Consider the following 72089-nt stretch of genomic DNA (forward strand, 5'->3'; position numbering starts at 1 on the left):
GACGTGCGCAATGTGAGTGTCCAGTCGGAATTGGTTCACATCACATGGTTTTCCAAAATCCAATCGTAGGGCAGATTTACCTCACGTAATAAACAAAGATCATTTTTAGGACTGATGTGTTACTAGTTGGCCCGTTTGAATAGCCATCTGGATGCTGGCTCCAATGCGCCCTGCGCCATTACACACAGTGATCAGTGAAAGTGAACTGACGGAGAGCCTCTGATGACAATCCCACATGCTCAAACACAGAGTGTGTAAGTTTTAGAGGTGCTCCACTCCTCATTACCTGTGAATGTTATTGAATAAGCCTCTGGATAGCTCTCTTATTCCAACGTAAAGCACTGTACACCATATCAATGGAGCGAGGGGGAGGGTCTGTTCCTCAGAGTGTAAATGGGCAAAGTGTCAAAGCTGCTTTCAGAGCAGGACAGAACACTCCAAAACACAGTAGAAGTAGAAGTTTGTGATGTGACCTTTGTGTAATAGCAGACAGAAATTGCTTTGAGATGAAGACAACAAAACGCATAGACCATTTTGTATATATTGTTCAAAATATGCATTTGTGTTTATTGTTTTAACCTTTTTGTTGTACAGTCTTTCACACAAGAGTCCAAATTACCTTTATAAAGTGTCAAAATAGTTGTTTATTATAGTTTGCTGTGTGTTTTGAATAAATGTGTGTGGAAAATTATTTTCCACTTTACTTTTTCCTTTCTTATTTCTGATTGCAAACCTTTATTACACTTATAACACACAACTATAGCATATATATTTTGAAAGTACAGGTTGTCCTGAAAAAAAGAGACATAAAACTTGATTGTGGGATGGAGGGAGAGCTGTTAACAGCAATAATAAAACATTTATGCCAGGCGAGTAAACTGTCCAAAAAATGCCCTCGGACCCCAGAGGGTTAAAAGCCAAGTCTATCCCAAAAGGGTTTCCTATGTATTGCTGCAGGCAGTCAAGAAGCCTCAGAAAAGTGGAAATAAATGCTGATGACTGAAATGTGGTTTAATTCCACTTATGCTGTTACTTCATAGACAAATGTTCTAGTTATTCAGGTCAGGTCAAGTCAGGTCTGAGAGCATGCACTGGTGTTGCATGGAACTGTGTTAGGTGCTGGATGGATGGCAACCACTCCAAAGTAACCATCTATCTGCTGCAAATCAAGTGAAATGGTTGTGTCCTCTTGGCCTTCTCCACTTGTTGCGGTCCACAGCACTGAGGCACCTGTGTGCTGGATCCTGCCCAAAGAAACATTCCAGCTAGCACGAAAAATAACTACAACATAGCTAGGAGGTTGCATTCTGGTTGCTCCAGAGGTAAGGTTGTGGCCACGTGGTGGCAACATGGACACAATGTTACTTCTGGAGCAACCAGAATGCAACCTCCCAGCTATGTTGTAGTTATGTGCTAGTTGAGATACCACATCCCAAAATGTTGTACCCGATGTTCCCTCACAATGCAAATGATACATTTAATCTCAGTCTACTTAAGTCACTCTTCGTTTGACATCATTTCATCATTTCAGCAGTACCTATGGATCCTCCAAATATGTATCATAGTAGATGACCTGTTGTACTTCACGCAACCATTGACTGGTTTGGTTGGTGTAGATGAAAAGATTTCTTGAATGAAAGATTGATTTCTTTGATTAAATATTGATTTATTTCATTTGATGTCACACTTCCTTCACTGCAAAATCCACAGGTTATCCCTTCCTGGTGGGGGTGGGCAGGGAGCAAGCCCTATTCCAGCATATCCAACCCAGCTGGTATCACTAATTTCAATTCAATTTCAATTTATTTTCATTTATATAGCGCCAAATCACAACAGAGTTGCCTCAAAGCGCTTCACACAAGTAAGGTCTAACCTTACCAACCCCCAGAGAAACAGTGGTAAGGAAAAACTCCCTCTGAGGAAGAAACCTCAAGCAGACCAGACTCAAAGGGGTGATCACTACCACTCCTTCCACTCTTCTACACACTGCACTTTCTTCTTCACCTTTCAACTGCATGGTGTTTTATATCATTTGAGATGTAAATATCTCAGTAACTACATAGTCGAGGGAAATGAAAATAAACAGGCTTAATGTTTAGCAAAATAAGGGTTATTCATCAAAGTTTGTATGAGAAAATTGAAGGTATGTGGATTTCAGGAACAATTTCACAAATTTTCAACACGACACACATCAAGTCGGCCATTCAGCTCTTTGCCAAACACACTACAGCATGTCTTGGGTAACAGTCTCCAGTTCAGCAGCGATTCTCTACTTGAGTTCCTCTAAGCTTGTAGGAAGAGGAGAGGGCCATAGACCAGGGCCTTCATATAGGTCAGGACAAAAGTAAAAAGTTAAAAATTGCAAGGTGTCAGGTCTGAAAAGATAACGTGTGCTGTTAATATTTGCGATAATTTGAATGAAGGGGGTTTCCCTGATTTTCCCAGTAGTTTAATGTGGGGAGTGAACTCAGAAGACTGACAGGAAACGGACTTCAGTTTTACATGTTGTATTGAAAGGTGCCTTCACTAAACAGAGAGTTGCTACAACAGCTTGCAAGCTGATCTCACACACACACACACACACACACGCACGCACGCACGCACGCACGCACGCACGCACACACACACACACACACACACACACACACACACACACACACACACACACACACACACACACACACACACACACACACACACACACACAGCACTCTGCCTGCCTCTTCCGCCTGCACTCAGCTCCGCACCCACATGGGCGGGCCTCAGTGTGGATCAGTAAAGTTATGTGATTGATTGAAAAATATTGCATTTGATATTTATAGGCGGTGACTGCTGGCGTTGTATTATCTATGTGTAAAAGTAAAACTGTGTTTTGTCTGTGTAATGTGATAAACAAAGGACAGGATAAACAAAGGACAGGATGCAATTCCCCTCTGGTATTTGTTGAGCAAGGCTTCAACACAATGTGGTCTTTATTCATTAATATATATATATATATATATATATAAATTGCTACTTTTGTCTTTCTCTCTGTTCGGAATAGCTCTAAAACTATAAAAGGTGAACTCCCCAAAGTTACATATTCTGAACCACCATGACATGGGCTACAACCTGGTACTATTTTCAAACAAAAAAAAAAATAATATTAAGACAACAATATTAACAATAATCTGATACATACAGTTGAACCATATGTACCTCAGTGGCAGTTGTACTCCAGCACAAATCTCTCAGCTTTAATAGCTGGCCGCTGGCCCTATGCATATATGCAGGAGCTCAGTAGCCTGCCTACTGCTATAAACAGAGCCCAGACTCCTGGGCTATCTGCTGCTGGCTGCTGGTTAGCACACATAGCGTGGGTGTGCATGCCAGCTTGGTTGTATAACGAAGCAGATTCAAATATCCCCCTTGATATGAATGCATCCTTTCTCTGCACATGCTGCACGTGGGTGCTACAAACCTGTTTGACTCTCCTTGAAAAGATTTGAACAACTCTACAAACTTTAGTGTTTTCAGACCTGTTTATAGCAAAAACAAATGTGAGTATTCTGTCATTTACTGACTAATCATATACTGAACATTTTGATTGTAAGAATATAAATACACAATTCAATACAAAGTAACTTTCTTCCATGTGCTTTGTTATCCCCATACTCCCCTCTACCAATATTACACCCATGATATTTGACACCATGTGTGAATGAGTAGATATGCCATCCTACTTAAAAATAGTCCTTAAATCTGGTTTAATCATTATGGCAATATGCACCCTCAAATTTAGATTTTTCTGTACCTAATGGCCAATACTGCGTTATGTTTATCAACTTCAAAATAAATACAGGGTAAACTCTTCATAATGCTGTCCCCAGGAACAAGGATTTAGACCTGCAGATAAGGTGCCAGCTCAGAGATGTAGATGGGTTCTCCCCATGCCAGGCATTGGTGGCTGAGGGGGGGTGGGGGTGGTTGGGGGGGGGGGTCAATCCACATGAATTTTGATATTTCTCCCCATGCCAGGCATTGGTGGCTGAGAAGGGGTGGGGGTGGCTGGGGGGGGTCAATCCACATGAATTTTGATAAAACTTATACACAATCACTATGATAGAATACAGCCTATTCCTTCTTGGAATGAAAGTTTTCACTTTTACCAGAGAGCTTTCAACCACTGGCTGTAAATTATACTTTAAAAGTTTACTGGATAAAATATCAAGCTTTGTCTTTTCTTGCAATTTGTACATGTATTTCTAAACATTTGCACATATTCTAAAAATAAAGGTGTCAAGTGTACATGATGTGTATCACTTGCCTAGCGTTGATCATAATGTATCAGGCAAACGCATGTTTTCTGTATCACAATGGCACTCTGCAGATCATTTGAAAAAGTGATGTAGTTCTAACTGCTGATGGGGCAGTACCCTTTCAATCAGCCAGTAAGCGGGCATAGAACCTGTGTTCTCCAATGGCGCGTTGTATATAGGCTGCTCATTATGATGTAAATATCATAAATTAAATTTTGTTATTTATCAACTCTTCACAACCTGCTGTCCTATTATAATAGTGCACTAGCTTTGGGGTTGATCTAATAGTTTTGGTATGTTGATGTTTCATGGCTCAAACTGTTTTTAGTGGTCAAACCTCTTTTTTTTACAATTGAAAAGATTGTTTGTTCTCTAAATATACCAATGAATGCATAACTTTAAGAAATATGCAAGGCAACATTTACACCATTTAAAGATGGAATGCCTTAAAGTGTGCAAAAAGAAACCACTACTTTTGCTGATAATGTGGCTGGCCTGAATATGGCAGAACCTGCGATCAACCACAGTTAGTTAGTCAGATGCACCAGAGTTGGTAACCCCAATCAGCTGTATATCCACTTTCCTGACAGAAGGACAAGGAACATTGTCTATCAGCTACTATAAAAAAAATATATATATATATATATATATATATATATATATATATATATATATATATATCACCCCCTGGGGAGGATGGTATGCATGTTCCTCAAGCTTGGGTCCTCTACCAGAGGCCTGGGAGTTTGAGGGTTCAACGCAGGATCTTAGCTGGTTCCCAGGACTGCACTCTTCTGGACAGAGACCTCTGATTTGTGCCTGTAATCTACAGGTGCCACTCTTCTAGTTTGGAGCTTACACCTCCTAGTGCTCCTATCACCACTGGGGCCACTTTGGACTTTACCTTCCACATCTGTTCCAGTTGCACCTTCAGTTTTTGGTACTTTTCCATTTTCTCATACTCCTTCTTTCTGATGTTGCTGTCAGCTGAGATTGCCACATCGATCACAACTGCGGCCTTCTTTTCCTTGTCAACCACCACTGGGTGATTCTTAGACTACGGGCACTTATTATGTCCTTTGATCATATTGTATGAAAAACAGAAAAAAGGGGAAATTTCACACTTTTATAGTTATCTTTACAATGAAAGTGTGTTAAGAAATTTGTTCTAGTAGTCTATGATGACTTTTTCACCTTTTTTCAGCATCATTATATGCAAATATTGCCGTTTTGTGCTTGTCCCACACCCAGACTTTTGATCTTCAATGATAAAAATGAATGGTAAAGAAACGTTTTTTGTAATGTTTTAAAATATCTCTGAATAAAATATCAGTAAAATAATCAAAACATAATTGGGGTATTCAATGTCATACAACTGTTGTGATTTGTTTTTAAACAAAATGTAGTTGTCCCACACTATTGCCGTAATTTCCACCACAACACTGTAATGTCCCTAAACAGTTTGTATGAAAGATTGTTTGGGTAGTTTCTATGGAGATAAACAGTGACATCAGAGCACATGTATATAGCACCAAATCACAACAAACAGTTGCCCCAAGGCGCTTTACAGTGTAAGGCAATGGTGTGGTGGAAATTACATTTACAAGGCCAATAGTGCCCGTAGTTAAAGAATCACCCCACCATGTCTGGTTGGTTGGCCAGCAGCTGCTTGTCTGTCTGGAATTTGAAGTCCCACAGGACCTTAGCTCACCCATGGTGGAGTCTCCCATCAGGACTTGGGGACTTCTAATCCGTATGCTGCACAGATGTTCCTGTACACAATTCCTGACACTTTGTTGTGGCTGTCAGTGTACGCTGTCCCAGCTTGCATCCTGCTACTATGTGCTGGACTGTCTCTGGCCAACATTTGCACAGCCTCCAACTTGGGTCCTGTTGGCTGTGGTAGACTCCTGCCTCTATGGATCTGGTACTTAGGGCTTGTTCTTGTGTTGCCATGATCTGAGCCTCTGTGCTGTCCTTTAGGCAAGCCTTTTCTAGCCACTGGTAGGACTTCTTGTGATGTCAGCCACTTCCTCTATCTTTCGATGGTACATCCTATGGAGGGGCGTGGTCTCTGGGTGTGGACTGGGTCAAAGATTAAGTTTTGACCCAGTCATTAAATGAGGCAGGTCTTGATTCAAGGTCAGGCTTTTAATCAAGGAAATACGTAAGCCTAATTGGTGCTGGACATTCCCCGTATATCATTTGGCGCCTCCTGACTGTAAATAATGTGTTACATACATATAATGTATTTTGCCTGTTTTATACATGTAATGGATTTCGATTAAAACGGTGCACCTGAATCCATTATATGTATATATCCATTATATATATATATATATATATATATATATGAATAAAGACCACATTGCATTGAAGCCTTGATCAACAGATACATTATAACAATGATTTCCTCTTGGTTATTATTTGCAAAAGCTTCAGAATGCAAATTCATTACTGCTCTTATTACGAAACATGTACTACTCGTATGACTTATTATACTTACATGTGTGCATGTAAATATAGTGCCTTGACTTTGTTATACACATTGTGTACAGGCAGGTTTGTTTGCCTGTATGTGTGCTGTAGATGTCGGTGCCATGTGTGAGAATATATGTGTGTGTATGTGTCTGTGTGCTCCAAGTATGTAGGTCACCAATATATTCTTGATGAGGTCTAGTTCTCTGGAGAACTGTGCAGATATGAGGGCCTAAAGTAGATACTATTATATGTGTGTGAGAGGGAACTAGCTATCATTATCAGAGTGGAGCCTGTGAGGTATGTGTGTTCAATTTACACACAAGCACGCTTTTACATGTTAAGAGTAGTATCATGTATGTGCTTTCCTGTGTTTCAGTGGCGCCTGTTGTTTCCAGCAAAGTGTATTTGTATGCACATTTGTGCTGTGAGTCTGTGCCGTGTGCAAATGGGAAAGCAGTGGTATCTGACAGGCTAACTGGCTGTTACCACTGACCTGCGGACTGCAAACCTCAACCCTCAATTTTAACGACTGTTGGGATGCATCTCTGAAAACCTGTCCATGTGATGCGTTCACTGCATCTGTGCCAAACTGTTAACAAGCCCAAAGCACCACTCCAAGAAAACAATCCAGCTCTTAGTGCAGCAATGGCCAATGTTTCAGCGTGTGCGCGAAGGGTGAAAAATCTGAGCTCCATAAAAATGCATGAAAATTTTACGTTTTCCTGCATATCCTCCAATTAACTTGGTGTATGAGACACGCTGCTGTGTGCCAGTCTCAAAAAACAGCTTTCCAAAAAAAAAAAAAGTCCAGTCATTTGTCACGCAGGCATAAATGAACCACCAGCCGAGAGGTAAGAAGCCTGCAGATGCATTCGGACTCATTTTCAATTCATTTTCATCCATTTTTTTTCCAATCAGTGGGACAGATGGTGGCACGTTTGTATTAATTTAGTTCATGAATGAGCCGTGGCACAGTCACACCTTTACATATGTGTCTTATTTGGCTGGATTAACAAATTTAAATGCCTCACTGCCCACTTTCATAAAGCAAGAGGTGTTTTGGGAATCCTTCATGCAACATGGTTGGTGGAGAGGGTTGTTGTCTTATTACACAAATTCTTCCATTGTGAGAGGACTGGAGGTCACAGATCTGTAACAGTCAGCAGTGGTGTACATAGCCCAGTGTAACGCCCACATACCTAAGGTCATTGGTATTACTGTGATGTCCACTGCTGTCTAGGCTAGTACTGGGCATTGTGACCTACATATTTAACTAATCAGAACCTTCATTCGAATTTAGAAAAGGCATTTTTTTTTTGTAATTATTGGATTTCTGACTTTGGAGCATCCTTTCATGGGAGACAATGTCATTCTGACGGGTGTATTTGATTATTGGCAATCCATCTTAAATAATCACTACACCTTGTTGACACCATCACATGAAAATTCAGTAAGGTATATCTTCTATTATGCATACCAATTCTAAGGTAGAACACTACTAGTATATACTAAAGTATATCTAAATATCTAAAAAAAAGAAGAGTAGAGCCACTTAGGTGCCTGGTCTTAAAAGCTTTTTTATCCCATGGGAACATACATATAAGAGTGGACTAAAAGCAAAAATCCTGCAGGAGTATTTACAATGACTTGTTATAATCTGGATAAAATGGTGTAATTCTGTTGTATTCTGTTGTTATGTTTGTTTTGTTTGGGAGTGAATTCTCTATAAGCGTTTTTGGCTTCCACCACTCTTTTGCACATTACTTATATTGTATTTTCTTTTTCTCTCTCTCTCTTTTATTGTTTTATGTATATACATTATTTTTGTCTGAGGTTTATTTTGTGCTAAATTAACAAATCAAATCAACTCTCCCTACCCACCTAAGCGGCTCAAGAATATGGACAGGATGTACTGTATATAAGTGATATTTCCACAATCAGGGTAGTAAACAACATATACTATATTATAGGAGTAAGCTACTAAAACCTAAATATTCATACAGAAGATTGTAGTATACCACTACCTAGTCTGTAGACCTGTAGTAAAACAAAATTATAGCTAACAGGCTAAGCTGTAAATATGGTTATGTTATTGTAGAAACAGAAGCTATGATGTAATATGTTTTAGGTATCTATCTAGAGTTGACCCTGCTAGTTTACTATGGGAAGACAAAATCCATACTCTACATGCTTTCTAATGGAAACCCCAAATTTAGATACTATCTGTTGATATCTATTAATGATGATGTAACTATTTATATCTGCAACAATTAGCATTACCAGATGTAATCATAGTTACTGCAGTTCGCATTTTCTTTAAGATATCCCATTTTTAGCCAAGGTTGCCTTATTGATGGTCCAATAACATGCAAAATTTGCCATACAAGCAAAACCTGATAATCCTTTCCACACCACTGACCAATAATTTTCTGTTTTTGCTGTTTGTTTGGGACTGCTACATCTAAAGCAAATTCTCACTAACTTTTGGGTAATAAGTGCCCCCCCCGAAAAATGAAAATAGAAGTAACATTATTTGGGATTTTCTATGTAAAAATAAAAAAATGTGCTCTGCAGTAGACGTATTTAGTATTTTTCCAGTAGTGCAGGTAGCTCAAGGAGCTGGGCTACCAATATGTTGACCTGGGTTTGATTCCTGGCAACACTACCTGTCTTTGCGCTTAAACAAGACATTTACTCTGCATTGTCCCAATCTGTCTAGCTGTAAGTCAGTATTGGCCATTGCTGGGATGGTAACCTGTGTTGGACTGGTGTCCCCTCAATATCAGCATGGGCATCAATGGGCTTTGGGGCCAATATAAGACTTGCTGCCTCAGGACCCCACTAAGTTGAAAGGTTTAAAACACAAATTAAAAAAAAGAGTTACTTTGTAAGAGCCAGTCAGTAACAGGTTTTGTTTTGTAGTAGTAACACATTTTCAACCTGTGGAGTGTTTATCTCAATTGGGCCTGAACAATCCTCAAATTTACATTGGGACTGACAACATTACTGTGTGTTTGCAGCACTATTTGTTAAAAAAAAAAAAAAAAAACAACAACAATAGGAAATGCATACACATTTCTAGTGTTGAAAATTGTATTTCAGTGTATCAGATCCATATTCTCATCCAGGTGTTTCACTTTTTTTTTTTTTTTTTTTGCTGTCACATACTTATTACACTGTGTGATTTTTTGAGAAATGCTTTCATGCATTCTAATAGAGATGGCATTGCATTCAGAACAGTGCTTTCAGCAGAGTGGATAAGCATGAAAATGTGCTGCACAAAGGATGCTGACATGTCATGATGAGGGGAGGCGTCACAAGAGAGACAATTTCAAAGTCAGTGCAGATCTTGACTGGTCAGTTTTCCATGAGATGTGAATGACATTCTGAATGTAAAATGAATAAGCAGACATCTCCTACATCAGTTTTGTACTGTATAGGATAAAAATACATCAACATTTTTCTTTTCCTTCCTTAGGTGGATGGTTTCAGTACAAAGCATTAACTTCTACTTAACTCAGAAAAAAATAATTATATAAATCTATATGGATTAAACAACAAAACAAAACAACAACAAACAAAAAACAATCTTATCAAAGTATGAGAATTTTTCTCTGGGCCAGAATAATGCTAAGACCAATGGCAGATAGGGATTGAAAGTATATCCTCAATGATGATGGGGTCATCTTGTTTAATATGGAATTTCCTGGTAAACAACACAATTTATTGCCTGGTAGAATTCTGACTTTTGACTCTAATTACCTTGATCTCAATCCAAATGATCAAGGTCCATATACATATTTGTGCCAAGTTTGCACCAAACTGGGTTAAAAATCCTTGACCATTGCCAAAATTAACACAAAATTTTAGGGTCAGCCTTCAGCCACACAGAGGTTTTGTGAGAGGAATACACTGCCAAACAAACAAACATGACCTGGAGCCCAATAACTGACATTTCACAAATTTGTCCTGGGCTGGGCAATTCTGGAAGCCACCTACATTTCAGTCTGGACCAGTCTGAGAGGTGATGGTCTAGTGGTTAATGCCTTGGGCTTGAGACCAGAGGATCCTTGGTTCAAATACCAGCCTGACTGGAAAATCACTAAGGGCCCTTGGGCAAGGTCCTTAATCCCCTAGTTGCACCCGGTGTGTAGTGAGCACCTTGAATGGTAGCATCCTGACATCGGGGTGAATGTGAGGCATTATTGTAAAGCGCTTTGAGAATCTGATACAGATGGAAAAGCGCTATGTATAAATGCAGTCCATTTACTTTAGTCAAAAGGAAGGCTTTATATCATTGTAACAAGTTATACGTGGTGGTTTGGCTCCATTCAGGAACCTCCCTACTCTTTCTTGTGCTTACATGGAAAAGCCCTGCCTAAATGTGACGGCTATAGCAGGGACGACAGCAGCAAAGACCCCAGACAAGGGGAAAAGAACAACAGGCAGTAGTGACATTGAAATAACAGTGATTAAGACGGACAACAAGCAGGATAAACAGAAGGAGGTGGAGTAGGGGTGGGGTGTAAGGAAGCAGCTATGCCAGCTGTGGCATTAAATAGGGCACTCTTTGAGGGATGTGCCAACTGAAAATGTATGAGGGAGTCGGCTGATGTTTTGCTGAGCTCAACTTCATGGCCTACCCAAAATAAAGCTGTGCTCAATATATGTGCCAAGGTTGATCCAAAGTGGGGTGAAATTCAAAATATTGAGTTTTGTCTCCACTGAGCATGACATCTGTCAAAACAGGGCTTTGTTCAGGGTCAAGCTTCATGTGCAAGTTTGGTGGAAATTAGCCAAAGCCCTTCAGGGGAGTAGGGGAACAATCAAACAGGCAAACACTGCTCAAAATATAGTCTGATCCAAGCCTTCCTCACTACAGACCAGCTCCCATAAACTGTAATTGAAATCCACCCTTAATTTTTATGCTCACTAACCAAGATGCATCAGTTGGAATATCTGCATTTGCCTTTGTTCTTTATCAAGGCCAAGATCCAGGATTTCAACTAATGAACTGGACAAAAGTGTTGAACTTGCAGAGACATTCACTTTTCTCAGCAGTGACTTTCGTATCTCTTGGTCTTCAACCTTTGAGATAGGCAGACACCTTGGAAGCACTTAAGGAGTCATGAAATCACTGGGCAGCAGTGTTTGATGATGAAAATATCTCTGAAGGAGAATGGAGGTCCAATCCTTGGGGTCCTGATCCAGACAATAACCAGTGACCTAAGGTGAAGACTGGATGTCTTTGGTACCAGGTCTTTTCAAAGGATCTTTGGATACCACGATAATGAATTTGTGTCAGATGGTGGTTAGGTAGACTAAGATGAGGAGTATGACTTGCATTGTGAGGTAACTTCAGCTATGACATTTTGGCCATGTGGCCAAATGATCCAGCATGCAGGTGCATCAGTGTTGAGGACCCCAGCAGCTGAAGAAGGCAAAGTGGAAGCCCACGCTTCATCTGGTTGTGACAGGTTGGTAGTTCCATTTGATAGGTGGGGTGTCGGAGTGTGTTGCCATCCAGGACCCGGTTGTCTCCTTAGTGGGTTGGATGCAGTACATTCTTCCAGACTTGATTTGACTTTTTAAACGATTTTGTAAAATAATCACAATGACCTCCTTCCTTGGGTGTTAGATGTAAAATTTGAATATGCATAGCTTTAACTATTTTTTTTTCATGCAGTTATGGTAATAAACCAAGGTCATAGAAATAAATATATACATGCTGCCTATATGATATGCTTAGACTTTTGTGGCTGCGGCTCCAGGATTCATTCCGTGTCATCTCTGCTTATTTCACCATGTCTACATTTTCAGGCATCCAACTGTCTGTAAGTAACAGGGACAATACCACATGTAGTCAATCTGTCAAACCAATTCAGAATTCTTCCACAGCTCAGCCCAAAAGTTAGATTCATCCTGAGAGAGATGAACAGGAGCGAGAACGTCTGCCTTTGAAAAGCTTCATGCTTTGACCAAATCATATGCTGTCACTGGTAAGCTTTAGAAGGCCTGCACTTTTTGTCAAAGCCCTTGATGGCTACCTTTCACCGCGCTGTCGAAATACACCCTCAAAAGCTTCCCTCCCTCCTTTTTTCCCTTCCCCTCCCAAAATCTTTCTCTCCCCCCTCCAATTTTGACTAAATCTCCTCCCTGCCTTCCCCCGCCCCCACCTCAAACCTTCCATACCCCTTGTCCTTAATCCATCCATCCATCCCGCTCCTCCTCAATCAAACCCTCAAATCCCTCCAGGTTTTTTTTTTTTTTCTGTGTATGCATGACTTCAGCACTGTCAAGGTAGATGAAACAAGAGGAATTCAGATTCATCACAGTCATAACCTGCCATCATAATATTCTGTTGTTATTCTTCCCATGTGGATGCATGCTAGTGTTTCCAGCCTTTTTGGGGATTTATTTGCATATTTGTTTCTTTTGATGAATTATTTAGTGTGGAGTGAAATGACAGCAGAGATCACTGATGATTGTTGTAGTGCATGGATGGGTGCCTTTCTCCTCTTTGTAATTATTCCGTTTTTTTTTTTTTTGATTTTCAATCACGCTTTTCAGTCATACTCCCCAAAGGCAACATGTGCACAAACAAGAAACACAAAACATACATTTCAGCACTACTAGTGTTGCCTATCCACCATCTAGCAGAACATTGTTGCCTTTGTTGGGATGATTGCGGTATTGTATCACTTCCTGTTCCAGAGCACAGCGGTGTTTTTCTGTATCTGTTAGTTGTTTAATCTGCACAGTTAGATTGATCTAGTTACCTAGATAACGATTTGTTTCACAGTGTAATCTTCACGTGCCTTAACTAAAGCACTCCCTCTGCTGAATCACCTCTAAATTATTTACACATTATTCACTTTGTGTGTTTTTAGGAATCCGCTAGCTTAGCACAGCTACTAGCTCTTAGCCAGTTTAGCATGGCGGCTTCTCCTGTCTCTCCTGCACTTTTCTGCTCTGGGTGTGAAATGTTTAGTTATTCCTCGGCCTCCTTTAGCAGTAATGGTACTTGTAATAAGTGTAGCTTATTCGTAGCTTTGGAGGCCAGGTTGGGCGAATTGGAGACTCGGCTCCGCACCGTGGAAAATTCTAGAGCTAGCCAGGCCCCTGTAGTCGGTGCGGACCAAGGTAGCTTAGCCGCCGTTAGTTTCCCTCTGGCAGATCCCGAGCAGCCGGGAAAGCAGGCTGACTGGGTGACTGTGAGGAGGAAGCGTAGTTCTAAACAGAAGCCCCGTGTACACCGCCAACCCGTTCACATTTCTAACCGTTTTCCCCACTCGACGACACACCTGCCGAGGATCAAACTCTGGTTATTGGCGACTCTGTTTTGAGAAATGTGAAGTTAGCGACACCAGCAACCATACTCAATTGTCTTCCGGGGGCGAGAGCAGGTGACATTGAAGGAAATTTGAAACTGCTGGCTACGGCTAAGCGTAAATTTGGTAAGATTGTAATTCACGTTGGCAGTAATGACAGCCGGTTACGCCAATCGGAGGTCACTAAAATTAACATTGAATCGGTGTGTAACTTTGCAAAAGCAATGTCGGACTCTGTAGTTTTCTCTGGGCCCCTCCCCAATCGGACCGGGAGTGACATGTTTAGCCGCATGTTCTCCTTGAATTGCTGGCTGTCTGAGTGGTGTCCAAAAAATGAGGTGGGCTTCATAGATAATTGGCAAAGCTTCTGGAGAACACCTGGTCTTGTTAGGAGAGACGGCATCCATCCCACTTTGGATGGAGCAGCTCTCATTTCTAGAAATCTGGCCAATTTTCTTAAATCCTCCAAACTGTGACTATCCAGGGTTGGGACCAGGAAGCAGACTTGTAGTCTTACACACCTCTCTGCAGCTTCTCTCCCCCTGCCATCCCCTCATTACCCCATCCCCGTAGAGACGGTGCCTGCTCCCAGACCACCAATAACCAGCAAAAATCTATTTAAGCATAAAAATTCAAAAAGAAAAAATAATATAGCACCTTCAACTGCACCACAGACTAAAACAGTTAAATGTGTTGGGGAAGTGTCGTGACACGGACCCACAACAGGGGGCGTTAATGAAGGGACAATGGAATAGCCAAAAAGTAACAATTTAATGTTGTGAAGGTGCACAACGTAGTACATACAAATACAAATATGCAGTATATCAATCTGACACAAGGTGACGTGTGGCAGGCTCGAAGATAGGAGACGTCCGGTGCGAGAAGAGCCGGATCCCACACAGCTTCCACCACCAACGGATCTGAAGAACACTGGAGCCGCCAAGCCCTGCGCCCCAGGTGGCCACCATCTTCAGCAGTCAGACCCGGAACTGCTGGCAGAAAACAGAAACAGTTCTGGATGACTGTGAGTTCGCACACTCAGTAATCCCACAGTCTGTATACAGTTAGGAGAGAGAGCCTCCACCTCCGAATCACACACTCGTGCAGCTCCTGAGATAACCACTTATCTGGGTGGGGTGGGAGGCGAAGCCGTCGCAGTCCACACCAAACGCCAACTCAGCAGACAGGGTATCCGTCCCAGGAAAATGGCTGCAAAGAGATCAGACTAATACTCGGATTAAGGTTCAGCAGAGAATTAATTACCTGTATGGTAGAAGATTTCTCGGCGAGGAGGTGGAGTTGCAGTCCGGCCTTTGTAGTGGTGGTGATGGGTGACAGCTGGTGTTGATAGGTGACAGCTGTCACCTCCCGCGGCTCCGACACCCTCTCGGGCTTGGAGCCTGCACTCCAAGCAGGGCGTCATCTGGTGGTGGTGGGCCAGCAGTACCTCCTCTTCAGCGGCCCACACAACAAAATGTGGTCTAACATTAGGTCTCTCTCTTCTAAGTCCCTGTTAGTAAATGATATAATAATTGATCAATATATTGATTTATTCTGCCTTACAGAAACCTGGTTACAGCAGGATGAATATGTTAGTTTAAATGAGTCAACACCCCCGAGTCACACTAACTGTCAGAATGCTCGTAGCACGGGCCGAGGCGGAGGATTAGCAGCAATCTTCCATTCCAGCTTATTAATTAATCAAAAACCCAGACAGAGCTTTAATTCATTTGAAAGCTTGACTCTTAGTCTTGTCCAGCCAAATTGGAAGTCCCAAAAACCAGTTTTATTTGTTGTTATCTATCGTCCTCCTGGTCGTTACTGTGAGTTTCTCTGTGAATTTTCAGAACTTTTGTCTGACTTAGTGCTTAGCTCAGATAAGATAATTATAGTGGGCGATTTTAACATCCACACAGATGCTGAGAATGACAGCCTCAACACTGCATTTAATCTATTATTAGACTCAATTGGCTTTGCTCAAAATGTAAATGAGTCCACCCACCACTTTAATCATATCTTAGATCTTGTTCTTGTTCACTTGACCCAGCTATCTTAGCTAATTATACGCCAATCTCCAACCTTCCTTTTCTCTCAAAAATTCTTGAAAGGGTAGTTGTAAAACAGCTAACTGATCATCTGCAGAGGAATAGTCTATTTGAAGAGTTTCAGTCAGGTTTTAGAATTCATCATAGTACAGAAACAGCATTAGTGAAGGTTACAAATGATCTTCTTATGGCCTCAGACAGTGGACTCATCTCTGTGCTTGTTCTGTTAGACCTCAGTGCTGCTTTTGATACTGTTGACCATAAAATTTTATTACAGAGATTAGAGCATGCCATAGGTATTAAAGGCACTGCGCTGCGGTGGTTTGAATCATATTTGTCTAATAGATTACAATTTGTTCATGTAAATGGGGAATCTTCTTCACAGACTAAAGTTAATTATGGAGTTCCACAAGGTTCTGTGCTAGGACCAATTTTATTCACTTTATACATGCTTCCCTTAGGCAGTATTATTAGACGGTATTGCTTAAATTTTCATTGTTACGCAGATGATACCCAGCTTTATCTATCCATGAAGCCAGAGGACACACACCAATTAGCTAAACTGCAGGATTGTCTTACAGACATAAAGACATGGATGACCTCTAATTTCCTGCTTTTAAACTCAGATAAAACTGACGTTATTGTACTTGGCCCCACAAATCTTAGAAACATGGTGTCTAACCAGATCCTTACTCTGGATGGCATTACCCTGACCTCTAGTAATACTGTGAGAAATCTTGGAGTCATTTTTGATCAGGATATGTCATTCAAAGCGCATATTAAACAAATATGTAGGACTGCTTTTTTGCATTTACGCAATATCTCTAAAATCAGAAAGGTCTTGTCTCAGAGTGATGCTGAAAAACTAATTCATGCATTTATTTCCTCTAGGCTGGACTATTGTAATTCATTATTATCAGGTTGTCCTAAAAGTTCCCTAAAAAGCCTTCAGTTAATTCAAAATGCTGCAGCTAGAGTACTGACGGGGACTAGAAGGAGAGAGCATATCTCACCCATATTGGCCTCTCTTCATTGGCTTCCTGTTAATTCTAGAATAGAATTTAAAATTCTTCTTCTTACTTATAAGGTTTTTAATAATCAGGTCCCATCTTATCTTAGGGACCTCGTAGTACCATATCACCCCAATAGAGCGCTTCGCTCTCAGACTGCAGGCTTACTTGTAGTTCCTAGGGTTTGTAAGAGTAGAATGGGAGGCAGAGCCTTCAGCTTTCAGGCTCCTCTCCTGTGGAACCAGCTCCCAATTCAGATCAGGGAGACAGACACCCTCTCTACTTTTAAGATTAGGCTTAAAACTTTCCTTTTTGCTAAAGCTTAGAGTTAGGGCTGGATCAGGTGACCCTGAACCATCCCTTAGTTATGCTGCTATAGACTTAGACTGCTGGGGGGTTCCCATGATGCACTGAGTGTTTCTTTCTCTTTTTGCTCTGTATGCACCACTCTGCATTTAATCATTAGTGATTGATCTCTGCTCCCCTCCACATCATGTCTTTTTCCTGGTTCTCTCCCTCAGCTCCAACCAGTCCTAGCAGAAGACTGCCCCTCCCTGAGCCTGGTTCTGCTGGAGGTTTCTTCCTGTTAAAAGGGAGTTTTTCCTTCCCACTGTCGCCAAGTGCTTGCTCACAGGGGGTCGTTTTGACCGTTGGGGTTTTTACGTAATTATTGTATGGCCTTGCCTTACAATATAAAGCGCCTTGGGGCAACTGTTTGTTGTGATTTGGTGCTATATAAATAAAATTGATTGATTGAAATTGATTGATTGACTGCGCGACAGACATTTCAAAGTGTCACAGAATTTCGCCTCGTTTCTGCTTAAAACTGACTTTAGAATGATTTAAGAGGATTTACCTTTATCATCTGATGGTTAATAATCCCAGACAGTGAAGACAGTCCATCTCAGACGTGCTGCTGTGGTCCGAAATGAAGCATGCGCAGATGCAAAAGGCGGACTGATTTTTAGGGGCGAACCGTTCGGTCTGCGACACCGGCTTCATTTTCCATTCTAATACAGTAAGTCTTCAATAAAAATCTGGTTTGACTGATTCTTTTGTCTGGCCATTAATCAGGCGTGTCAAACAAGATGAGAAGTTTTAAATGAACAACAGGGATAATAAATAAATAAAAGCAACAACATGAAACTCAACCAGTGAGAGCACCAAAAGATGGGAAGGAGTTAAAAATGCTCAGAGTTCATTGTGTTTTTTGGCTTCCTCTATTGACCTTTAAGTTGAGTGGATGGGTGGCTCTCATTTGGGCTTCCAGCGGCTGTTGCCTCCACTCGCAAACACCACCATATAAAATTCCAGTAGCCCCAAAAGGAAATTGGCATTTGCCATTCAAATTGCTTCCATTTTCAAATAGACTTTATCCCCTTTTCTGGACTAATCTTGTCCTTTATAACGCATGAAATATTGTTTACACACTGCCCTGGGATCAGCTGACCAACTTCATGCCACAAATGTAAGTAATATATATAGTAGGGATGGTGACAAGACCACCTATATTGAGTCTGAGTCAAGACCAAGACCTTAAAGGGTTAAATGCAGGTCAAGACCATGACTTTGGGATTTTGGAGTGGGCAAGATTGAGTCAAGTGAGATTTTGGAAGAGGCAAGACATAAAAACAAATCTGTTTTCAAGATTATGAATTTAATTAGACTTATCATATATCAATTCAATCAATCAATCAATTTTTTTTTTATATAGCGCCAAATCACAACAAACAGTTGCCCCAAGGCGCTTTATATTGTAAGGCAAGGCCATACAATAATTATGTAAAACCCCAACGGTCAAAACGACCCCCTGTGAGCAAGCACTTGGCTACAGTGGGAAGGAAAAACTCCCTTTTAACAGGAAGAAACCTCCAGCAGAACCAGGCTCAGGGAGGGGCAGTCTTCTGCTGGGACTGGTTGGGGCTGAGGGAGAGAACCAGGAAAAAGACATGCTGTGGAGGGGAGCAGAGATCGATCACTAATGATTAAATGCAGAGTGGTGCATACAGAGCAAAAAGAAAAAGAAACAGTGCATCATGGGAACCCCCCAGCAGTCTACGTCTATAGCAGCATAACTAAGGGATGGTTCAGGGTCACCTGATCCAGCCCTAACTATAAGCTTTAGCAAAAAGGAAAGTTTTAAGCCTAATCTTAAAAGTAGAGAGGGTGTCTGTCTCCCTGATCTGAATTGGGAGCTGGTTCCACAGGAGAGGAGCCTGAAAGCTGAAGGCTCTGCCTCCCATTCTACTCTTACAAACCCTAGGAACTACAAGTAAGCCTGCAGTCTGAGAGCGAAGCGCTCTATTGGGGTAATATGGTACTACGAGGTCCCTAAGATAAGATGGGACCTGATTATTCAAAACCTTATAAGTAAGAAGAAGAATTTTAAATTCTATTCTAGAATTAACAGGAAGCCAATGAAGAGAGGCCAATATGGGTGAGATATGCTCTCTCCTTCTAGTCCCCGTCAGTACTCTAGCTGCAGCATTTTGAATTAACTGAAGGCTTTTTAGGGAACTTTTAGGACAACCTGATAATAATGAATTACAATAGTCCAGCCTAGAGGAAATAAATGCATGAATTAGTTTTTCAGCATCACTCTGAGACAAGACCTTTCTGATTTTAGAGATATTGCGTAAATGCAAAAAAGCAGTCCTACATATTTGTTTAATATGCACTTTGAATGACATATCCTGATCAAAAATGACTCCAAGATTTCTCACAGTATTACTAGAGGTCAGGGTAATGCCATCCAGAGTAAGGATCTGGTTAGACACCATGTTTCTAAGATTTGTGGGGCCAAGTACAATAACTTCAGTTTTATCTGAGTTTAAAAGCAGGAAATTAGAGGTCATCCATGTCTTTATGTCTGTAAGACAATCCTGCAGTTTAGCTAATTGGTGTGTGTCCTCTGGCTTCATGGATAGATAAAGCTGGGTATCATCTGCGTAACAATGAAAATTTAAGCAATACCGTCTAATAATACTGCCTAAGGGAAGCATGTATAAAGTGAATAAAATTGGTCCTAGCACAGAACCTTGTGGAACTCCATAATTAACTTTAGTCTGTGAAGAAGATTCCCCATTTACATGAACAAATTGTAATCTATTAGACAAATATGATTATGGGTCAACCTAAACACTGCATGAGGCCAAATGGTTAAAAAAAAAAAAAAAAAAAAAAAATATATATATATATAGAGAGAGAGAGAGAGAGAGAGACATTATATATATATATATATATATATATATATATATATATATATATATATATACACACACACACAAAAAAAAAACAGAATATTGTAAAAAGACTTAGATATACAGTTGTATGTAAAGGTTTGGGCACCCCTGATGATTTACAAGATTTTCCTTTATAAATCATTGGTTGCTTGGATCAGCAATTTCAGTTAAATATATCATATAACAGACAAACACAGTGATATGTGAGAAGTGAATTGATTGATGATTACAGAGGAGGAATAAGCAGTGAAAGAAGAGAAGAGGGAGCAGGGATCAGATGGAAAAGTCCTTTAAATAGAAATGCAAAGATATGACAGGATCACACACACTTATTTGTTCAGCAGTAAAACCCAATCTTTCACAGTTTGAATATTTGCTTGTGTTGATATTTTATTTTGACCTGCACAATTTTTTTTTAATGAGATCCCACCCAAATTCTTAATCTTGGATGACAGTTTCTGAATAATTTTTGAGTCAATCATTCATTAATATTCAGCTGCTTATCCAGGTCCAAGTCGAGGTGGCAGCAAACCAAACTGGTCATCCCACACTTCTATATCCTAGGCCAAGTCCTGTATCTCTTCCTTGGTGACCCCAAGGCATTTCCAGAGCAGCTGGGAAATGTTTTGTGTGATGAAATTCATTTCATTTGTTAATATACATCCATTCCTGCATTTAAGGCACGTAAAAAAAAAGTTGGGAAGGGCAGTTTATTTCAAATAAAAGAATGGATTAAATCATCACTTTTCCAGCCAGTTTTCTTGAGACAAGTCAGGATGGACCAAGTGGTAAACTTCACGGCGTCAGATGAAGCCCAAGCGGAAGTACTGAAAGTTGCAGTTCCTTGATTAGCCACTTGAGGCTGGCTCCAAAACACAGCACATTCCTACTGAACTCTATGTTAAAATCTCCAACTTTAAAGCAGAAACAAACATGTTTACAGCCTGTTTACAGTTTTTGTCCCTAAAGATAATTTCCTCCTCCATGACAACTGTGCAGGGGTGAATGTTTTTCTAAGTTCTTAGTTTAAGATGTTTGAAGCCATAAAGTTTTATAAAATTGGTGGTGTGGTCACTCTGAGGGACAGCGGCTGAGGCCAGTGTTTCCACTTCTCACTGTGACGGTAACTCATTGACACGCGATGTGGCTTGTAGTTCTTATGGAGACTGTCTGTTTCATTTGGAGTATTTTATTACAAACACCAGGAATAATATGGCTTGTTGTGTGGGGAAACATCCTCATGGATCACAGAAGACATTGCTGCTGGAAAATTCACGCTGTGCGATTCTCATCAGATTTAATGTCGTATGTTAACAAAGTTAGCACTTTTAGCAGCTGTTGGTTTCAAAATGGTAAACAAACGTGCAACCAAAGAGGAAGCTGTTCCCACCAAGTTTTAATAAATGAGAAAAAGATTTATACAGGGCAAAAATGGACATGAACAGATATCAGAATTTCAAATTCGTTACCCGTACATTTTTTTTTTAAGTCTGTTTAAGTACACTATTCAATCAGTTAAAACCATATTGTGTTATGAAACCATTATTGTAAAGATTGCCATCAGCTGTGTTTGTGACTGTTTGGTTGAGCTGGTTTTGAAAAGCAATGTTGGATAATTTATTCAGAGCCAAGGCCAAAAAGGGAATTCCTGGTAACTTTCAGGAAAACTGTTCAGTTTGAGCAATTAAAAGCTTGGTGCTGCTCAATAATTAAACCAAAAATTTAATCTCCAGCAGGCTGAGGTCTGATTCATGGGTGAATTGTGTCAGTCATGGTAATTATGGAATAACCCTGCTGTGTCTGATGATTTGCAGACGTTCATGCTGGTTATACGGTCACAAATTGCCGAGTTTTAAAGTGGATATTTGTGACTGTATAAAAGCATGAACATCCGCAAATCATCAGATACAAGGGGGTTATTCCCATTCTAATCCAATTCCATCATTTGCATGGTTTATTTTTCTGTAGGTAATTCGGCTGCAGCGTCGCTCCAGCAGCGGTCAGGGCGTGGAGTAATCCATCAAGTGTGACCATGTGAAATGGTCATTGTGTATCAGAATCCACATCAGTACTTTCGTATGGTAGCTTAAATTCACCCATTTCAGCGGTGGCGGTGATACACGACTTTCTCTCAGCTAGCAGTGCTAACAGCTAGCAGCGCGTGTGACTGGGGTTCTGTTGAATTGTGCATCTCGCTGCATAAATAGACAGTTCCGCATCCCGACAATATTGTGCATGCATGCACATGAGCAGTTGTGCGGAGGGCTGGCCTGTCGACAGGTATGACATCGCGTCAGAACACTGGTCAGGGCATGAAGTAATACATCCAAATGTGAAATGATCTAATATTTTGCCACTGTTACCTCGATATTATCTGGTTATTAAGTGTGACGTAACGCATTATGTGATTTTCAACTTCCGGCTCCAAACAAAAAAGGCGCGACTGTCATTAACATTGAGAACTGCACTGAGACAATCTGATCAGGCTGCACTTAAACCATTGCACACGGACAACAGCATTAACATCGCAACATAAAACTCTTTGTACATTGTGCCTAAAACTCTCCTGGATATATTAACTGGGCTTTTAGACGTTGTTACTGCATTTGTTTTATGTAAAAATGTCAGACGCTCAGGTTGTTTCTTCGTTATTTTCAATGGGAGTTGCTGCGAGCTGCGATCGCTTCCTGTTCATGTCTTCGGAGAGAAAGTGAAGTTTGCACTTTAACGTCCTGTTTATTGTAATAAATATTTTTTATTAACAAACAGAGATGTATATTTTACCTGTGCATAATAAAATATGTAAAGTAAAAGAAAAAAAAGTTTTATGAAGTGTTCTGACCATAGAACCAGACGAACGCGTTTAACAGAGGTGGAGGCGGAGAAGGGAGGGACGGAGGTTTGCGCACAATATAAACACAAACTAAACTTAAACTGTAAATCCTTAAAAGGATCAAACAGACGTAACTTTAATTGTAAACGTGGAGGTCTTTGGACCCAGAAACAGATTTATCACGTGATGCGTTATGTCAGCGCTTAAACAGATAGTCTGAAATCTCACACGATTAACCAATCAGATTTTCAGAAAAATGTAATGGGATTAGAATGGTTTTTAACCAGCCTGTTGGTGAACCAACCAGCCTGTTGGTGAACCAACCACATTGAACCACGTCTGTCTCAATGTGCCGAAAAAGTGTAGATGTCCACGTCTTCCGCAATTCCTGTGGAAGTCAGACGACGTCCCGGATCAACACAGCGTCCAGTGTGGAAATGAATGGCACATTTCACTGTTACAGGAGTTTTTGTCATTGAAAGAGGAGCGGAGGAATTCCGCGCGTCGCAGTGGAGCCGCATGGCGCAAAGCAACGCCGTGATGAAGCCTCACAGGACATGTTCTGGCATGTCCAGCTCATGCACAATTTCTCGGATAGTCACACGATTGAAAAGCCACTGAAAGCCATCTGAAAGCCGTCCTGTGAGACCAACACGGAGGTGCTTTTGTCCCGTGCCATGATCGGCTCCGTGGCGCATCCCTCCGCTTCTCTTTCCATGAAAAAAACTCCTGTAACAGTGTCCACGTCTTCTGCCATTTTTGTGGAAGTCAGACGACGTCCCGGATCAACAAAGCCTTCACGTTGGAAATTATCTGGTTGTTTCAGCCTGTCGATCGGCGCTCGGAGTGCGCCGTGCTCTCAGACGCTGTGGGCGGTGAGCACTCCTTAATCTGTGTAATCCCCATAAAATCATCCCTGAAAGCCATCTGAATTTTCCGAATGGTTACCACCTGGAGGTCTCTGACAGTTTCTGGAAAAATTTGATGCAGCAAAGCTCCAAATCGTTCAGACATTTATTCGCAATAAAAATCCGACGAGAGGGGTGGACCACTGCTCACACAAAGCCTGCTCACAGGCGAATGACGCAACTGACAGGCGTGAAAAAAACTCACGCATGTGCACAAAGGTTCAAGCTTGGCTGATGCAATCACACGTGATTCAAATCCATATGGTTTTTGAAAAAAATAAAAAGGTCTGATACTTTTCTAACAGACCTCGTATATATATATATATATATATATATATATGAGACTTGGATAGGTATCTAGAGATGACAACTCTAAAATCTGAAAGGTCAAAACGTGGTCCAAAAAGAAAAAAACAAAACACCTTTGTTGTATATCTAAAACAACCAAGAAGCCTATGTGTATGATCAAAAGCACATATCATTCATACATAGTCACAAATAAATTGGCCATAAGGGCAAGGGACACAAATGTAAGTTGATTTTTAGCTGTCAGCTCATCTTATTTTCACCAAAAGTTAACTTCTGAAATTAATAAATAATCAAGACCCTTTTTGAGCAGTTTTTTCCTTTTTTTCCTACTTGAAACCCCAAATTCAGTAAAACAAACAAACAAACAAAAAACAACAACAAAAACCCCCAACATTCATAAATGTCAGAAATGCATGATTGAATGATTGATTTATTTTTGGCAGGCAGATGTTTGACCTCCATTACAGATATATGTATTATTACTTGGACATTTGTATCATGGTGTTTAGTGTGCACAGGATGTGCCTCAGCCCTATGATGGCTGTCTTTTTTGTTTTTTTTGGGGGGGGGGGGGTAGATGGGTCCATTTTTTCCTGGCCAGTGCACAGGTTGTACAAAATTTAAGGGAAATCACAGATATAAAATCTAGATTTGGCCATGTGATGGACGCTCAGCCTGACCAGGGTGTGCACCCTCCTCCAGCCCTTTGCAAGCTGTGATTACTTCTTTTTCCCTCAGGCTCCCATTGGATAAGTGGAAGAAAAGGGACATTTTCAAAATAGTTTGCTCTGATGCAATGCAGGTGATTTCCTTGAAAGCCAGTTATTGCACATATGGCATAAAATGTTTCACTATTTTTGGTACGCTTGAATAATATGCTTTCCAGCACAGACAGGGATTATTTGATATCATTTTAAAATGTGGCATTGATGTTGCTGCAGATGTCTGTCCTGTCACACGTCTGAGCATATGTCTTCATAACTGCCATATTCATTGAGCTTCTCTGTCTGTTTCCCGATGTCCTGCTCCCATAATGTGTGTGTAATGAGTTGGTAAATTTTTTTTTAACATTTTTTCTGGTTTCAGAGTTGTCGTCACTGCTTCGGTTTTCATGTCTCCATGCTGTCCATCCAGTATGTGTGGACCCTATTAGCTACACCCTGGATGACCACTTCTGTTTGTGTATCAACACAATCCATCCCCATGACTCTTGCCTCCATTTGTGCTTCCATGCAGCCGACAAAAGTCAGAAAGCCAGTGATCGTTACAAGCAAGCAGCTGTGAGTACCCCCCTGAAATTTTATACCAACTCTTCTCATTTCACCAAGACCTCATGTCCTGATTGCAGCACTTGAAAACCAAGCAAAGTGTCAGAGTGTCCGGGTTTGCAATTGTCCTGGATCAGATCCAGACTTTCAGTGACTTCCTAAATCCTGGACCTGGCCATCTAAAGAGATGTTTTGTGATGCTGATACCTTTGCAGAAGAAAGGATGTCCAAGTCTTTAGGATCCTGTACTTCTTCTCTTGCTGTATGGTTGTCACACTTGGATGCTAACCAACAGCTTAAAGTGATGATGGGCTGACTTTGGTCTCAGGTCTTTGTAGAGGATCCTTGGGTACCATACCATTGGAATGACTGTGTCAAGCAAACTGCTACTTAGGGAGACTCAGATGAAGAGTATCACTTGTACTGTCTGAGAACAGCAGCTACAACATTTTTGCCAAGCGGTGTGTTCCTTTGGGCAGGATACACCACACAGGTTCATCAGTGCTGATGACCCCAGCAGTTGGAGAAGGCAAAGGTGATGGCAATGTTTCAACTGGCTCCAGTAGGTAGAAGACTAGTTTTGAGATTTGATGATGGGCTGGTGTTCTGCCTGGATGCTTGCCCTCCAGGATACAATGTGGTTATTTAGTGTGCTGAATGTGGCAACACACATATAATACGGTGAACAGACTTGGATGGCATACTTTATGTGTGGTGTCACAAATGATTTGAGCAATAGTGATGTGGATGCTTTCTTGTACAAATGCACAAGGTCCAATATCTTTGTTTTTATTTTTTGGTTCTTTTTTATACATATACTAGCTGACTTACCTGTTCTATACACGGGTAATAAAGATGAATTTTAGCCATTTCATTGTATATTTTATGTCACTTTAGTTAAGGTATAGTAAGTTGCATTGCATTGTGCGTATGTTGTCATCATTAATTTTCATAGAGCAATTTGTGACATTCATGAGACTCAAGTGAATGATGATAAAAAGGTGATAGCATGTCATATCATAGCAATACTGTGGGATATATAATATTCTTTGTGTCTCTGCAGATGGAAACATCTGCAGAGACTGGGGAAACCCAGCCCTATTACATTTCATCCGTTTAGCACTTGGGGTTTTACAAACCAATGGCTCTTGGTTCTTGGGAGGCATACCAGCAGTCAGCATGCTGTACACAGCAGTTACATTTTAAGTCAAAAAATGCACATCTTAATAGGATGCAGCATGCCATGGCCTGTTTGGATTCTAGTTAAAGTCCACCCTCACCAGCTGCTAGTACGTAGTAAGTAAAGTGTGATGCTTGCTACCTGACCTGAGTAACATGTGAACTGTGAAAATAAGGGCTCCAGTGAGCAGGTCATGATCTAATACATAAGGCTGACCGTGTGTGAGTGTATGTGTGTTCGCGCACATGCTCTTTCAACCTAAAGGCCCCAGTGACCTCCTCCTTGGTGCCCCCAGTCACCATACCAAGTTTGTGTCAATTGCTTAATTATTGTGGCAGTTCACTTTGAAAACAAACTGCGGCACATACATCCATAGATTGACTTATATATATATATATATATATATAGTATATATATATATATATATATATATCCAACCTGGTCCCTTCTGGTCGGGTTTTCATGTTCTCTCCCTATTTGAATGGATTCCTGCTTCCTCCTGCTTCCGAAGACACATAAGATAGTTGAAATGGAAACTAGATTACATTGTTATCAGTCTTCTGTCTGCACCCAGTTAATTGTTGTCACCATAGCAGATACAGAACACATCCGCATTGGGTTTTGACACAATTTTTACAATGGATGTATTTCCTGATGCAAGTAGGTCTACATGGGGAACCATGAATAGTCACTGGTCTTCCCAAGTGGTCCTCTAGCCAAATACGAACTGGGACCTGCTCTGCTTCAGTTCTGAGATCTGATAGGATGTACACAGAGTGCCTGATGATACTGATATGTATAATTAGGTGTTTCTCAAGAAAAAAAGTGTACTTTTCCACTTTTCTTCTGATACCATTTGCATATCAAGTGACTCCACGGGGTCATGACTCCAACAACTGGAAACTGTCTGCTGATAAATGTTCACCCAAAGTTAAAGGCTCTTTCACACATAGTGCAAAGTTTGGACGACATTTGGACAAATACAGCAAAACAGCATGAAACAGTTCGAATTTGCACACCACAAAACATCGCGCTGATGGGCAGGCGTGTGCGATCCCGGTGCGAGAGCTTGTGCATGCGAGGGTGTCTTTCGAGCAGGAACAGTGCGAGGTGCACCTTATCGTGCCGTTTATGTGGAATAAATAAAAAATAAAACCAACCTGTACCTGTAGGACTACATCATGCGACTTATGTGGAATAAATAAAAAAAGAAAAGGAAAATACATACTACCCACTGGATGTGAACCTGCACCTTCCAGAACTCTGACTACCAGTCAGCAAATTTACCACTGAGCTATGGAGGTGTTCTTTGAAAGCTGCGGGAATCTGCCTCATATCAGGAAGGACATGGAGGTATAACAAAAAATAAAATAAAATCACACACCATATAAAAACAGTGCATTTATCAAGCGAGCAATACAAATATGATCTGTCTGTTCTTCTGGTGATTACACATGGTGACAGACATACAGTCATGACATGACATGAATGAGAAGCAGTGTGCTCTGATCATGTCCACATCGACTGATCAGCTGCGTCCAGTCGGCTGTGTGCATGTTCTGCCTGACACACGTGTCTTGTGGACATGCGCCACAGCACAGACACCACGTCAAATGGAACAGAGCTCACGTGGGTGATGTGATGGTCAGATCGCCCGCTGCGTGGTCTGATCTGATGGTCCATTTCAACCTGGCAGGCTGTCAATGTCCGCTCCGTGCACGCGCCTGCTCGCTACAGCTTGTCGCCACGGCGATATATGTTTTTATTTATGTGCACGTAAGGACAGTTCTTAGTCCATGACTGTCCAAACACAGTAGGTTGTCCAGCTGGAATGTCCAGAATGACAGATCCCCACAGCTGCTTCTGTCATAGCCACACCTCCTGTCAGTTCTCAGCGCATACACCAAAGCCACACTCGTGGGAAACTTAGACAAATTTCTCTGCAAGTACAAAAGTGGTTGTCTGCAGTATGTTGTCATGCCAAGAGTGCAACTAGCAACACTAAGTGCCATGCGAGTGGTGTTAGATGTTCGTGCGTGTCACCTGGAATTTGGCATACACCTGCGGCGAGAGGGTTCGATGGGTTCACTCAGCGCACACTCTGTCATTGAGCCGCTGGTGTGCACAAATAGTTGTAGCAACAGGTCCAAACTTTGCACTTTGTGTGAAGGGGCCCTAAGATACATTGCTTCTGGAAGCACAAATAAATCAACAGTCTGTGCACATTTCATTAATCTGATGTAGGAATTTCTTATTTAGCTATAATTCAAGATTTAAAAAACAAACAAACAATACAACAAAAAGCAAGAAATGTCAAAAGAAAAAGAAAATATTGTGCACTGAGTCTCAAATTGCATTCACATTGAGTTACGAGTCCATATAACTGTCCTGATTGTAAGTCTCCTAGTCACAGTGTATATATATATATATATATATATATATATATATATATATATACACACACACACACACACACACACACACACACACACACACACACACACACACACACACACACACCACTTACAACCAACCCGTCACTGCATTGGCCCATCCAGGAAAACAATACATAATTCATGTCCCGAAGTCTTGTCTGCAGACAAAAGTCAGCGTTTGCATTTATTATTTATTGAAAACAGCTCACATGATGAATCCTTAAACAAACAGGGCTTCCAGTAAGCACTGTACCTATTGTGGCTTTTCTGGTTGTGCTTTGGCACAGATTTAAGTGGGCTCATTAGCAGAAATGATGTAAAGAGGAAGAGAGGACTTTTTTTTTTTAAATGGGGAGGAAAGAAAGCACCAGCATGAAGACATTATTTTGGCAAAGGTGTGAACTAATGAGTACTTGTGCATCAGAAGCTAATTATTTATTTTAACAATGAAATGTTTTGGGGATTAAATTAGAGCTGCTTAGACACACTGATGCATTAAATGTTCACTATTGGCTCCCAATGGGTATTTGAAATGAACTAAACTCATTGCAAAATTTGGATGTCATACTTTTGGCTTCTTCAATATATGCTTGTCCACAAAACTCCTTTTCTGGTAATAGCAGGATTGCTTTATACATTTAAGAGGAACTAAAAACACACACACACAAAACAAGTTGAGTAGTAGGGTGTGTGGACAGTTCATCTTGGGGATGTGATCTAATTTATTGTAGCATGCGGTTGTCATTTATTCTAGGGTATGTACACAATGATTTCACCATCTGTTATTCATCGAAGTTGTGATATATTGTCGTTGAAGTAGATTTTTATACATTCTCCCTTCTTTTGATGGGTAGACATATGTAGCCATTTTTATTAAATCAAATACACGATGTCTTGGTCAAGCGCAGGTTAAATAATAGATGTAAGACTTGCTCTCTCTCATATATATATAGTATATAATGTTGGAGAAAGATGAAACCCTGAGCTACAGCTCGGCACCCTGGGACGAGCGGTGTTTGGGACTCCTGCCCTGTGAAATAATAATGAATAACAGTTGGGATTAACACATTTTTGCTCTGTGCAGAACCTGGTGTGTGTGCCCACACGTTTTCCAATGCATTACTGTGGTACCTCTTTCATGCATAAAAGCAGCAAGCATACTAATGTTTTGGACCAGTGTGGCTGAGGCAACATTCAGGCATGACAGCAAAAATTCAAAAGTCACAAGGTTGGTAAATCCTGATTGAATGATAGAAATATACTTGTATGTTGCCCGTGTGGTTCCGCGGGCTCTAGATTGGGTAGTGTTCATAAAATAGGTAATAAAATAGGTAACTGACATATTTCAGGGGTGGTAATAAATTAAGCAAAGCTTGTATAATGAGATGGAATGGTGTCTGAGTTCAGAATGTTTTTAGAACCTTGGACCTCAACAGTTTTGAGAAGAGGAACTCAGCCCTCTTATTTCCTGTTAATTACGTTTTTTTTTTTTAAATGTCAATTTACTGTCTTAAAGTATTTATAAATTGTTTAGGTTCTTGTTATCATATACACACAAACTGTTATTATTATTACTTCTGTTTTGTCATTTGATTTTTAAATGGAACATAGCTGAAATAAGTGTTTTCACTTTCTTGTGTCATCCATGTATTTTTAATGTATTTACAATTATATTATGTACTTACATTGAACTTACTACATAAAATCATGCATGCACACACTCACACTTTAAAAATAAAGATGATTTACCTCCCCCTGATGGAATGGCGTGTGAATCCAGAATGTAGTTAGCAGCATTCAGTGATGTTAGCTAATATCTGCAGCTTCTCCACAATATTAGTCCTGTCAGCATTTCATTTTGGCGGCGTTCTTCCTTGACCCAAAATACATAAACATACCAAACAGCAAATGTCAGCTCTCCAGTGTTTCTCCGTGATCAAAATTACACACACACATTGAGAGCTTTTTATCTTTTCCCCATTCTGCTGCAAGCAGAGGCTTCATTTTTTAGACAGACATCAAACGCAATACACTTTTCATTCATGGTACTGGCAACATGAATCTTAACTCACTCATGGTAACAGCAACATGACCCTTAATTAAACCGACTAAACCAACTGAACTGCAAAAATACAATAAATGATAACACTTACAACACTGTTAAACTAACATGAACCACAATAACATTTAAAACCCAAACTTCCATGCAGAACAATGTCCATTGTTTACTGGTTAGCTAAAATGGTTAATTCCTCCAAATATATTTGCCTATCAACTTTCCATTTTTGCAGTGGTCATCCTTGACCCAAAAAACATAAACGTACCAAATGGCAAATGCCAACTCTTCACGGTTGTGGTGTGACATAGAGGATACTTGGCTATTATATCAATGTAGGCACCTTTCTCAAAGCTATACGTAGATGTCAGATGTGCAACAGTGGCATTACAAGAAACAATTGGAAATCAAACAACACTGTTAAAATCAAAACCCTCCTTAATCTATTCATTCTGGAGCAGCCTGAGACTGGGGCTTGTGCCTTGGCAGTTGTGTCCAAGTGATTTTATAATTGCCATTTCTTAACAAAATAGCAATATAAGAATATCTGTGGAAAGATTTACTCCTCCAGAACAAAATGAGCTCAAATACCACATTTTATGACCATGCAGTCCCTAAAAGCACAGGATACCCTTGTGGTTGAAGCATTGCTTCTGGTAATGTTTAAAAAACAACAACAACAAAAAACCCAAAAAACAAAACTAAAGAAAAACAAACAATGAAATGCCAATATTTAGTGGGACTTACCAATCCATCACCATGACCTTTAGAATTACAACTCTCATGAGAGTCTTGCTAGAATGACAGTTATTGTGAGAGTACGAAACCCAGCTATGGCGTTCCATCGCTCAATGGAAACCCTGTTATGTCACACTGTGTTTTTTTTTTTGTTTTGTTTTTTTGTCGACATTTTGAAAATATCACTTAACTTTTCTCCAGATTTGTGAATGAAACCCAGCTTCTGACTCCCATTGGTTGACACACCTGTCTGTTGCAGGGTACTTCCTTATGCAAGGATGATACCTTGGATGAGGAAACTGGGTGGTTTGTGACAATGGCAAGTGTGTTGTTTCTTTAAATATCTGTTTTACACCTCAGACATTAAAACAAAATTCAGTCAAGGTTAAGGTTGGCATCTTGCAAAACTCCAAGGCAAACATTCTGTAAAGATGTTTAGACACATCCTGTTTTAAAAGAACTAATGCAGTGCCCATAGGAAGTATGTATTCCTATAGAAAAGTGGGAGCTTTATTGAAGATCTTTGTTGAAGCTGGCACGTGAGAGCACTCCACCTTGCGATAAAAAGCAAGAAGTGTCTGTCTGTGTGTCTGTGGCTCGTATATCTCTCACAGTGTTTGTGCATTGCTTAATTGTTTATTTCTTCCATCTCTCCCTGTGAACACCTTAGAGATAGGCATCTGTTTAAGGCAGAGAGTGACTCATCTTTGTCGATGATCTTTGTCAAAGCTGGCGCATGAGAACGTCCCGAGTGCCTCAAGGTGCTTCACACAAGTAAGGTCTAACCTGACTAACCCCCAGAACAGCAGTGGTAAGGAAAAACTCCCTCTGAGGTAGAAACCTCAAGCAGACCAAACTCAAAGGGGTGACCCTCTGCTTGGGCCATGCTACAGACATAAATTACAGAACAATTCACAAAACGAATATACAGGAAGTGCACAAGACAGGAGGGTCTCCAGCACAGATACCACACCCATCTCTGGATGGAGCCGCACCTTAAACACAGAGAAAAAACAGAATCAGACATCAGAAAGACAAGAAATACTGTATAATTTGCCAGCATTAAACAACAAGAAAAACAGGAAATACTAAGGTGATTGCCGGCCACTAGCCCTAAGCTTCACCAAAAGACCCGGAATTTAGGTAAAGTTGAGGCCATGGCATGCTCCGTTTCCTAATAAAATTAATTAAAAGAGTAAAGAGTGTAAAAATATACTATGCCAGTATGCTAGCCATACAAAAGGAAAAATAAGTCCGTCTTAAGTCTGGACTTGAAAGTCTCCACAGAATCTGACTGTTTTATTGATGCAGGGAAATCATTCCACAGAACAGGGGCATGATAAGAGAAAGCTCTATGACCCGCAGACTTCTTATTCACCCTAGGGACACAAAGTAGTCCTGCACCCTGAGAACGCAAGCCAGGGCTGGTACGTAGGGTTTAATTAGGTCAGCTAGGTAGGGAGGTGCCAGTCCATGAACAATTTTATAGACTAGTAGCAGAACCTTAAAATCTGATCTCTCTGGGACAGGAAGCCAGTGAAGAGATGCCAAAATGGGTGTAATGTGGTCAGATGTAATGATAAGTAATGAGTATTGATAATGACTTCAAAATAAAGGTTTTGAAAATTAATCCCACAAATTTTCGTAATAAAGAATGCACATCATCGTGCCACGCACAAGCCATATCTGAAAAGATGAGGCCGATCTGTCAGAGATATATGAGACACACACACACACACACAAATGCATCTTGCTTTATAGATAGATTTTGTAATATAAATGCGGATAATTTTGATATTTGTCAGCAATGGCATTCTAATGAGTGCCCAATTAGCTGTTGTTCTTATTAATAAATGTTGGAAAAGAGTGTCTCATTATCATTCAGGTCACGCTGTGCAGAAATAAATAATGGAGGATATTGAGTGCATATGCTTGACTTGACTGATCGGTTGATTAATCATCGTTCAGCTCCAGGTTATGATGAAACAGAACATGTGCTTGTTTGCTTCTGTATCCTACTGGACCTCATTTTTAGAGCAGTAAAAGTAATCCACATCTCTCCGTAGAGTCACAGCGACACACAAACTACTATGCGTCAGTGCTTGAAATGAAGACTTTGTGTTTACAGCCACCTTTTAAAATTGTCACTGTTTAGGATGCACCAACACCACATGATGAATCTATTCCAGCCGTGAGCACGAGCTGTGCCGCTGTGCATCTCAGAATAATATGGCTTCATGATTGCATGGGGAGCTATACTGTATAGATTTTCCCATATAGCAGCAGAGGGATATAAATGTAAGTTGTTATTACTTCCATCTGCATTTTTGCCCACCAGTTCGAATTTGTATTTTATGAATGATCTCGGGGAATGAGATGCAGTGAGGTCAAGTGGTGCATTTACTCTCTTTCGTTGTGAGGGATAGAGTGAGGATCTTATACAACCCCTGGCAAAAATTATGGAATCACCGGCCTCGGAGGATGTTCATTCAGTTGTTTAATTTTGTAGAAAAAAAGCAGATCACAGACATGACACAAAACTAAAGTCATTTCAAATGGCAACTTTCTGGCTTTAAGAAACACTATAAGAAATCAAGAAAAAAATATTATGGCAGTCAATAACGGTTACTTTTTTAGACCAAGCAGTGGAAAAAAATATGGACTCACTCAATTCTGAGGAAAAAATTATGGAATCACCCTGTAAATTTTCATCCTCAAAACTAACACCATTTTATTGAATCCAATGAAAGACTAGTTAGCAGACTTTTAATGAGCCTTTCATTGGATTCAGGTGGGTTGGAGCAGGGAGACAACTAAGAGTGTCAGGAATGTGGCTCTCGAGGACCGAACTTGGCCACCCCTGGTCTAGTGGTTACAGCGTTTGGCCCAGAGGATCCTTGGTTCAAATCCCAGCCTGACTGGAAAATCACTAAGGGCCCTTGGGCAAGGTCCTCAATCCCCTAGTTGTTCCCGGTGTTTAGTGAGCACCTAGTATGGCAGCAGCCTGACATCGGGGTGAATGTGAGGCATTATTGGAAAGCTGTATCAAAATCAAATCAAATCAATTTTATTTATATAGCGCCAAATCACAACAAACAGTCACCCCAAGGCGCTTTATATTGTAAGGCAAAAACCATACAATAATTACAGAAAAACCCCAACTGTCAAAACAACCCCTGTGAGCAAGCACTTGGCGACAGTGGGAAGGAAAATCCCTTTTAACAAGAAGAAACCTCCAGCAGAACCAGGCTCAGGGAGGGGCAGTCTTCTGCTGGGACTGGTTGGCGCTGAGGGGAGAGAATCAGGAAAAAGACATGCTGTGAAGGGGAGCAGAGATCAATCACTAATGATTAAATGCAGAGTGGTGCATACAGAGCAAAAAGAGAAAGAAACACTCAGTGCATTATGGGAACCCCCCAGCAGTCTAAGTCTATAGCAGCATAACTAAGGGATGGTTCAGGGTCACCTGATCCAGCCCTAACTATAAGCTTTAGCAAAAAGGAAAGTTTTAAGCCTAATCTTAAAAGTAGAGAGGGTGTCTGTCTCCCTGATCTGAATTGGGAGCTGGTTCCAGAGGAGAGGAGCCTGAAAGCTGAAGGCTCTGCCTCCCATTCTACTCTTACAAACCCTAGGAACTACAAGTAAGCCTGCAGTCTGAGAGCGAAGCGCTCTATTGGGATGATATGGTACTATGAGGTCCCTAAGATAAGATGGGACCTGATTATTCAAAACCTTATAAGTAAGAAGAAGAATTTTAAATTCTATTCTAGAATTAACAGGAAGCCAATGAAGAGAGGCCAATAAGGGTGAGATATGCTCTCTCCTTCTAGTCCCTGTCAGTACTCTAGCTGCAGCGTTTTGAATTAACTGAAGGCTTTTCAGGGAACTTTTAGGACAACCTGATAATAATGAATTACAATAGTCCAGCCTAGAGGAAATAAATGCATGAATTAGTTTTTCAGCATCACTCTGAGACAAGACCTTTCTAATTTTAGAAATATTGCGCAAATGCAAAAAAGCAGTCCTACATATTTGTTTAATATGAGCATTGAATGACATATCCTGATCAAAAATGACTCCAAGATTTCTCACAGTATTACTAGAGGTCAGGGTAATGCCATCCAGAGTAAGGATCTGGTTAGACACCATGTTTCTAAGATTTGTGGGGCCAAGTACAATAACTTCAGTTTTATCTGAGTTTAAAAGCAGGAAATTAGAGGTCATCCATGTCTTTATGTCTGTAAGACAATCCTGCAGTTTAGCTAATTGGTGTGTGTCCTCTGGCTTCATGGATAGATAAAGCTGGGTATCATCTGCATAACAATGAAAATTTAAGCAATGCTGTCTAATAATACTGCCTAAGGGAAACATTTATAAAGTGAATAAAATTGGTCCTAGCACAGAACCTTGTGGAACTCCATAATTAACCTTAGTCTGTGAAGAAGATTCCCCATTTACATGAACAAATTGTAATCTATTAGATAAATATGATTCAAACCACTGCAGCGCAGTGCCTTAAATACCTTTGGCATGATCTAATCTCTGTAAAAAAAAATTTTATGGTCAACAGTATCAAAAGCAGCACTGAGGTCTAACAGAACAAGCACAGAGATGAGTCCACTGTCTGAGGCCATAAGAAGATCAAATCAAATCAAATCAATTTTATTTATGTAGCGCCAAATCACAACAAACAGTTGCCCCAAGGCGGTTTATATTGTAAGGCAAGGCCATACAATAATTACGGAAAAACCCCAATGGTCAAAACGACCCCCTGTGAGCAAGCACTTGGCAACAGTGGGAAGGAAAAACTCCCTTTAAACAGGAAGAAACCTCCAGCAGAACCAGGCTCAAGGAGGGGCAGTCTTCTGCTGGGACTGGTTGGCGCTGAGGGAGAGAACCAGGAAAAAGACATGCTGTGGAGGGGAGCAGAGATCAATCACTAATGATTAAATGCAGAGTGGTGCATACAGAGCAAAAAGAGAAAGAAACACTCAGTGCATCATGGGAACCCCCCAGCAGTCTAAGTCTATAGCAGCATAACTAAGGGATGGTTCAAAGTCATCTGATCCAGCCCTAACTATAAGCTTTAGCAAAAAGGAAAGTTTTAAGCTGAATCTTAAAAGTAGAGAGGGTGTCTGATCATTTGTAACCTTCACTAATGCTGTTTCTGTACTATGATGGATTCTAAAACCTGACTGAAACTCTTCAAATAGACCATTCCTCTGCAGATGATCAGTTAGCTGTTTTACAACTACCCTTTCAAGAATTTTTGAGAGAAAAGGAAGGTTGGAGATTGGCGTATAATTAGCTAAGATAGCTGGGTCAAGTGATGGCTTTTTAAGTAATGGTTTAATTACTCCCACCTTAAAAGCCTGTGGTACATAGCCAACTAATAACGATAGATTGATCATATTTAAGATCAAAGCATTAATTAATGGTAGGGCTTCCTTGAGCAGCCTGGTAGGAATGGGGTCTAATAGACATGTTGATGGTTTGGAGGAAGTAACTAATGAAAATAACTCAGACAGAACAATCGGAGAGAAAGAGTCTAACCAAATACTGGCATCACTGAAAGCAGCCAAAGATAATGATATGTCTTTGGGATGGTTATGAGTAATTTTTCTCTAATAGTTAGAATTTTATTAGCAAAGAAAGTCATGAAGTCATTACTAGTTAAAGTTAAAGGAATACTCGGCTCAATAGAGCTCTGACTCTTTGTCAGCCTGGCTACAGTGCTGAAAAGAAACCTGGGGTTGTTCTTATTTTCTTCAATTAGTGATGAGTAGTAAGATATCCTAGCTTTACGGAGGGTTTTTTTTATAGAGCAACAGACTCTTTTTCCAGGCTCAGTGAAGATCTTCTAAATTAGTGAGACGCCATTTCCTCTGCAACTTACGGGTTATCTGCTTTAAGCTGCGAGTTTGTGAGTTATACCACGGAGTCAGGCACTTCTGATTTAAGGCTCTCTTTTTCAGAGGACCTACAGCATCCAAAGTTGTCTTCAATGAGGATGTAAAACTATTGACGAGATACTCTATCTCACTCACAGAGTTTAGGTAGCTACTCTGCACTGTGTTGGCATATGGCATTAGAGAACATAAAGAAGAAATCATATCCTTAAACCTAGTTACGGCGGTTTCTGAAAGACCTCTACTGTAATGAAACTTATTCCCCACTGGGTAGTCCATCAGAGTAAATGTAAATGTTATTAAGAAATGATCAGACAGAAGGGGGTTTTCAGGGAATACTGTTAAGTCTTCAATTTCCATACCATAGTCAAAACAAGATCTAAAGTATGATTAAAGTGGTGGGTGGACTCATTTACATTTTGAGCAAAGCCAATTGAGTCTAATAATAGATTAAATGCAGTGGTGAGGCTGCCATTCTCAGCATCTGTGTGGATGTTAAAATCGCCCACTATAATTATCTTATCTGAGCTAAGCACTAAGTCAGACAAAAGGTCTGAAAATTCACAGAGAAACTCACAGTAACGAGCAGGTGGATGATCGATAACAACAAATAAAACTGTTTTTTGGGACTTCCAATTTGGATGGACAAGACTAAGAGTCAAGCTTTCAAATGAATTAAAGCTCTGTCTGGGTTTTTAATTAATTAATAAGCTGGAATGGAAGATTGCTGCTAATCCTCCGCCTCGGCCCGTGCTACGAGCGTTCTGGCAGTTAGTGTGACTCGGGGGTGTTGACTCATTTAAACTAACATATTCATCCTGCTGTAACTAGGTTTCTGTAAGGCAGAATAAATCAATATGTTGATCAATTATTATATAATTTACTAACAGGGACTTAGAAGAGAGAGACCTAATGTTTAATAGACCACATTTAAGTGTTTTAGTCTGTGGTGCAGTTGAAGGTGCTATATTATTTTCTTTTTGAATTTTTATGCTTAAATAGATTTTTGCTGGTTATTGGTAGTCTGGGAGCAGGCACCGTCTCTACGGGGATGGGGTAATGATGGGATGGCAGGGGGAGAGAAGCTGCAGAGAGGTGTGTGAGACTACAACTCTGCTTCCTGGTCCCAACCCTGGATAGTCATGGTTTGGAGGATTTAAGAAAATTGGCCAGATTTCTAGAAATGAGAGCTGCTCCATCCAAAGTGGGATGGATGCCATCTCTCCTAACAAGACCAGGTTTTCCCCAGAAGCTTTGCCAATTATCTGTGAAGCCCACCTCATTTTTTGGACACCACTCAGACAGCAAGCAATTCAGGTAGAATATGCGGCTAAACATGTCACTCCCGGTCCGATTGGGGAGGGGCCCAGAGAAAACTACAGAGTCCGACATTGTTTTTGCAAAGTTACACACCGATTTAATGTTAATTTTAGTGACCTCCGATTGGCGTAACCGGGTGTCATTACTGCAGACGTGAATTACAATCTTACCAAATTTACGCTTAGCCTTAGCCAGCAGTTTCAAATTTCCTTCAATGTCGCCTGCTCTGGCCCCCGGAAGACAATTGACTATAGTTGCTGGTGTCGCTAACTTCACATTTCTCAAAACAGAGTCGCCAATAACCAGAGTGTGATCCTCGGTGGGTGTGTCGCTGAGTGGGGAAAAACGGTTAGAAATGTGAACGGGTTGGCGGTGTACACGGGGCTTCTGTTTAGGGCTACGCTTCCTCCTCACAGTCACCCAGTCGGCCTGCTTTCCCGGCTGCTCGGGATCTGCTGGAAGGGAACTAACGGCGGCTAAGCTACCTTGGTCCGCAACGACTACAGGGGCCTGGCTAGCTGTAGAATTTTCCACAGTGCGGAGCCGAGTCTCCAATTCACCCAGCCTGGCCTCCAAAGCTACGACTAAGCTACACTTATTACAAGTACCATTACTGCTAAAGGAGGCCAAGAAATAACTAAACATTTCACACCCAGAGCAGAAAAGTGCGGGAGAGACAGGAGAAGCCGCCATGCTAAACCGGCTAAGAGCTAGTAGCTGCACTAAGCTAGCAGATTCCTAAAAACACACAAAGTGAATAATGTGTAAATAATTTAGAGGTGATTCAGCAGATGGAGTGCTTTAGTTAAGGCACGTGAAGATTACACTGTGAAACAAATCGTTATCTAGATCAATCTAACTGCGCAGATTAAACAGCTAACAGATACAGCAAAACACCGCTGTGCTCCGGAACAGGAAGTGATACAATATCGCAGTGAGAGCCAACCACCAGTAGAGGCAAGCAAGAGCAGAAAAAGAAGAAGTAAATGCGTGCACAAGCAGCTTCCTTCTTGTGTGAGTGCACACTGCACAATGTGCGCACGCTCACACAAGCCGGGTGGCTTTAAAACAAACATGGCGCAGTTTGTTTTGCTGACGGATGACGATTTGATGCACGGCATGGTGGACTTCATTGTCTGAATTATTTTTGGACTCCTATTTAAAGGTCGTGTTGGATTGTTGATGTCAAAGTAGCAGTGACACACCAAAGCTGGATTCATTTCTGACATTATCTTTTTTCGCTGCAGTGAGGAGGTGCCAAAATGTAAGTCCCTTTTCTGTTGTTTGTAAATTAATATAATATAAAATGACAAGGATCTATTTTAGCCATTTTATAAAACAAATAATTAATAATTAATTAAATAAGTGTTAAATAATTAATTATTAATAAAAATAAATAACCAATAATGTTTTATTATATAAACAAAAAATACAGTTATAAATAAATAATAACATGAAGCAAACAAATATAAAATTAAATAATTAAATAAATACAAACATGCAAAACTATTTTTTTAAATAATATACATGAGATCAGATATGATCAACAATGCATCGAGCTTTAATAATTGTTAATGCCACATACTGAAACCTTCTGGAATACCATGAAATGTTGGCATTTTTTTCAAAGGCCACCACTTTGATTTATCCATTTAAATGATCCCATTTGTGATTAGAAATGGTGTGTGACTCCGGTGGCTTATTTTACTAATTCATCGCTTCCTCTGCTACAGCTGCCTGCCTGGGTAGTCCACATTATGAGAAGACCACCTCACAGGGATTTTCCCCTTCACCAGGTAACCACAAAGGAAGAAAAGAAACACATTATCCACATGTACAACATACCCAAATACTGACCACCAGCACAGCAGGAAACACACACACACACACACACACACACGCACACTTTATGAGGTGCCATACACCAGTGACCACCTACACAGGGTCTCAGTATTCTCTAATCCATATGCAGGCTGAATAGAGTGACCCGTGCAAAGGAGGATTACATTGGTAGATTAATGGAAATTTTAATTAGACTTATTTTAATTTTAAAGTGCCTTTGATAATAAGAATAACTACGGGAAAGAAGAGCACTCCTTCAGTATGAATTTTCACATGCAGTCAAATACACTTACATGGAAAAAAGTATGTTGGATTTGAAATTAAATGACAAAAATGACATAGTCAAGATGCGAAAATGACAGTTGTCACTATGTAGGTGCAATGTACAGTACTGTGCAAATGTTTTAGGCATCACAAAAGCATTAAATATTCTGAAAACCTGATGAATTTTCATGAATAAATATTATGATAAATTTCAACTTTGATGATAATCGATATGAAAACTTGTATTTACGTGTGATTTTTCGGTATATAAGTCGCACCAGAGTATAAGTGGTAGGACCTCAAAATCTATTTAAGAAAAGTATAAGCAGTTGACTTTTAAGTAATTGTGTTTTACAGTCATTTTAATATGCCACTTGAGATTTCTTTGAAATGTAAGGTGCAATACAAATAAAATGTGTTATTATTAATATTGCGTGATCATTTGCAACTGTGTTTGTGTGGTACTCTACTGCCAAATACACTTACAAAGAAACTATTATTAATCGTTATTATTATGGAATAAAAAATATATCTCACATAGTCACTTTTGTTGGAACTCATTTTCTGTTGGCCTGCCAATAAAAAATGGGGTGGGGGAGGGACATCAAACTCTACTTTTATTGTAACTCAGGATGTCTAAATCTTTTGTACAATACTGTATGCACTGTATTTTTTGGAGTATAAGCCACAGTTTTTTAGTAGTTTGGGAGGCCCTGCAATGTATACTCGAGTGCTACTTACATACTGAAAAATCACATATTCCTTACTGCTAATAATAACAGTAATAATTACAATGACTATTTATGTAGGATTTTCCCAGCAATCAAAGCATTAAATAAAAGCATAAATGGCAATTAATAAAATGTGCACTACAATAAAGCACAAAAATTCCACACCAAAGAGCTGTAACACAGAAAAAAGGTGCAACTTTTACTTTGGTGCAACTTATACTCCAGTATGACAGATATCTTTCCCTCTTCATGAGGCAATTTTTTTAAACAGGTGCATTTTTGCGGTGCAATTTATACTCAGATAAATATGGTATCTCTCTGCCAGAGTAATACTGACATCTACACTGACAATAAGTCTATTGGATTTACACAATTGTAATATGTACATTGGTTAAACATGATCACAGTGCCTGCAAATCACATACTTTCCCAATATTTCTAATTGACACACATGAGAAAAGTATGTTATTTGGACATGGGCCACTGGGAGGTGATGGTCATGCAGGTTAAAGCGGTGCTGCTTTAACCAGAGGATTCTTGGTTCCAGTCCTTGTGTAGTCCCCAAGCTGCTTCTTTCAATGTCAATTTTCAATATATTTTCATTTATATATAGCACCAAATCACAACAAAGTTGCCTTAAGGTGCTTCACACAAGTAAGGTCTAACCTTACCAACCCCCAGACCAACAGTGGTAAGGAAAAACTCCCTCTGACGATTTGAGGAAGAAGCCTCAAGCAGGCCAGACTCAAAGGGGTGACCCTCTGCCTGGGTCATGCTACAGACACATTTTACAAAATGAATATACAGGAAATGTTGCCGGTGCACAGGACAGGAGGGTAGCAGAAGCAAACACCACACCCATCTCAAGATGGAGCCACACCTCAAACAGAGAAAAAAAAACAAAACAGAATCAGACATCGGAAAGACAACAAATACAGTATAATTTGTCAGCATTAAGCAACAAGAAAAACAAAAGAAATACTAAGGTGATCGCCGGCCACTAGTCCTAAGCTTCACTAAAAGACCCAGGCTTTTGATAAAGTTGAGGCCGCGTCCCACTCTGTTTCATAATAAAATTAATTAAAAGACTAAAAAGCTTAGTAACACACTCTGCCAGTATGGCAGCCATACAAAAAGGAAAACAAGCACGCCTTAAGTCTGGACTTGAAAGTCTGTACATAATCTGACTGTTTATTGATGCAAGGAGATCATTCCAGAGAACAGGGGAATGATAAGAGAAAGCTCTGTGACCCGCAGACTTTTTATTCACCCTAGGGACACTAAGTAGTCCTGCTCCTTGAGAACACAAAGCCCGGGTCGGTACGTAAGGTTTAATTAGGTCAGCTAAGTAGGGAGGTGCCAGTCCGTCAACAATTTTATAGGCTCGCAGCAGACCTTAAAATCCTTGTGTACAGTTGAGGGTCTTGTGTGGAAGCGTTCTGACACTGGTGTCTGAATGGGTGAATGTCACTACTGTAAATCTCTCAGTTTCCAATTGAGATGGAAAAGTGAGATATTAATGTAGCCCATTTGCCATTTGACTAATCAGCCGTGGCTGTAGCAGGTACACATGTAAATGACCAACGCTTTCAGTATCACGTCTACATTGTTTTCTGCTATAAACTCACTTCTCGCAGGTTTCAAAATGACTGCTTATGAATGATAACTTCTACCACTGCAATTACGGGTAATAAACAGACCCGGAAAATGAACGGCATTCAAATGATCAGAAATTCTTTGATAATTTTTGTAGTTTTCATTTCATGAGTTGAAAAGCATCCTTGACTTTTTTTTCCTTTTACCTATACAGTTTCCCAGTTCATGCATACCATCCTCCCAGAAACCAATTACATTTAACACTTTGACAAAAATCCATTTACATCTTTTTATTTTCCCTGTAGGTTTTGAGCATAAGCCGCATTCAGCGCAAAGGTATGTTTGACACCTTTTACAACAGACAGATCTGTGAGGCCATCATGACGGTCACATCCAGAGAATAATTGAATGAGCCTATTACGGAAGAAATTCACCTTTACAATTAGATAAGGTTAACACTTGATTAATGCTACATAACTAAATTTGGTTAATTAATCATGAATCTTTTCTTAATATGCAACCTGCAAAATATTAATTCAAATCATGCCATCATGTTGAATAGTGAAGCATACATATTGCAGCTGCACATCCACAGTCAGCCAATTCAGTGAAATCAGAGTTACAATGACAACATCTGGTGATGTTTTAGCTCACCGTTAAAAATTTGCTGTGATTGTAATTCAAATACCATTGTGTAGCCCAAATATGAATAAAGAACATTTCAGTAAAAGTGCAAATGTTTCCTATGATACACGATGTGCTGTGTCAGAAACAGTTTTTGATTTTTTGAGTTTTAATTTTTATTAACACAAAACAAACATTCAATGAAGAGTTATGCTGGAAAACTAGAACTAAGGCAACATTTGGATACATGACTCAAAATATCAAAGTAAAAAAAATTAAAATACACTGCTCCATGATGTGTTAAACAAGCGTAAACAAGACATGTTTAGTAGTTAATTCAACAGACTACCACTTCTTTTTAGAATACCCATTCATTGTCCCATGTGAGAGTCAATGCCCACAGAAAATATTTCAATAAACAAATCCTTGTATTACATGAAAACCACACACATCCTTGCCTCATAGCAATTCAAACAAGATTTAGACCAATTTAATCAGAATACACACAGCAGGGGTGGTGGCCAAGTGGTTAATGCGCTTGGTTTCAGTTCGGAAGGTTCTGGGTTCAAATCCCACCCCTGCCACATTTCTCCATGTAATGTGGAGTTGCGTCAGGAAGGGCATCCGGCGTAAAACCTGTGCCAAATCAACATGCAGATCCACCTTGGATTTGCTGTGGTGACCCCGAGTGCAAACAAGGGAGCAGCCGAAGGGACTTACTTTTTAATCAGAATACACACACACATACAATTCAACTACCCTGTAAGGAATAAAATCTTAGCAACACGCCCCATTTCTCATTATATTTTTTTAAAATCTTATCATATTATAAGATACTCTTTTGAAAGTTTCAACTTTGCCTAGTTCTGTAAGACAATCTTGAAATACCTTTCAGATCTTTCTCATTCATCTGTTTGCCAATCATCGAAATCAAGTTAGTTAAAGGTTTTGCAATATGGGCCATAGGTTTAGGACTGACTAACATGTAGAGACTAGGACAAAAATTATAATCCACTCTTGTGACTTGTGTAATATTCTCAGGGACCCTTTTCCAAAAACTCTGAATCCTTGGACATGACCATAGTGCATGTACTGGAGTTCCAAGCTCCCCCTCACACCTCCAACAGCGTTCAAACTCAGCCTATATAACCTACTTGGGTACAAATAGAAATTGTTGAGGAATTCTAAATAGAAGTAGTCTTATTTTTATATCCCTAGAGACTTGTTTAATGGTCCCAACAATTTTATCCCAGTCATTTTCTTCAAATTTAGTATTCAAATCCCTCTCACAAACCTTTCAAAGTAGCATTGAATGGATAATCAGATTCATTCATTAGCACAGAATAATAATGAATAATAATGCAACACCCCGTGTCCAATCCCTGCAATTCCTAAAATGTCCTTAATGAGGGCCACACCCTAGGGTGGTGTATGCATACACCCAAAAGTAGTGACAAGTAGGTCTCTCATTGAAGATATCTCCAAAATTGTTATTGGCAAGGTTGAATTGTTCGACCAAATTATCAGATATTTTAATGGGCAGTGTCAGTTTATTTGTAAAATACAAAACCATTTTTTCTTCTGTATTACATCAACAAAAAATAGGAATTCAACAGTGATTCTTTGCTGTTAATGTCTCATGAATGGTAAAATAAGAATATGAAGAGTTCAGAAGCAAAACCCAGAATCTCCAAAGCCATAATTTTTTAATTGAGGCCAACATGTACTTGGCTGTCAAGGGGACCATCAGTGTGCAAAATATGAATGAATTTGAACAAACTGTTTTCATTTTATTGATGAAAGTCTGTGCATTTCTGCATACGGTTTCCTTTAAATCTCCATTTTCAACTGCATTTTCCTCCATTTAAAAAAAAGTACTTACTGGGTTTTGCATCTGAACTCTTCATATTTAACATTTGATCTGCAGAAACACACACACACACACACACACACACACACACATCTTACTGGACAGAACGCAGGGTTACATATACACTCAGAAAAATGACTCATTGGATGAACTCAATTCAATTATGTGCAGGATTTCCATCTAATAAATAGATGTAGCCCCAACTCAAAAAAGCACATCCATACAAGATAATTTAATTTAGTTGGGACTAAATATATTTATTAGATGGAAATCCAGTCTAATGAGTCAGTTTTTGAGTGTAGACAAACAAACACATTCACACCGGCTGACAATTTTAAAGCTCCCACTCCACTGAACCTGCATGTCTTTGGATGTGGGAGGAAGCCGGAGCACCAGGAGGGAACCGACGCAAACATGGGGAGAACACGCAAACTCCACACAGAAAGGCCACAGGTGGGAATCAAACCCATGACCTTCTTGCTGTGATGCAACAGTGCTAACCACTAAGCTGCTGCCCTACAGAAATACAGATGGGTCATTTCATCAGGGTCAAAGGTCAAATCAGAAATTTGAGGTCATTTAAGAATAACACTGAAGTGGAGCAAATAGAAAGACAGGATCTGTGAGCAGTTTAATGGCAACATTTCACATCTTGCTGCAGCAGTTACTGAGCAACAAAAAGGGGGGATTTCATTGGGGGGTCAAAGGTCAAAACTGGCACTTTTCAAGAAAAATGTTGAAATGGAGTAAATAGAAATTTGGGGTCACTGGGTAAGTGAAGACCAACAGCTGCTCTGTAACCTCAGAGGTTACTTGACTCCAGAGTGGGTGACTTCTGTGGTTTTTGGCGTTTACCATGGCAACAATTCTTTCTCTGACAAAGTGGTCACTGGAGCCTGTTGAAACTTGCATCTTGGTAATAATTTGACACCAAAATTAATCATATCATCCTTAGAAACAAGCAGACAGGTGCATTCTATACCGTTTCTTTTTCTTTTTTCTTTTGATATTTAGGTTGAGGAAAAACATCACTTTACGAGTGTTTGACAGATGAAAACACAACGGCTCAGTTCAGAGTTGTAGCTGTGACAAACAGAAAAGTATCCACTTCAATGCATAATAGAGTGAAGTGATTTATTGAAAAAAATAAATCAGAATATTGGACTTTCTATCAATTTCAATGCAGACTGCCTTTTCCTGAAGCTCTTTGTGGAGCTTTTTGTGTTCGACTGCAAACATGCCGTAAAACAAAGTGGTGGAACGAAGCTTCTAGTCTTTTTTTTTTTTTTTAACACAGCCAAATGTACATTTGACTCACGCTGCTTAAATTGTAATGTTTTAAGTGCCAAATTGGGATACGCATCAAAATCTTCAAATTGGGACATCCTCCTCCTGGAAAAGCTTTTTGGCAAAGGAAAACTGCATGGCTCATATATTATGCTAAAAAACACATTGGAGGGGAGAAAAAAAGAAGCTGTGAACAGGAAACGGGGTAAATTGGCACATTCTACCCTCTTAAAATTAATTGTGCTCGTGTTGTTGTCAGGATGTTGTGGGGCGACAGACAGAAGGGTGTTTTGGTTTTTTTTTTGTTTTTTTTGCAGGAGTTTAAAATTCAGACGATCCCCATGTGTGAAAACAGACACCTGGGGTAATCAACCGGGCGTGAGCTGTTCTCCATTTACCCATAAGCCTCTCTGTCCCTCCATGTCTTGCTGTCAATCGTCTCATACTCTTTACATTGTCATGCTTGCTGACTGATTAGGAATTACTTGTGTGTGTGTGTGTGTGTGTGTGTGTGGGGGGGGGGGGGGGTAGTGGTATGGTTACATATTTTACTCCAACAAAAAAAAAAGAAGAAGATTTAAAATATGGATGCAAAGTGTTTGAGGTGCTGGTACAGCTGATCTCAACTCTATTAAAAATTCATTCCCACTCGTGCTTGCTCCCCCCTCCACCCCACCGCCTTCTAATTTCTCCCTCTGTTGCACCCTCCTTTTTCTTAATAGCGTTTCCATCTCTTTGTGTCAGTTCATTTTACTGGCGAGGGGCATGATTCACCGTCTGTCTTTGTTTAGGTTGTCTTTCCGTTTCTCCTGCTTCTCTTCGCTTTCTTCTTCAAAAATGTGGTGTGGAATCAAGACACAAGAGCACCTACTGTTTTTCTGACAGTCTTCCTTCCCTAAATCAAAACCAACCAAAGAAGAAATCAGGTTATTACCCTTAGCTGTGTGTTCTCTCGCTCTTACCCATATTCCATTTTTTGTTCAAGGTCTGTGATTTTATGCTTTGAAAAGGAAGCACGGGAACAGTTGGTCAGGCGAACGGATAAGAGTTCCATTTGAAAGGGAATTGCTGCGTGAATAGAGAATGGAAAAAAAAAAATCAAATTGGAAATGAATGATTGACAGGATTCTAAAGCCTGTTTTTACCTGCCCTACATGTAAACGTCTGTGTCATTCCAGATAGATGAATTCCACTTTGGCTTTATTTATTTTAAAATATGGACCAACAATTTCCAACAGTGTATGAAGGGTTCAGATGCAAAACCCAGAATCTCCAAAATGACAAATTTTTAGCTGAGGCAAACATGCACTTGGATGCTTAGATAACTATCAGTGTGACATTTAATATTTTTAACATACCATTTTCATTTTATTTATGGTGCATTTTATAAAGTTTTTCCATTTAAATCCCTGTGAAAAAAATATTTTTTCTACATAAAAAATACAGATACTGGGTTTTGTATATGAAATTTTCATACAGTGGAGCAGATAATGAGGGGGAAAAAATCATGTATTTGGTGGTAAAAGCATCAAATTTGGCAGAGTGATTCTCATATTACTTAGCATATCTGGTCAATTAGCCACTTGAAAATTCAAGATGGTGGCCATTTTCCAAGATGGCTGCCACAATGACCTATCAAAAATAAATTTTTTGCATAGAAATTCTCCTAATTAATCAAATGACAGCACGGTGACTTAATGGTTAGCACTATTGCCTCACAACAAGAAGGTCATGGGTTTGACTCCCACTTGTGGCCTTTCTGTGTGGAGTTTGCATGTTTTCTCCCTGTTTGTGTGGGTTTCCTTCAGGTGCTCTGGGTTCCTCCCACATTTAAAAGACATGCAGGTTAGGTGAACTGGAAACTTTATAATTGTCCAGGTCTCCCTTTATCAGAGGTCTCAATCTCAATGGGACTAACCTGGTTAAATAAATTACATTACAATGATATTGACATCAAAGTCCATTTAGTTACATGATATGTTACTTGCTATTTATGGTATTATGTTTTATTTTGTTTGTGCCAAACTGTTTGTTCCAAATCAATAAGGAACTACATTTTTTTTTAGAAAAATTGGGGTGGATTTGGCAGAAATCATGAAATTAGGCAGCATCTTGAATTTCACCGATGCTGTAAAATAAATCTCTTGCGATAGCCACATTTCAGTGCAAAAAGTAATTTTTGGTAGGTCATTTTGTTAGCCATCTTGGAAAATGGCCACACAGAATTCTCACAGAATTTCAGAAATCTACAATATGCGGTAAAAGACTAATGCAGAAATCCTCCATGGTATAATGTGACATGGAATTGCTCAGTTTTTGCTATTGCTGGATAAATTGTTTAATGCAGTTATAACTGTGTGGGAAAGGAACAACTTTTTTCCTTTTTTAAAAAAATAGAAAGCAGGGCTCAAATGTAAGATCTGAAATGATTGATGGATTGAATTGCATGGAAGATATTATAATAAATAAAACTGGCAAAGGCAATGAAAGAGAGCTGTCTAAAAAAAAAGCAAGGACAGTTGGTAAACAGCATGCCAGAGAATCTCGCAGACACAAACAACACCGGCTAAAGATGGATGATAACGATAAAGACTGTACCAGTGATGAATGATCAGTGATGATGACAGATGAATGAATGATGGAAGGATACGAGAGGGAGGGAGAAGTTGTAAACAAGCCTAAATAACCTCATAAGGGAGGTGAAGGATGGATGGGGGGGTGAACAACCTCAGAGAAAGCAAATCATGAGATTCAATTAAAAGTAGCAATATAAAGAAGAGAGAAGTATGATTGAAAGTATGATCACGATCATTGACAAATAAAAACAAATATAAACGAAACAAATTCAACAAGAATGACTTAGTCGACTGCAGATCATCCAAACTCACATTTCATATTTATTCATTTTTTCCTTGAATAAGTTTGATACTTTTAATATAATTTGTCTCAATTCCTTTACAAGCATGAGTTCTTTAAAGATGAAAAATCCACTTAAATGATGTAAAATCTTTTCAATGTAGCCACTCGAATCTGGGTAGACACTGTGTTAATTATAAAATCTGTCAAGTGTTGCTCTTTCACAATAAGCCTCCCACAGGAACGACGTGTATCTGAGGGAGGGATGCTTTTTTCCGTCTGATATAATGCTGCTTCAAGGCCAACATGATGGGGTCAGACCATCACGTTTCTGTCTCAATCAGCTCCAAAACAGACCTAACGAACATTTCTGAGCTTGTGTCAGCAAAAAAGCTTAACCAGGTCAGTGTTTTGTTTTAAGCTTGGTTCTCACATACAAGTACACTTTGTCAAAATTGTAGTTGTCAAGCCTGATCATGTACTGTCAACTCACAAGAGTGCTTTACAACAATGCCATGACCAGTTTGACAGGGATGCGGTCAAAATGAAAAAAAAAAAAATCTGCAGCTTTCAAACTGATACTACAACATAACTGCATACATCCCTGCAGTGTTCTCACTGCATTTACCACATTCCTACTAAATTCTGATACTGCATCCTTACTATGTTTTCACTGCGACTAGATTAGATCGCACCACACACTTACCATGTTCTCACTGTGTTTAGTCAGTCCTTACAACTACTGCACCATGTGCTGTGCTTTTTCATTCATTCTGCAAGTTTTCTTGTGTCCTCATCAGCAGTATACTTAACAGTCAAATACAGTGTACACTTATGTGCCAAAGGAAGTTGTAGAAGATGATTCATGATTCTGATGTTCATATGCAATCAAACTGCAAAATGCTGCAATTACAGTATGAGCCAGTATCCGTTCAAGCTTGCCCGTCGGCAGGCATGAACGATGCTGCTGCAACAGTTTCGTGCACGTGGAAACAGTGCGAGCAGCTGCATGATGTGTAACCACATCACGCAACTGCTGTGAAAAAAAAAATGCCACCCATGGGGTTCGAACCTGTAACTTACAAAAGCTCTGATTGTCAGCCAGAAACGTCAACACTAAGCTACCATCGCTGTCCTGTAAAAGGTGTAGGAAAATGCCTGATATCAAGAAGGACATGGACGTATTTAAAAAAAAAATACAGCCACACACCATATAAAAACACCACATTTTATTGAATCCCTCTTATCTAGGGGGCAATACAAGTATGATCCATCTGTTTCTCTGTAGCTGACCCATGGTCACAGATGTACAGTCATGAAATGACATGGATAAAGCAGGGTGCTCTTATCATGTCCATATCTGCTGGCAGTGTGTCCAGCTGGCCCCTCATGCATGTCCTGCCCGACATGCATGTCTTGTGGACAGAGCACCACAGGACAAACACTGCATCATGTGGAACAGAGCTCACATGGGTGATGTGACATTCACATCGCCCCGCTGTGTGTTGTGATCTGATGGTCCGTTTCACCTGGGGCAGCCTGTCAATGTGGGTGCTGTAGGCAAGCTCACTGCAGCCCATTGCAACAGTGATATTTGTTTTATGTATGTCCATGTGAGAACAGCAAGCAGACACATGTGCGTCACAGTGGACAGTTGTTAGTTTATGTCCGTCCAAACACAGTACATGTTCTCCAGCTGGGACGTCCAGAACCAGAGATCTCCACAGCTGCTCCTGTTGGCGGACACACCCCCTGTTAGTTCAGCGCACACACCAATGTGTTACTGTGTCTGTTTGCAAAGCAACACTCATGGCGGCACTTAATCACATTCAAGATGGATGTTAAATTTGTCTGTCTGCTGACTGCTGTCGTGCTAATAGTGTGAATGACCACACATTTTCTACGTGCCATGCGAGTGGTGTTAGATGTTTGTGTGTGTCAGCTGGAATTTGCCCGACACCTGCCATGAGAGGGCTCTCACAGCCACACTCTGTCTTTCAGCCGTTGGTGTGCGTAAATAGTTGTAGCAACAGGTGTACGAGGCGGCTACGATTTTACACTTTTTGCATATGATTCCTGTTTCATCCGCACTTCACACACTATTCGAACACATTCGTATTATGTGTGACGGGGCACTTAACATGGGCTAAATGCAGAGAGCAAATTTCATTGTATGTTCAATGACAATAAAGACCCTTCTTCTGCTTCTAGTTCTTCTTCTACTTTGTCAAGAATGTTTAAGACTCACCATGCCACCATCAAAGACTATCCCCAGAATCTGCCTGATAGCACAAGATGCAACCACATCAGTTTTGTGGTCTGTTGTGGAACTTTTGCAAATGTTCTTGTTGTCTTCCTGTAGTCTTCCTTTATCTTGAAACCCTGGGCATTCTTAAATATTTGTGGCTAGTTGGGGTTACTCCATTATCATTAAAGCAGCAAGAATCTATAGGATTATGCAGTGATAGCATCTTGATACAGTCTTGATGGTGTTATGCTAAATCATGGTGGTTCTTGCTTCAGTCTTGTTGAATCGTCCTGTACATCAGGTACTAGGTCAGGACAAGGTACAGGTAATAAGGTACAGGTAATAAGGTCATGGTGATGTTACAGAGAAGTCCTCTGCGGTGACAGCAGTTACTGGTTCATAATAAAAACACAAACCAATCCTGTCTTAGAATTTTGCCATTGTTCTACCAATTTTAATTACAGATTGCACAGTAGTTAACATCTGGGCTTGAGAACTTGCAGCTAGTTAACTACTGGCTGCATGTTACAACTCACATATTACCTTTTAAAATGAACATTGAAGCCACAAAATATACATTAGCGGTTATTAAATCAGTTACAACAACTATTTGTTTTGATTTACTGTTAAATTGCAGGAAAATTGTGCTATTTGTATTACCTGACTAGTAAGGTAATTCCGTATAGCTAGTCAATCAATCAATCAATTTTTTTTTTTTATATAGCGCCAAATCACAACAAACAGTTGCCCCAAGGTGCTTTATATTGTAAGGCAAGGCCATACAATAATTATGTAAAACCACAACGGTCAAAACGACCCCCTGTGAGCAAGCACTTGGCTACAGTGGGAAGGAAAAACTCCCTTTTAACAGGAAGAAACCTCCAGCAGAACCAGGCTCAGGGAGGGGCGAGGGGAGCTAGTAGTAGTTAACCATTATCACTAGTCATCCAACCCTAGTTTACAGCCACAGCTCAACTCGGAGAGATTCTCAGTAATATACTCAACAAAAATATGAACGCAACACTTTTGGTTTTGCTCCCATTTTGTATGAGATGAACTCAAAGATCTAAAACTTTTTCCACATACACAATATCACCATTTCCCTCAAATATTGTTCACAAACCAGTCTAAATCTGTGATAGTGAGCACTTCTCCTTTGCTGAGATAATCCATCCCACCTCACAGGTGTGCCATACCAAGATGCTGATTAGACACCATGATTAGTGCACAGGTGTGCCTTAGACTGCCCACAATAAAAGGCCACTCTGAAAGGTGCAGTTTTATCACACAGCACAATGCCACAGATGTCGCAAGATTTGAGGGAGCGTGCAATTGGCATGCTGACAGCAGGAATGTCAACCAGAGCTGTTGCTCGTGTATTGAATGTTCATTTCTCTACCATAAGCCATCTCCAAAGGCGTTTCAGAGAATTTGGCAGTACATCCAACCAACCTCACAACCGCAGACCACGTGTAACCACACCAGCCCAGGACCTCCACATCCAGCATGTTCACCTCCAAGATCGTCTGAGACCAGCCACTCGGACAGCTGCTGAAACAATCGGTTTGTATAACCAAAGAATTTCTGCACAAACTGTCAGAAACCGTCTCAGGGAAGCTCATCTGCATGCTCGTCGTCCTCATCGGGGTCTAGACCTGACTCCAGTTCGTCGTCGTAACCGACTTGAGTGGGCAAATGCTCACATTCGCTGGTGTTTGGCACGTTGGAGAGGTGTTCTCTTCACGGATGATGGAGATGTGTTGCACTGCATGAGGCAAATGGTGGTCACACCAGATACTGACTGGTATCCCCCCCCATGAAACAAAACTGCACCTTTCAGAGTGGCCTTTTATTGTGGACAGTCTAAGGCACACCTGTGCACTAATCATGGTGTCTAATCAGCATCTTGGTATGGCACACCTGTGAGGTGGGATGGATTATCTCAGCAAAGGAGAAGTGCTCATTATCACAGATTTCGACTGGTTTGTGAACAATATTTGAGGGAAATGGTGATATTGTGTATGTGGATAAAGTTTTAGATCTTTGAGTTCATCTCATACAAAATGGGAGCAAAACCAAAAGTGTTGCGTTTATATTTTTGTTGAGTGTATGTGCCAGCATGAAGGCAGGCAGTGGGGAAGTTCCTTTCCAGTCCTGTTCACCTATTTCCTACGCAAACATTTTCAACACCACGCAAGAAAGGTCCTAGTCATAACTCATGAGGATCAAAAGGAATTCCTTTTTGCTTTTAGGGCACCATGGTAACCACTGAACCACCCATACTGCAGATCTTACATGAGGCAAACGCAAGAACAGCTCTTCACCAAAAATTACATGACTTTGAAATTGGCCACTCAGGTGATGTTACAAATGTGTCATTTATTTCCATTTTTATAAGACTTGAAAGTTTCTTCCATTCAGTTAACACTGTTTTGCTTTTATCTTTTATCTACTTGACATTTTGGATGACACACAGTAAGAGACTATATTATTTCTGTATCAACTTTGGCCTAGTGCACAGGTGCTTAACTCTGATGTCTGTGGCTTGAAGCTGATAAGCAGCTATTACTTTCCCACACACCACAGGCAAAGCCATCACCCATTTACAGCTGTGTGGATTGGGACAATGTGGATCAAGTGGACACATCTGGAATTGAACCCCTGTTTGTTAATTGGTAGTTCAACTCCTATACCACCAAATCTATAACACTTTGGTTACATCTGGTTCTAGAAGAAGGAGGTCCATCAAGGTGACGTTTTTCTTCAGATAATACAGTGTGTATCAGATTACACTTTACAATTCCACCTACAGGGGACACCAGTCCAAGGCAGGTTAATTCTCCCTGCCAAGGCAAATACCCTTTTACAGCCGGGTAGACAATGATGATGATGAAGTGGTATAGAGGAGGATTTTCATTCCCCAAAACATTAAATCTAGGCTTGCATCTCAGATGTACCTTCTGGCAAATTGTAGCTCAACCTTCAGGCCTTCTTTTTAATAAAACCCTCCTCTGTACCACTTCATCATGAAGCTGTATAAATGGGGATACAAAATGCAAAACATGCACTATTCACAATTTCTCCAATCACAGCCAGAGAAGCCTGTAACTTCTTCTGGGTTGTCTGTGCGTCTTGGTGGCTTTCCTCACTCTTCTCCTTCTTGCACAGTCACTCAGTTTTTGAGAACTGTCTACGCCACACCGATTTACCATAGAGTGTCATACTGTTTGTTTTTCTTCATAACTGATGTAAATAAAGTTCAAGACATATTCACCGACTCTGAAATGTTCATGTATCCATCCCCTGACTTGTCTGAAGAAAACTGGCAATTAAACTGATTATTTACAGGTATTATACCAAAGGGGCTGATTACTTATGCAACCCATCATCTCGGCTTTTATATTTTTAATTAATTTATATCACGTTGTAGAGATTTACTTTCAGTTTGAGTCTAAGGAAGATAATTTTAGAAATGTTTATACAGCCTGATTTATTTTTTGGATTTGAAATGCCATAAATAAATTAGAATGCATGAAATACCAAGGGCCTGAATACTTCACTGCATGTGGATACGCCAGATGACCCTCTTTTATTTAATATTTTGTCAAATACTAAGAAAAGGACTAACTACATCAATAAAGTGCTTTAAATTAACAAGCATTATCTTGTTAGAGCTTACAGTTGTGCTCAAATGTTTACATACCCTGGCAGAAGTTTAGTTTTTTTTTGTTTGGTCATTTTTCAGAGAATATGAATGATAACAAAAAACTTTTTTTTCACTCATGGTTAGTGGTTGGGTGAAGCCATTTATTGTCAAACAACTGTGTTTACTCTTTTGAAATAATAATGACAACACAAACTACCCAAATGACTCAAATCAAAAGTTTACCTACTCCTTTTCTTAATACCATGTGTTTCCCCCTTTAACATCACTGACAGCTTGAAATCTTTTGTGGGTTTTGTCTGAAATTTCCCTATTGAGGGATGAATAAAGGCTTTTCTTATCTTAGTTTTGGATGAGGCTCTTTCATGGTAAAGCTGCCACTGAATACGTCTTGGACTTTATTTACATTAATTACAAAGAAATACAAACAGTATGGCACTTTATGGTAAATCTGCATGGAGTAGACAGTTCTCAAAAACTGAGTGACTGTGCAAGAAGGAGAAGAGTGAGGAAAGCCACCAAGACACCCACACAACCCAGGATAAGTTGTGGGCTTATGTGGCTGTGATTGGAGAAATTGTGCACAGCTTTGCATTTTGCATCACTATTCTTAGCTTCATGGTGGAGTAGAGCAGAGAAGGATTTTCTTTCACCAAAACAGATCAAATCCAGGCTTGCATCTCAGATGTACCTTCTGGCAATTTGTAGCTAAACTTTCAGGTCTTCTTTTTAAGAAAATCCTCCTCTATACCACTTCACCATGAAGATAGATAACTGGCACAGTGTGAAGCCACCTGGCTGGCTGATTTCATTTCCACCACGTAAATTGCGATTTACATGACAGACAAAAAGAGTGGAAATTAAATCAAACACATAAGGGTGAAGGCATGAACTCATCCCTGTGTGATTGCTTTGCTATGGACATGCAGCACATGTCAGCTGACCCCAGACTGACTGACAGCTTGACGTGACCGTGCACACATGGTGTTACATTACAACACAGACATCAGACATCAGGCAGGACAAACACATAATAATCCGCTGACAGAGGTGGGCGTGTCCTGCTGTGACATGCAGCTGGTCAGATATCTGTACTTGCAACTCACAGCTCGGGAACACGGGAACACCTGTACTTGCTTGTAGGATATGAAGACGCATAACTACAGTGTGAAGTGCGGACATTGGCATGCTGTCCTCGCGTGGGAATAAATTAAAACATATTGCTTCAGATGACCGTGCAGACCACGCCTCATTTCCTCCCGACTGCATCAGATTATGGCAATATTTGCTGTATCGGACAAATATTGCCATAATTCTTGCTAAGTGTGACGGTGGCTTTACCATTTCTAACCTACAACATTTATAAATGTAACCATTAAACTGTTTCTAACATTTTATAGTTGTTGAAATTATTATTATTATTATAAGTAGTAGTAGTAGTAGTAGTATGAAAAAAATGTCTTCAAAAGTAGACCTTTAATCTGGAGGTGTTGTGCTCCCCCCCACACCTCCTTTCCATCTGGAGTCACCCCTGGTTTGCAGTCTGAGCAGGAAGAATGGATAGTGTATTTATGCAAAAAGCATGACCAGATTGACAGGTAAGAATGTTTATCTTTTTTTTTATTATTATTATTTTTTTATATTATGTCATCCTCAGAAAGAGACTTTAGGTGCATTTGGGTGGAAAAAAGTATTAATATTTGTTGTTAACTCATTGCAGGTCCTCGGCTGTTTTTTAGTGAGGACACTCACAGAGTAGCACAGAGTTTAAAAGAAAAAAGTGTAAAAATGTCTTAGTAAAGCTCAGGGCAGGTGTGCTGCTGTCACCACGCTTTAAGAGAAGACAACTTTTTTTTCAACTTGGAGCTGCTGCACAAACCAGCAGATGAACAGCTCGCAGCATCAAATGCAAAGTGGGTGAACCCCCGACACCCCCCTGCCTACAGACAGTGGTGGGCACAGCACAACACATAATCAGCTAACTGAAAAGTTATCTTTTATAAAGCAGCAAAAGCTCAACTCTCTACTCAATAGTAGTGCTGCTGTGAGGTGGAGGTCTTGGAAAATAAAAGTGCTGACTTGTGGTTTGTGGTAAATTAAATTAATACAGATAAAATAACTCCATTAATGTAAATTATGTCATTTGTACAAAGTTAAAACATAACACATATCTTTTAATTTTAAATAATGCACTAATTCTGAAGTTGCGAAAGGGATTATGGGTAAATGAGCCTCCACTAACACTGATTGGTTGACTCATTCATTCTATGTAAAAACCAACACGTTAATGTGACGTGTGTGTTGGTATTTAAATGTGCTTTTGTAAAATATGCCATTTTATTTATATGTAAAAAAAAACAAAAAAACAACCCATTTGCAAAAGCCAACTAAGTCAAGTTGTGGTTTGAAAACAGTCTGATGTATTTGGGGTCAAAATGCATAGAACACTGCATCTACTGGCGCTAACAACAAAATCCAAGACAATTGTAAATGAACATTATACAACCAAAATGTATACTTTTGTTTCTTTAGCTGCAGTAAGAGGCTACAACAACTCTCAGGCACCCAAAGAACTATAATTTATGGGATATCTCAAATTAGGGCGAATACTGCCATGAACACTACTGGCCAGTAGATGGCAGTAGAGCCCATAGAGCAAACAGGAAAATATTGGAAAAGCAACCTGAGCTTCTTCTGACATTTAAAACAAACACAATAACAAGTAACAACATCTTTAAACCCAGAGAATATATTCATAAGAGTGTCAGGCACATTATACAAAGAGTTTAATGCTGTTGTCCATGTGGAGCCTGATCAGAGTGTCTCAAATGCATTTCTCCTGTCGTGACTGTACCCATAATGCACTGGGCAGCAGAGCATGTCCACACTAAATCCTTCAAAATGACTGCAGTGCTTTAAAACTAAAACATATAGCTGATATTTTCACGTTATAAAACTTCAGATGTGACGTTAATTTAAATAACATGTCTGAAATTAGTTTGGTTAAAATTTTAACCAGAAGTTAAAACTGCATTCCTCTGGATGACTTGGGTGATATTGCCCGTGAATTAGTATGGTGTTGGGAGCAATGATCTTGTGACCAGTTTGCCGCTCACTGCAGAGGATAGAGCGGTTTCTGTCTAAACCAGCAATTCTGTGTTTTTGAGAACAGAGCTGCTTATGTGCTATAAAACAGGTAAGCGCTAAAATCTTTGCTATCAAGTTTAACAAAGGTTTTTATCTGTTAAAGCTTTATTTACTTCACCTGCAAAAATGTTAGTGATTTAAAATTATCAGACCAAAATTTATTGGAAGATAATTGGTCCGATGATGGTTTTCAAAGTTATCTGAAAAGCTAATCCGCTAATGAAAAACATTATCTTCGATGGTTAGCGGATTAGCAGAACTGTGGCCACCACTGCCTATGGACCACTTTTCATGCTGCGATCGACCCACAGTATCTCTGCGATTGACTTATTGGGCAGCCCTGCTTTATACTATATAACAATATAAAAATAATAGTAACACACAGTGAATTGGAGAAGTAACTTTAATCTGATTACTGATTTGGAAAAATTATTGCATTAGACTGCTCGTTACTGAAAAAAGCAGTCAGATTAGAGTTACCGGCATCACTGACCATAACCCAAATGAATCACAAAACAACAGGTCTGTGACAGTGCTTTCCAACCTTCTTGGAAATATTGGGTCTAACGTGCAAGGCTGTCTAATCTACGTATGACTGGTCAAATGCAAGCTTCAACTGGTTGCATTACAGGGTATGAAAAAAGAGAACGCACAAAGAAATTTAATAAGGCTGTGACATTTGAACAACAGAACAAATGGTATTGACACAACTTTACATAATCTCTATGGTAACTGAAGCATGTGACAAATTCGCCCCTAGAATCTTGTACTTCTTAAATTATTTCTGAACGTCTTGTGTGAATGTGTTACATTGACGCGTGTGTGTGTGTGTCATACAATATGTAAAGTGCATGAAGTGAGTAGACACTAAGTGCATTTTGGCTCTTTATTGGCTGTTCTTTGTTGATATCACAGTTCCTCTCATACCAACAAACTAGACAAATTGTTTTGTATATGTGAATTTAAAGCTGAACACACCTCTGCCTGCAGTTCCTAAATGAAATGAATTCCTGGCTTTTTGAAATGACATCCATTCCCTGGCAGTGTGCACTAAACAAGGCTGTGCTGTGTTGGTCCCAGCAGCCCATCCTGTCTCACCTGTGTAAATGACTGTGTGTAAACACACTGGATCACTCTAGCTTCATGTGGTTAGCCACTTCCCCTCGCTGGGATGAGCTCGGCAGCGGAGAAATAAGCCCTTTCCTGCACATTGAGGAAAAGATAAGCTCAACTGTAACCTACAGTAATTCTTTCCAGGTGGTGTTTGGATTTTATCTTGTTGGAAAATGTTTGAATCGTCAACGTGAGACTTTTTTCCTCTAATGTAGGCACTTATATTGGTCATTGGATTAATTTATTTGGAAAGGTTTTTGTTACAGCTCAAAGGTAAAGTAATTTTGTAAAATGAGAAGGTGGATTCATGCTGCATAGATCCACAAGAGAAATAAGGACCAACTATTATTAACTCTGCCGGCTGTTGAAGAAGGCCGTTCGTATTTGGACTTTTATCCCCATCAGACATTTGAGAAGTCTGAAGGGAAGAATGATAAAGAATGCGACAAATGAAAGTGAGGTCAGAGATTATCACTGACTCTACCACATTACAGAAGCGCCTTGGATGATGAATAGTAACCACCCAGTCAGACAATGACCCATCCCCACTCACTGAACACTGCCATCTATCTGCCACAAATTGGTAAAATGTGGACATCCCCTTGGTCTTGGTTGTGAGACTTAAGTTCATCCACCATTCACCTCCCCAAAATAACACAATCTGAATTGTATTTTAATTTTAGTTTACACTGTAGCCTGATATAACAATAAGTAACAGTCAAATTCAACCAGGGGAAAAAAAAAAACAGTCTAGAAAATATGTTGAATCATATTTAAGTGAAATGCACACTGCAAGGAACTTAATAGTTGAATCATTTGGCAACAGTAAATGTGTGGAGGTGATAATAGTAATAATATTTCCTACTTCCTTTTTTTAAAAAATTGGTAATTTATACTGTGTCAACAAGTACTGGCTTGCCTTTGAACTTCTAAAATAATATTTTATGATTACACCTTCTTTGTTGTTCAGATGAGATCTGGTAGCATGCAGTGGTGCAGTGCATTGTCACATTAATGCCACTGCGGGCCTCCCTTGGGTCCTAGATGGCAACCACCCATGCAATTGATCAATCAATCAATCAATCAACTTTTTTCTTGTATAGCGCCAAATCACAACAAACAGTTGCCCCAAGGCGCTCAATAAATTGATTGATTGCAATGCATTGATAAATGCATTGCATTTCTATATAGTGGAACATATAAAGGAAAAATCATGTATTTGGTGGTACACGCACCAAACGTGAAATGGTGACTCTCATGAGAGAGAATACAGAACATGTCTGGTCGATTGGCCACATGAAAATTCAAGCTTGCAGCTAGTTTCCAAGATGGATGTCCAATTTACTTATCAAAAATAAAATTTTGTATAAAAATGCTCCTATGTGATAAATGACATTTATGTCAAATTCCATTTAGTTATTTTAGAATTTATTTTTATTTATTTATGGTATTTATTGTGTTTTATTTTGCTTATGTGCCAAATAACAGCAATGTTTGTTACATTTAGTATTAATGGGTTCCACCCAGCACATGTTTTGAAAGTGTTCATCTCTTGAAACTATATGTAGGCCTAATAAAATGTGTTAGGTGTTGAATATATTGTGTTGTAATTTTTAATATCTGCAGTTACCATGGACAAATGCTAATTTATGCCACAAAGTGCACCATACTGTTGTCGGAACATGCAAAATTAAATCTGGCATGTCTGAAAGACTACAAATTGACAGCAAGATCACATAAATCAAATTAATGACATTTTTTGTGAGAAAAAAATATTTCAAGGTTGATTTGTTAGCCATCTTGAAATTAGGCACCATGTTGGATTTCAATGATGCTGCTAAACAAATCCATTGTGATAGGAGCATTTCAATGCAATAGCAAGTTTTGGTAGGTCATTTTGGTAGCCATCTTTTCAAAATGGTCACTATCTGGGATTTTCAAATGGCCAGTTGACCAGATTTGGTAAGTACACATACTGGACACATCCAAGCTGGACAAACTGATCAGGTGGCCTGGCTCTGTGATTGGCATGAAACTGGACTCTCTGGTGATGGTGCCAGGGAAGAGAACAGGGACAAACTGCTGGACATTATGGACAATGTAAGTCACCCTCTACACACGTCATTTGCAACCAGAGGAGCCTCTTCAGCCACAGACTACTCCTTCCCAGGTACAGGACCAACAGACTGAAAAACGCCTTTGTCCCTCAGGCCATCAGACTGTACAACTCCTCACTCAGGGGGAGGAAGAGTAACAGGAAGATAGAGGTCGGGAGGGAGAGGAGCAGTAGTAGTCAGTAAACCAGTAGTGATCAGTATGTCTGGCATTTATATTTGTATTTACATTTTGCAAATTGTTTCTTACTTCTACTTCTGGTACTCTGTATGTTCTTGTCCTGTGCGCTGCTATCCAATGCTGCTGGTACCTCAATTTGCCCAAAGCAATCTTTCTAAGGGATTAATAAAGTTCTATCTAATCTAATCTATTGGGAATCATCATGCCAAATTTGGTGCTTGTACCAGCATTGCATGAGTTTGCTGTAAAATTGATGTTATCTGCTCTATGTTATCTGCTCTACTAAGGACACTATCCCATTTGATATAGATGCTCAATGCCCATTACAGTGATCCCTCATATTCCCATACTAATGTCAGGGTTCTGCCATGCAAAGTGCTCAACTACATACTTAACTGCAAGGACCTTGCACAAGGGCAACTTAGTCTTTTTCTTGTCTGATGGAGAATTGAACTGTCAAAGTCCTCTGGTCACATGCCTACTGCTCTGCCCTTTGGGCTATCACGACTTACACATCCTATCTGTCCTTACATCTCAAAATTAGTCATGTTTCTGCCACATCCAGGTGATACATGGGCATACTCTTGGCCTTTTCCAATGGGGGATTTTCAAGTTGCCGCTAGAGCAGCGCCTATGCGCATGTGTGAAGATGTCACAACTCTTTCCGGTTAGGGAGACGCAGTTTTGTTCAACAACAAGAACTCTCAAGAAACTTGTGGTCACTGTTTGGAGTTGTGTGGAGGTAGGAATAGCTTTTTGAATGTTTGAATAACGATGTCAGTCGCACAAAGACTTCAAATAGTGAAAACATGTTCATTGCACCCAGAATGTTGGTATTTTAGTCGCTGAACTTTCCTAGCAACGAATGTAAAGCCCTGGTCACACGGCACTAACGGAGGACACCGAAGCCAAAACGAAAAAAGAAATCTGGACTTACGTTGACTTTTGGAGACATCCTTTAACCGGTGTCCAGCTTCGATTAGTCAGCTGCTCCGTGAGGCGTCATAACATCTGATCGGTCAGCCGCAACATGAGGCGTCATAACATCTAATCGGTCAGCCGCTCCGTGAGGCGTCATAACATCTAATCGGTCAGCCGTTACATAAGGCGTCATAACAACCGATCGTCAGGCGCTCCGTGAGGCGTCATAACATCCGATCGTCAGGCCCTCCGTGAGGTGTCATAACAGCCGATCGTCAGGCCCTCCGTGAGGCGTCATAACATCCGATCGGTCAGCCGCAACGTGAGGTGTCATAACATCCGATCGTCAGGCCCTCCATGAGGCGTCATAACATCCGATCGTCAGGCGCTCCATGAGGCGTCATAACATCCGATCGTCAGGCGCTCCATGAGGCGTCATAACATCCGATCGTCAGGCGCTCCATGAGGCGTCATAACATCCGATCGTCAGGCCCTCTGTGAGGCGTCATAACATCCGATCGGTCAGCCGCAACGTGAGGCGTCATAACATCTGATCGGTCAGCCGCTCCGTGAGGCGTCATAACATCTAATCGGTCAGCCGTTCCATAAGGCGTCATAACAACCGATCGTCAGGCGCTCCGTGAGGCGTCATAACATCCGATCGTCAGGCCCTCCGTGAGGCGTCATAACATCCGATCGGTCAGCCGCAACGTGAGGTGTCATAACATCCGATCGTCAGGCCCTCCATGAGGCGTCATAACATCCGATCGTCAGGCGCTCCATGAGGCGTCATAACATCCGATCGTCAGGCGCTCCATGAGGCGTCATAACATCCGATCGTCAGGCGCTCCATGAGGCGTCATAACATCCGATCGTCAGGCCCTCTGTGAGGCGTCATAACATCCGATCGGTCAGCCGCTCCGTGAGGCGTCATAACATCTAATCGGTCAGCCGTTCCATGAGGTGTCATAACAACCGATCGGTCAGGTGCTTCGTGAGGCGTCATAACAAGCTGTTGTTTCCAATGACACCAAACATGAGAGAGACGCTCCCTAACCAGAAGTCTTGGTTTCAAGATGGCGGCACAAATTGAAAATTGTCCATTGCTGGCATCTTCAACATGACGGCACCTGTATGCTGGATCATACCTAGTGAAACTCACTACATGGCCAAAATGGCACAGCTGAAGTTCTGTCACAATACAAATAGTACACTTCAAACACCTCATCTGAGTCTCCCTAACTTACTGTTCATTTGGCACAATGCCATTCCAGCCGTATTCAATAACTTGTCTAAGTTTATTATTTGTATGTTTGAGGACCCCCTCCTCCACAAATACAAAAAAAAAAAAAACTGAAGAAGAAAAAATTGTGTTCACCCTTTTTACCACAGAAAACCCTGATTTGTAGTTTCACATACATCTGATTAGCTGTTTCAAAGATGATCCAAGAAGATACTGATAGTAAACTCAGTATAGACAACTTTCTTTGGCATTTATTCAACTGTTGATATTTACAGGAGCAACTCTGCGTCTTTAAAAAATTTAAAAGACAATGTTGCAGACATGTGAAACACTAGGCATCAATGGTGTGGAACAATGAAAAATACCATTTGCTCTCATTTTTTAATCATCCTGAAAAGTCACCATCAAGCAAATCAAAATCAGAGAGATTTAAAAATATACGGTCAAGTTATTTTTGACAGTAATGCAGTATGGATTGCTTTCATTAAAATGCGACAATTAAATACAGCACACATCAATTTTAAAGGTTAGTGCATAAAGACAATCAGCTATGAGGTAAGACAAAGTCTGTGTCAGAGGATCTTTCATGAATCTGCTAAAATTTGTCAGCTGGCAAGGTTGTGTCACGTACACATCCAGTTTCCAAAGCCGGCCTTGTGCATTTGTGTGCTGATAAAGCAGCATTCCAGCCTAAGTGATGGCATGCCCCAGCTAATCCACGGGCCAAAACATACAGGCAGTTCAGTTTCCATGGCCATCAAAGTCACACCGTTTAAACACGCACAGGCACCCTTTTCTCTCTTTTTTTTACCTCTCAGTCAAAGTTAAAAACAAAATCACCAATTGGCATTTAGTTCACTGTTAACCCACTGAGACAAGTCTTAGTGCCACAGAACTTCTGTCGTCTTCAGAACAATTTAGTCAATTAGCTGCCATTAAATAGTTTTTAAGAGACGCGCTGCCTTGGCTAATAACATTGCAGGGAAGTGACAACCAACTAATTAATCTCTGTCTAATTGCTCAGTTGGAGCAGTCAATCAGTCATAATCTCTCTGGTAACTGTCTGTCTCTGTCTGTCTTCTTTCTATCAGCAATCACTGACTGGCCTGACTCGCCTCCTGTCAGTCAAACACAATCTCACCCACCCACTTGTCTGGATGGAGGTGTATTCCAAAGAGTTGAAAACATCTGATTTCTAGTAAAAAAAGTTGTATGTCAGAAATATAATACAAATAGAATTTCAACAGAAAAACTCCCTCTGAGGAAGAAACCTCAAGCAGACCAGACTCAAGGGGGGTAACCCTCTGCTTGGGCCATGTTACAGACACAAATTACAGAACAAATAGAAGAAGTAGTAAGTCCTATATTGGCTCCAAGGTCCATTTGGTACAGACAGTGCTTATCCCCGGATACTGTAGCATAAAGTGGATGAGAGTCTTCAACTCTCCTTGGGTGAGACACCAGCAGGTTACTTCTTCAGCCAGTGGGGAAGTTATCCAGGGGGGAAGATAAACTGTTACACTGGCACTCATTTACAGCTGGTTGGACTGACACAATGCAGATGCATGTGTCTTATCCAAAAACACAGAAAGGCAAGCATGACTAGGAATCGAACCAAGGTCTACATATTGGTGCTGCAACTCCTAATCCATATATGAGCTACTCACTGTGCATAGAAAAAAAAAAGCATGCAATGGCAGAATAAGAAAATCAATGTCAACATTGAGAGAATGCATTTAGAATATAATTGTCAGTCATGAGTTTTGGCAACATGGTGGCTCAGTGGTTAACACTCTTGCCTCATAGTAAATAGGTCCGAGATTTGATTCCAGCATTGTCCGAGTTGTTTCCGGGCAACATTTACATATCTGCATGGGGTTTTTCTCTCACTGTCAAAAACATGAAAATTCAGTAAGGTATGTCTTCTATAATATATTCCAGTTCTAAGGTAGAACTATACTAGTATATACACTAAGGTATATCTAAATATCTAAAAAAGGAAGAGTAGAATAGAAGAGTAGAATAGAGTAGAGTAGCGCCACTTAGGTGCCTGGTCTTGAGAACCAGGGATGGTTGTGATACATGTTCAGTAGGGTCATATGTCTCTTTACCAAGTCAGCATGTATACATGGTCCACAGGTCTGTAGCTGCACACTGCACCTGTTGATTGGATTCTGTCTAACCATAAGTGAGATGAGTTAAATGCAAAGGACAAATTTTGTCTATTGATGTACAAGTAAATAACCACCGTTTTTGTTCTTATTTTACAGCAAAAAGTTCATTCCCTCTTGGTAAATAGATTACATTTCTATCACACTTTTCCATCAGATGCTTAAAACACTTTACAATGATGCTTCACATTCAATCATTACATCATTCCCCCCCCCCGACACACACACACACACACACACACACACACACACACACACACACACACACACACACACACACACACACACACACACACACACACACACACACACACACACACACACATCAGTGTTAGCATGCTGCCTTACAGTGTGCTCAATTGCACACCAGTAGCAACATATGGATTAAGGACCTTGCACAAGGAAGCAGAAGAGATAAGTCCTAAATAGATCCTGAGACCCATCAGTGCTGGTGCTTATGTTAGCATTCCCATAATTTGAGGTGTGTAAGAGTCTACTGCGTCCTCTGGATGAGAAACCACTCCAATTCAGGTTACTTCCTCAGCCAAAGCTGGCACAGCCCACTGGACTGAGTTTCCCAAAAGACCTTCATGATTATACTTACGTAACTGAGAATTAGAATCAAGGCACGACGAGAGTTTTGAACTGAGGGTCATCTTGTCACATATGCGCCTCTCTAACAGAATCCTGATTTCAGAGACCCTCCAGCTGTCACCAAGAGCAGAACTATGTCAAATGTTGGAAGCCTGAAAACCCAAATAGACCAGAGATGGAGGGGTAGTGTGCCATGGAGCTGGTCACCTCAGCAGGTGGTTTTACTAATGAGCTCCTCCACCTTCACTTAAAGTCCTGATCGTGTGTGAAATCACATGTTGTGATGATTGTTAGCAAGAAAAACCTGCACCGTCTTGGTTGTTCATGCCCACCCTTGCTCTCGACCATCACCTCCCCACAGAAAGGAGGATTTAACCTGTCTTTGAGTCTATGACACTGTGATTGCCAAACACTGTCTTGGCAGCTAAACAATACAAAACAAGCCAATGGACATTAGTTTGGGTTGAAATCCAAATCACGATAGATCCTAAATTTCTTATGTGGTACATCACACCCGATTCTGTGCCATTGTTTTTCCTCTGTGATATTTAATTGTTGCTCAACCCATCTCCCTGTTCCTCTTTCTTCCCTTCATCTCAGTTCCCACCACTAATTAGAAATGGGATTTAACTGCCAATGGCTTTAGTGCAGGATCACAACACACCCAGCCATTATAAAAAAACAAGGGAGCCATAATGTGGTGTGGGCCAGGCCACTAAACCACGGGGGGGGAGGCAAGAAACTGTTTCTCTCTCCTGCTCTTTGAATTGTTGCTTGTTGCCTTTGGCCTTTCATGAGAGCTTTATCCTTACTTCCCATTTCCAAAGTGTTTTCTGTTTCTTCAGCAATTTTTTCCCCATAATGCCTCCATGTCTTTCTTGTCCTCCACGTCTCACCTTCTGCTTCACCCTCCATCCTCCCTCCCACACTCACTCTCACCACAATAAGACCTAAAATGAACTTTTGACAGAAGCTAACATCTTTGTTTTATTGCCCGTGTTACTGCGAATGCCCTCATAAATCTAATGCTGTAATGTCTTTGAAACACCTTGTAGGCCTTGAAATCACACCCGTGCGCACACCAGCACTCGTTCTCCCGCTTTGTCACTTTTACTGACACACACACACACCCACAGACGCATGCACGATGTGTGAGAATTCAGGCTTTGAGGTTGTATTTTTCTTGCTTAGGAACCAGCAGTTTCAGTCACTGTTGGTTTGCAGTTTCCACTGTTCACTCCACCAAGTCCATGGGAATGAGTGGATCAGCATCTTCTCAAAAACCTGCTGGACATCAAAGTGTGCAACTGACAATGGAAAAGCAATAGGTTTTATGTGGTTGGCATTTTATGCAATGCTTTTGATGTGTACTACGTGCTATTAGAGGAAGATAACATGGTAGACAAGTTGGGACAAACAGTAAGATCCAGTGTCAACGTAATCAACAGGAACATAGATTACACAAAAATTACTTTCTGTAAAAACATCTGGAATGGTGTTTTATTATTGTGTAAGCTTATCTCCTTATTATAGGGTCAGGGTCGGAGCTGTTAGGGTGGCAAAGTGTCTTAAGTTTAGGAATGGCTGGTGTGTCTACAGCTGCAGTTATCCTTGTTTATTTTAAACTATATTCACTTATGTACTGTGATAATAACATTACTACATTTATATTTTAGTTTCCCTACTGCAGAAATTTAAGTATCTTGTAACATTTTATTTTTCTGATATGTTACGCAAAAATGTGCATAAAAAGCAAACCACTAACACCACAGATTGACAGTTTAAGCAGATAAGCATTTCCTTTTGCTCTTAACCAATTGGGATTAAAATAAACCTCTAATGCTGTCGTTGCTGAGCTGTAGCCATTAATGTACTCACTGTTGGGTTTTGAGTTTGTATATTTAATTTTCCTTGTCATTAGTCAAAATATTTCCAGAAGAAACATACGTCCTTAACACATGAAACTGTAATATAAAATAAATTGTGTCAGGTTTTTTTTCCATGTTAGCAGTGTTCCAAATTATACAAGTCGAAATGGGAAAGTGATGCACCATATATTTTGTTATTCTGTACTTCCTCATTAATACCTTTGTACTATATATATATATATATATATATATATATATATATATATATATATATATATATATATACATAGTGGCCTAAATGTCACTAAATGTCAGTGAACCATATTTCTTGCAGGATGGTGATAGGTCAATGTTGTTTCACTAATAACCTCCCACTGTACCTTTGCTAACAGTATGAACTGCAAAGATGAATAAATAAACAAAAATGTAAACATATAAGACATGGCGACCTTAATTTTGTAGTGTCAACTTTGAAGATGCCAAGTACACAATGGATCATATGAGTCTCTAAATGTCACCATCCACTGTAGAAACAAACAAAGTCAACTGTAAAATACTGGAATCATGACCACAATTCAGAGGAGCAATTAAGTCATTCAAACCTGCCGTCATTCATCACCGTGCAGCGGTTTCATGGTACTGATTTGGTACACCAGTGCCACATGATCATCACATGTAAGTATGTAGCAAAACCTCATTTGAAAGACTATCAACTATTTTTCTGCCCGAGTGTCCGTTGGCACGATGTAATACTAAGGACTACTAAAAGCCAGAAAGTATGAGTAATTCTCAAGTCACACCAATTGATGACGGACTAGGTTTTGATTGTTTAACGTGAGCATGCTGTTGGTTTTGTTTGGTGAATGTAAGTGCAGAGACTGTTCTGAATTGTGAACATGAGGTCATTGGTTTTAATTATTGTGTGTGTGTGTTTTCATGGAGCTAGTTTTGATTGTGAATGCGACTATAGTGTAAGTTTTGACTGGTGAACAGGAACACAGCCTTTTGATTGGCAAATGTGAGCATGTTTACTGTGAGACACTATGCTCAAAATGTGAGCAAATGTGAGCTTTGATGGGTGAACATGTGCACAGAGTTGACTTATTGATGAATGAGCATGTAAAGAGTGGATTGGTGAATGTCAGCACAGAGTTAGGGCCCCTTCATACGTAGTACGAATGTGGTCGAATTGCGCAAGAAGCAGGAAATGTATGCAATTCGTGTAAAATCTGAGCTGCCTCTAACGCCTTGTACACCTGTTGCTACAACTATTTGTGCACACCAGCGGCTGAAAGACAGCGTGTGCCCTGTGAGAGCTCATTTGAGCCCTCTTGCGGCAGGTGTCGGCCAAATTCCAGGTGACATACATGAACATCTAACGCTGATCATTTGGCACTTAGAAAATGTGTGGCTATTCGTGCTGTTAGCACGAAAATAGTGAGCAGACGATCACTTTTGAGCTGGGTGTAAAATTTGTCTAAGTGCCCAACAAGTGTGGCGTTGCAAGACAGCAACGCACATGTGGCGTACCAGAGTGTTGCCCCCCCCGCAACACGTGCCGTGTGTGTGAATCACACGTGTTGCGACCCCCCCCCCCCCCATCTGCAGCACATGTGGCAGATATGTTGCGGATGGGGGGATAACTAAATAGCAGTAAAAATAACTAAAAAGTAATGATCACGTAACACAGACTCCGAGTGACACGTTGATGTGTGCGCTGAACTGACAGGGGTCGTGTCCGCCGACAGCCGCAGCTGCTGAGATCTCTGGTTCTGGACATCCCAGCTGGGGAACATGTGCAGTGTTTGGACGGACATGAACTTACAACTGTCCACTGTGATGCGCATATGTCTGCTTGCTGATACTCACGTGGACATACATAAAGCCATATATCGCTGTTGGGAGGGGCTGCAGCGAGCGAACGCATGGTATACATTGACAGGCTGTCTCAGGTGAAATGGATGGTCAAATCATAACACGTGGCCGATCTGAATGTCATGTCACCCATGTGAGCTCTGTTCCACATGATGCGGTGTCTGTCATGCGGCGCACTGTCCACAGGACACGCGTGTCGGGCCGGACATGCGCATGGGGCCAGCTGGACACGCCAGGCCAGTAGATGTGGACATGATAAGAGCGCCCTGCTTCATTCATGTTATTTCATGACTGTACATCTGTGACCATGGGTCATCTACAGGGGAACAGACGGTTCATACTTGTATTGTTCGCTCGATAAGAGCGATTCAATAAAATGCCGTGTTTTTATGGTGTGTGGCTTTATTTTTTATTTTTTATTATGTTTATCTCCTTGTTAATTTCAGGTATTTTTTCACACCTTTTATAGGACAGCAATGATAGTGCAGTGGTAAAGTTTCTGGCTGGCAATCAGAGC

The 72089-nt window shown here is 40.3% G+C and overlaps 1 long non-coding RNA gene across 1 annotated transcript; it reads right to left on the reverse strand.

Annotated features, from left to right (window-relative positions):
- Nucleotides 1-22252: 22252 nt before the first annotated feature.
- Nucleotides 22253-39752, reverse strand: LOC117513359. The gene is made up of 3 exons (XR_004561580.1): nucleotides 39742-39752; nucleotides 26545-26547; nucleotides 22253-22384 (listed from the first exon to the last, which is right to left on the reverse strand). It is a non-coding gene; the product is annotated as an uncharacterized LOC117513359 (long non-coding RNA).
- Nucleotides 39753-72089: the final 32337 nt, after the last annotated feature.

This window comes from Thalassophryne amazonica, chromosome 7, assembly GCF_902500255.1.
Source record: "Thalassophryne amazonica chromosome 7, fThaAma1.1, whole genome shotgun sequence".
Taxonomy (NCBI): Eukaryota; Metazoa; Chordata; class Actinopteri; order Batrachoidiformes; family Batrachoididae; genus Thalassophryne; species Thalassophryne amazonica.